This window comes from Benincasa hispida, chromosome 10 (genome assembly GCF_027475165.1).
Source record: "Benincasa hispida cultivar pf3 chromosome 10, pf3_genome.v1.1, whole genome shotgun sequence".
NCBI classification, from domain to species: Eukaryota; Viridiplantae; Streptophyta; class Magnoliopsida; order Cucurbitales; family Cucurbitaceae; genus Benincasa; species Benincasa hispida.
Window position 1 is genome coordinate 45746719 of NC_143487.1, and position 60948 is coordinate 45807666.

At 36.2% G+C, this 60948-nt stretch overlaps 2 protein-coding genes across 5 annotated transcripts; both read left to right on the forward strand.

Moving 5' to 3' along the window:
• Window positions 1-8201: 8201 nt before the first annotated feature.
• LOC120088387 (E3 ubiquitin-protein ligase ORTHRUS 2-like) lies at window positions 8202-15836 on the forward strand. 4 transcript variants are annotated; one of them, XM_039045646.2, is made up of 9 exons: window positions 8202-8737; window positions 10767-11299; window positions 11654-11779; window positions 13307-13406; window positions 13484-13545; window positions 13680-13782; window positions 14753-14954; window positions 15025-15239; window positions 15326-15836. In XM_039045646.2, exons 1-9 carry the CDS (start codon window positions 8282-8284, stop codon window positions 15512-15514), a joined length of 1986 nt encoding a protein of 661 aa, XP_038901574.1. In that variant the 5' UTR covers window positions 8202-8281; the 3' UTR covers window positions 15515-15836. The 4 variants fall into 4 exon arrangements, with proteins under 4 accessions (XP_038901574.1, XP_038901576.1, XP_090161866.1 ...); XM_039045648.2 differs by having other exon boundaries at window positions 8227-8737; window positions 15313-15836; XM_090305740.1 differs by having other exon boundaries at window positions 8227-8737; window positions 14753-14897; window positions 15313-15836.
• A 38015-nt stretch (window positions 15837-53851) lies between these two features.
• On the forward strand, window positions 53852-54607 carry LOC150033397 (secreted RxLR effector protein 161-like). Its single transcript, XM_090306396.1, has one exon. The coding sequence runs from the start codon at window positions 53852-53854 to the stop codon at window positions 54605-54607; it is 756 nt and encodes a 251-aa protein (XP_090162522.1).
• The last annotated feature ends 6341 nt before the right edge of the window (window positions 54608-60948 follow it).

Below are 60948 nucleotides of genomic sequence, written 5' to 3' on the forward strand. Positions count from 1 at the left end.
GTTTGTAATTTTGTTAACACAAACTATTTATGTAAAATCAGAGGTATTTTATTTGACATTTAGACAACATTAATTCAATCCAATAAACTAAGATCTAAAGTTATGTGATGTCACCTGAACAGTAGGTGGTTGACATACAGGTAGTTCATGTTCAAGTAATAACCTAAAAGGTATGCAGTAGATTGGGTGTCTTATCCTGGTAACACTACAGATACAACCCACTTTGTAATTGTTACATAAGATGTAAGTGTTACAAACAATATGAATCATATTATTCATATAAAGACATGTGAGTGATGGTATCCTGTATAAAGGAGTTTATACATAGACCAGACCACTAAATAATTAGTTTCTTTATAACAGCGTTACTTGAAGAAACTAATATTTCACTAGGATGACCATGGGAGACTTGATTTTAATTCTAAATGAGTTGTGTACTCTTGTCTATAAGGGTGATCCTTTGATCTGTATGGGTGAGAGTGGCCATGATAGCTAACTCAATAAGTTTACCATTTTGGGATTTGTCATATTAGAGACCTGATAATACAGCTACACAAGATGGAATTCACTCTTTCCCATTCCTTGGGAAAGTAGATAAAATGCTCTCTTAATAACTGGTTTTGGGTCTTGAATAATGAGACCTCAACCTCTCACTGGCCCGGGAGGTGTTAATTTATAGTTTGACTATAAACTGTTTGTTCATTAGAGAAATTAGTGGTACTTAAGGAGTTAGATGTAACTAGGGGGTAAGACGATATGTTGATCCAGCTATAGTTATGACATTTGTGAAGGTTCATTTGATTATATCCATGGACACAAAAATATATCTACAGTACGAAGAGTACAGTAATCGGTCTTTAGTGAAATGGTTGGTAGTTAATGAATATTGATTAATTGGATTAAATCGGTCTTTAGTGAAATGGTTGGTAGTTAATGAATATTGATTAATTGGATTAAAGAAGTTTAATCAATTAATTTCATATCATTGGAGCTTCTAATCTATAGGTCCATAAAGTCTCCTTGTTAGCTCACTAAAGGATAGTAATGAGGAATGATTTAAATTGTTCAAATAAAATGAGGGAATTTATATTAATGAGATTAATATATGATGGTTAATTATAGATATGATCTATAATCCAAATTATGTAAAGAAAGATAAATTTGAATAAGATTCAAATATTAAATTTATATGAATTTGATTCATAAAGAGATGTACTCATATAAATATGTGATATTTATATATTAATTAACTCCATATTAAATATGATTTAATACAGTTATTTAATTGATTAATTAATGGTTAATTAATTGATTAAGAAATAATGGAGATTGGAGGTCAGTATAAATATATGATATTTATGATAATTAAATAAATATATATTAAATAGGATTTAATATATGATTACTTAATTATTGTACCAATTAATTAAATAAGGGTTATTTAATTAATTAGCATTAAGAGTATAAATGAGAATTTTTGGAGAAGGGGTTAACCTTTCTCCGTATAAATATATCCCGATAGCCCATTTAGGGTAATAAGTTCTTTATTCACGCCTCCACCTTCTCTCTAACTTCTCTCTAGAAATTATCTATCATTTTCTTCCTCAAAAGTTCATGGAGACCACTACTCCAAGTTCTTTGGAATCCTAGAGAATAGCAAGGTAACTTTGTTGATGGTGTCCTTCTTCATTGAAGAAGTTCGAGATCGTTGATGTGGAAGAGAAAAGCTAGAGGAATCAACAAATGTGAGTTTTGATTTCTTCTATTCTTCCTCTTTTCTAGCATGCTTATGGTTTGGTTTGAATATTTATCCTATAAATTTATATTTTATTTTACTATTTTCGTTTCCATAAAAACGAATGTTTAAATGTAAGGCGATCACATACTTCTGCAGGAATTCGATTCCTTCATGGAGACCATTTTTCTCTCACTCTCTCTCTCTCTCTTTTTTTTTTCTTTTTTTTTTTAAAAAAAAAACACATGCTTGGCGATGACAAAGAATCCATTATGGCCAATGAAACAATCTAGACTTACATAATAAGTCAGTCTACAAAACCTAAAAACTTAGACGCTCTGATACCAACTGTAACGACCCAACTCTCTAGGACATGTACTAGGCCGTTACTATATACATGCGTTCACCTCAAAATGATAGTACTTTTCATGAATTGGAAAAAAATCAATTAAATGTTATAAAATAAATGACTTTTTTTTTATTAAAAGTAAATAACTGAAATTCATTTAACAGGGCACATTTAATAAAAAAAAAAAAATTTAAAACATCGTTAGAAAATTGTTTCTAACACAACCATAGTGTAAAAACTGAAAGTTCTCTAAATTCAAAGAAAATCCAAACTTTAAAACATGAAATCATAGGAAAAGACATGAGTGAAAGCATCTGACAAGTCTTAGGGGCACGATCATGGATTCTACCTATCATTCGTAGGTGTGTCTTTACCCTTACTTGAAAAAAACATGATAAAGAATGAGTATAAAATACCTAGTAACCCCACTACTGGGATCAGGCTATGTATTTATGTCCAATAAATGGAACATCCTTGTGGGACTTGCAAAAATATTTACTTATCATGGATGACCTCTAGTGGATAATTGAACCCTCCCTACCGTAAGTGAGATGTACCCACAAACCTCTTGTGAAATCCCAAAGGAGATCACTAACATCCAGTGAAGTCCGAAAGGAAATCACAACCTCTACTAAAGTCTTGAAGGAAATCACAATCTCTGGTGAATTCCGAAGGAGTCACAAACCTCTAGTGAATCTTGAAGGAGAAAAACCTATAGTGCATCCCAAATGAGACACAAACCTCTGGTGAATTTCGAAGGAGACACAAACCTCTGGTGAATTATGAAAGAGACACAAACCTTTGGTGGGTACATGACTACGTGTAGAAAGCAATTATCACTAACACCATCCTCGTAACATGACAAATAAAATTTAATTCATGTTCAACCATCCTCATAAAACATCTTATAAAATTCAAGATCATGCTCAAACACTTAACATGCTTTAAACATAACTATCTTTATGCACATATGTTCTCTTTAATCAGGCATCACGATTATACAATCTTAGATCCATCATTATCCTAATTGTATTGCTCGACACAAAGGTGGTTCTAGTCAAGTGTTACTTACATCAAATTTGGTCACAAATTTTAATCCAAGTAATTAAGCCTTTCATCCAATACATACAACATTCTGGTGGGACTTGCAAAAACGTCTACTTATCATGGATGACCGTCTAGTGGATAATTGAACCCACCCTACCATAGGTGAGATGTGCCCACAAATCTCTAGTGCAATCCCAAAGAAGATCACTAATCTCTGATGAAGTCTTGAAGGAAATCACAACTTCCGGTGAAGTTCTAAAGGCAATAAAAAACTTTGGTGAATCCTAAATGAGACACAAACCTCTGGCGAATCTCGAAGGAGACACAAATCTCTAGTGAATCCCGGAGAAAAGACAAACCTCCGATGAATCCTGAAGGAGACATAAACCTCTAGTGAATCCCGAATGAGACACAAACCTTTGGTAGGCACATGACTATGGGTAGGAGGTGAAGGATTGTGAAGTCTGAAGCGGAAGCAGGAATCTGTCTTAATTTTTTAGTGAATTAAAAAAAAAAACATGAAATATGCATTCTAACAAAATTTTACAGTATGCTAAAGAATAAATACAGAGAAGGAAATAGGGTTCAAATATACACTTACCCTTGAAGCAAAAGATCTTCACGAATTCCTTTCAACTAATGATTAAGAACAAAAAACCAAAATAGTTACCACCACAAGAGAACCCTCCATATTCTCTATAAGGTATGAGAATTCACAAGAGTTGTGGGTTGTGATGACTTTGGGAGAGGGAAAAAGATTTTGACTGAGAGGAGAAGACAATTTTTTGAAGGGGAGATCTTTCCATTTTTCTTTTTTATACACTAACGTTCTGTGTTGATTTTTGAGGAAGAAGAAGAACTTCTAAAATCACCCCCCACTCACCACGATAGATTGAGAGAGATATGTGGAGGGACTTATATAACTCCCTCCCATTTTATTTTATTTTTAAAAAAAATTAAAACATTTTAATTTAATAAATAATAATATTAAATATATATATATATAATAACCAACTTATTATATATATAACTATATGTTATATCAAATATAAAACATAATCTATAGTTTACATTATATCAAATACAATATAACCTATAGTTTTAAAACTCTCAATAGTTCATGATATTTAATATAAATCAAATTTGTATTAAATTTAATTATATGAATTTAATCCATATAATTAGTATTTGAAACATATTTAAACATTTATTTTCTCTCATAATAAACCTTATATTATAATATATCAAATACATTATATTAATTATATCACATATAATTAATTTAAATTAATTATGTCATATATAATTAATCCCTCAATTAATTTGAACAAATCAAATTAATCCAAAATCAATTCTTAATAATCTTATTTGAGCTATAGAAGAGACCTTATGGACTTGTAGATTGAAATTCTAATGCTATTTGGATAATTACTTAAACTTCTTTAATTAAATTACCCAACTTTCATTAACTATTGGTCACTCCACTAAAGACCGATAGCTGCACTCTTTGCACTACAGATATATTTCGGTGTCTGTTGGATATAACCAACCAACAACGTATGACCCTTCACAAATTGTTTGTAAATACAGCTAGACCAAAATTATCGTTTTGTACCTATAATTACATCTAACTCCTTAAGTACCACTAATCCCTCTAATGAACAATAAGTCATAGTCCAACTATGACTAAATCCCACTCGGACTAAGAGAAGGTGTGGTGTCATATTGTTCAAGCCCTGGAATCGGCCTTAAATGAGTAATTTATCAACTTACCCCGACATTAAGGAAGGAGTGAATTCTGTCTTGTGTAGTTGTGTTCCCAGCTCTCCAATTAGACGAATCCTCGAAATGGTAGGCATATTGAGTCGACGAACTGGCCACTCTCACTCATGCAAATCAAAGGACCACCTTCATAGGCAGAGGTTCACAACTCACTCAGGATTAGGTCATGTCACATATGCAAGGAAGAGAGAGATTATTTACTTCTTTTTTTCTTTCTTTCTTTTTAACTTTTAACTCCAATATATATACACACACATATATATAATATTTTAAACCCTTTCCTTTTTCCTTCTCAAATTCTAAATATCTTCTCAAAATTAAATCCCAAATCCTTTTGCAAACGAAATTTAAATCAATTAATTTATGAAGTTAATTTAAATTAATTATCGTCTCCAAATTATAAACAACTTCTAAATCTCCCAAATTTAATTAAATTTTACAAATTAGACTAAAAATTGAATTAAATCCAAACTCTCCTTAAATTAAATTTCAATTTCCAAATCTTTCATCGAAGCAAATTTTAAAATTGAATTATCCATGCACAATAATTCAATTTAACCTCAAAATTCAAAATAACCTCAAATATTTCGAGATAAATACATTTAAATTATCAAAAAAATTTGGAATGTCACAATAATAAATGACTAAATACTAAATTTAAAAGGGTAAGGGTGAGAGGTAGAGATAAAATTGAAAGAATATAAAACCAAAGACTTATTGATCACTATTGGACGAGATTTTTGGAGAATTTTAACTCATAGAATGAACTTATGTTTGTATTAATTTGTAGTATAACTAAGTACAATCTCTAGTATATGTTCCTCAAACATTAAATGAAGTTTAAACCCTTAAAGTTCTCAGTCTTCAGGAAGGAGTAATCTTGAGATCGATCCGGGCTTCAGTCTCTAGGAAGTCTTAGTCTTCCAAGTTTTCAATCTTTAAGATGTTGTAATTTTGAGACTGATCTTTAATTTTCAAGCCTTTAAAGCTTCAACCCTTGTTATCAATTTTTCCAACTTCCCCAAATGAAGAGGGTAAGGCCTCTATTCATAGAAGTGTCCTATGGCCCTCACATGGATTTGGATGTAGTTGCTTTTGGCTTAGGTCCATTATTTTCTTTTCCCAAATTTACACTATGGGCTTGAATTGGTTTGGACTTTGGATCAAAGCAACTTTAAAATACTCAAGCCAAATTTATCAATTGTGATCTAGATTTATAGACGGTTGAAGTTAATAAATATATCTTTGTGATCGGATGACCCAATAGAAGGCATGTGACATCTTTTAATCCGTCATTTGTTTGTCTCAAAATTTTAATTTTGGGCACAATAATTCTTATCTGGCTCTAAGTTTGATAAAATTGACTTTGATTGTGATAACATGACACCTTGTGATTGGTCAAAATATCTCATTCGACAACCACCATCTTGAAATTTAATAAGGAAAAAATATCAATTTATACCCTTGAACTTTGGATGTTGTATTAATTTAAATTCTCAACTAATAATTGTATCTATTTAAACTCTGAACTTTGGAGGTGGTATCAATTTAAACCTCAAACTAATAATTGTATTAATTTAAACTTTAGACTTTTATAAGTATATGAATTTAAATCCTAAACTTTTATAATTGTATCAACTTAAACCCTTCATTATGTTTTATCTGGATATATTTATGAAAATTTAGGATTTAAATGGACATATTTTTTTAAATTCAGAGTTTAAATTAATATAATTATTATTTTAGGGTTCAAATTGATACAATTCCAAAAGTTCAGAGTTTAAATCGATGCCATTCTTAGTTCAGAGTTTAAATTGATACAAATTCCAAAGTTTAGGAGTCTAAATTGATATTTGTCATTTAATAAATTATTGATCACTATTTTAATAGAGAATATAAAAAATCATGTAAATCAAATTTTGTGGCTTTTTAAGTGGTTTCCATACAAGTCTCTGTCAATAATCGTGTAAATCAAGGTTGGTATATCGTTATCATGCTTGAAGAAGTATCGGTTTGGAGAACTACAATCAAATTCTCTCTTACTATATACCGTTTTGTTATATTTCAAAAAAAAAAAAAAAACATATTACCATTTTTGGTAATATAATCCAAAAATATGCTCACAACATTTTCTCTCATAATATGAGAGAATATGATAATTAACCAAGCTAAAAGTAATTTTTCTCAATAAAAAATAATTAAAGAATCAGTATTTAGTTGTTAAAATAAACATAACTTAAACTTGTGTTATTGACTTCATAATTCGAGATTCAATTTCTTACTCCATACATATATTAAAGAAACAAAGTTCAGTTTGTACCAAAGATCGTGACGCTTTTTACAGATTTTTTTTTTCTTTTCTTTCATATATGTCAAGGTTCATTCTCCTTTCATATTCATGTGGTCACCTATTTTATCTAAACTTTTTGTGTTTAAATAGTGTGAGTTGGCATTTTTTTACATTTTTCTTTTTGTTTGACATTGTAGCTAAATAAATTTGATTGTTATTGTTTTTCTCATGCATTTTTTGTCCTACTATTTTTCTAACGCTCCTTGTATCCAGGAGAAGTTAATATCAGCCAAATGAAATTTAGAGTGTGTTTGGAATATATTTTCGAGTGTTTTAAATTAAAAAATAAATAACTTTAGAAAAAAAAATGGAGTGTTTGGTGACCCCTTGCTTTTGAAGTATATTTTGAATGGATCAAAAGTGTTTAAATAAAATTGATTTTTTTGGAAAATACTTTTTTCTTAAGTCAATCCAAACAAACTCCTAATTTTGAATTTCATTTTGGTTAAGTAATTTGGATTATTTTGAAATAGATGAAATTGTTTATTTGAGTTAATTACAAAACTTAATTAGATTGACTTTCCTTTAATTTTAGATTTTTTATATCAATTTCGTCGTAAGTGACTTTTTTTACAACTGTTTTAGAGGCTAATGATTATGATTAGCTATTGATTGAATACTAACCGTATCACTACTATATATATTTCGCATACATACATATTCTAGAAAATTTTCCCTTGTTCATACATATACACGCTTCAAATCAATGTGGCGCAATGTCAAATCTCCTACAAGTGAAGGACATTGTGTTTGAATGTGCAAAATAATTTGATAATTTTTTTATTATATCTCGATATCATTATATATTATATTTTATTACCAAGTATTAATGTAAACAACATCAATAAAAATCAAACTTGTAATCTCCTATGATTGACACATGATCGTAGTCTATTACGATTGAATAGATCTTGATTACGTGTGCATAAACGTGGCCTCAAATCTCAACGTTAGAGTTGACTTGAAATGATTTATAATTCTTGCAAAATAATTTGCTTTTCTTGCACTCACCTCTCTCATGGCCCAGGTTTCTCAGCTACCTTGCGACGGCGATGGCATTTGCATGCTTTGCCGGGCTAACCCTTCCGATATGGAGACCATCACTTGCAAAACTTGCGTCACTCCTTGGCATGTCGATTGTCTCTCAAATCCCCCTGAAACCCTAGCTTCTACTCTTCAATGGGACTGTCCCGACTGTTCACCGGCTCCTGAAGATACTTCCCTTCCTCCGCCGTACAATTCTCCACTCCCAACTCTGCCTTCTAATGACCTCATTGCTGCGATTCGAGCCATTGAGGCCGATTCTTCCCTTACTGACGGCGAGAAGGCAAAAAAACGCCAGGAGCTGCTTACTGGAAAGTCACGGTCCGACGAGAATGATCTTAAGAGAAAAGAGGGAGATGATATTTTGGATTTGTTTGATGAGAGATTGAACTGTTCTTTCTGTATTCAGTTACCTGATAGGCCAGTCACTGTAAGTTGTTTTTTTTTTTTTTTTTTTTTGGTGTAGCTTAGACTAAATGAAACCTAATGCTTCTGTTTATTGCCTATTGTCATTCATTTATTTCTCCTGACTTGAGGATTTCATAGTTTATTTAATGTAGTTTCCCTTTTTATATGTATTGATGGATGAAAATTCCTAGTTTTGAATGTCAAATATTGGCCCCATTGTATCTATAACTTATTGGATTAAGGTTTATAATGAGGGTTTGGTCTCAGATAGTGAATACTGAATGATTCTATCAATTAATATCCCTAGGCGTTGTAGGTGGTTATTAGAATTATCATTAATATAAAAAATTTCTCATTTTAGTTTATCTTATATATGCTCTAATTGGCAACTTTTATTGTAATCACCTATTGGTGTTGGATTTGTTCTTTTACGTCATTCATTAATGAAATGTTTCTATTACCAAATAAAACATTAATCAAAATTCAAATAGGATTGTTTATTTATTTATATCCCTTTTGATTTGAGTTCATCCTCAAACCTTTATCAATAAGCTTGTCCCTTTAGGTGGCAAGATGGTGTTGATGAATATTTTGATGATATTATGAAAATGTGGATATAAGAGAATGGATTTTGTCCGACAAAGTTGACAAAAAAAATTGTATATGGTATTCTTTTTATAACATCTTTTTTGGTTTCAAAATTTTACTAATATTTTTTCTAATAGACTTATTCACAAACTTTTACTAATATATTTTCTAATACGTTATGAAAGTTTGGTGAAATTTACAAGTTTAAAAGTGAGCATTTTTTTGTTGATAACCGTACTAGACGTGCTCATCATAGATAGTATTGAGAAAATATTTCTAAGTCACGTTCTAACGATTATTGTTCAACAGATGTGGTAAGGTTGAGGGATAGAATCTTCAATTTTAAGGAAAGACAGTTGGTGCTTTATCTTAATGAGCTATGCTTAGATCGACATATAAATGTAAATATAATTATACTTCAAGCCATCAAAGAGAAAAAGATCGATAAAATGCCTTTTCCTCTCTCCTCTCCCCCCTCACCAGATATTAGGCCCTCGCCATTGCCTTACTCCCCATGGCTCAACAATCTTTGCAGATTCTTTGTCCTCATGGTGAAGAATCACAATTTTCGTTCAGTGACTAGAAAGAAAAGATTACGATAAGGTATGATGAAAGTTACGAAAAACAGATCCTTTTCCATCTCCTTGCACTAGACAGCCATCCACTGGCTAGCAAAATGTTTCTCTACAATTCTCACAATCTCCCTCAACCAAAAGTTTATTTTAAGAAACGAGTATTGATGATCAAACTCTTTGGATTGAAAAGACAACCAATTTGAATGGAACTTTAGCTGAAATAACCAAGTTTGAGAACAATGGTCGCCTAAACAAGATTAACGATATTGGTCTAAACAAGATTGTGATACCGGTTGGAAAAGAGAGGAAGGGCTGGCAAGCATTTTATACCCTTCTAAATAGCTACCCTTTAACCACACCATTAACTTCTATTGTGGACTCGTAATTGATTTATATCTCCTATAATCTTTTTTAATTCAACCATCATGGGTTGGTCTAGTGGTCAAAAGGGACCATAAATTTTTAATAAAGGACTTAAGGGAATAGATTCAATCCATAGTGGCCACCTAATCTAGGATTTATTATCCTACGAGTTTCTTTGGTGCCCAAATGTTGTAGGGATGGTCGGGTTGTCTCGTTAAGGTCATAAACTGGCCCGGAACACTCACAAATAAAAAGTAATAATAATAATCTCGTTTAATTCATCATTCAAAAGACTTGCAATTATTTGTAAAATCTCTATCTTTTGATCAATATAGTGTCTTGGCAATCAGTTAATGGCAAGCATTTCTCGATTTCTATTGGTTTGTATCTTTGAAATTTTAGTTTACTGCTAATTACTTTAGGGTTCTCGTTGATGTGCACGTAAACTATTAGTGTATTAACCTTGTCTATTAGTTTGATTAATTGACTTTATACTAATAAGAATATGGCCATGTCATTATCCAGACTCCATGTGGCCACAATTTCTGCTTAAAATGTTTCCAGAAGTGGATTGGACTAGGAAAGAACACTTGTGCAAAGTGCCGCTGCGTGATTCCCACTAAAATGGCTAGCCAGCCCCGCATTAATTCAACCCTTGTAGTGGCCATTCGTATGGCTAAATTGTCGAAATCATTTGTTTCCGGAGGACCTCAGAAGGCTTATCATTATGTCCACAATCAAAATAGACCAGATAAAGCCTATACCACTGACCGGGCACAAAAAAAAGGGAAAGCTAATGCAGCAAGTGGAAAAATATTTGTTACAATTCCATCTGATCATTTTGGTCCTATTCCTGCTGAAAATGATCCTGAGAGAAACCAGGGTGTTCTGGTTGGTGAATGCTGGGAGGATAGGCTAGAATGTCGCCAATGGGGTGCTCACTTCCCACATATTGCAGGTATAGCGGGACAGTCAAATATTGGTGCCCAATCAGTGGTTCTTTCTGGTGGCTACCAGGATGATGAAGATCATGGGGAGTGGTTCCTCTACACTGGAAGGTTTTTTTGTACTCTATGCAGTTTGTTCTTTCCCTGTTCTTGATGTTGGTTAGCAGTCTGTCCTCGTCTGTTTACTGTTCTGCAAACTTTTAACACCCCAGTTATTTAGAAGACTTGCTCTTGTGTTAAATAATCATAAGATAAGTTCATTTTCATTGTTTTGTTCCATTTCCCATGTTGGCTCGATCTATTTCCTGTTTGTTTTCAGCTTCTGAAGAGCTTTTTGGTATAGGGTAAAATTGGTGGTATTTTTATTAACTTACCTCTCTCTATATTTTTTCTTTTTTACATTATTCGGTCACTATGCATAATAAACCATTGTGTTTGATGATTCTGCTTGGAATTAAATTGCAGTGGGGGTCGAGACCTTAGTGGGAACAAACGTACAAGCAAGGATCAGTCTTTTGACCAGAAATTTGAAAAATATAACAAAGCGCTGCAAGTTAGTTGCTTGAAAGGTTATCCTGTTCGGGTTGTTAGGTAGGTGGCAGCAAATTAATGCCTGATATTCCGTGTTTTTGGAGTTTCTATTTCATTTGCTGTGTTGATGTACGCCCATTTATTTGTCCTGAACCTGTATTTCTAGTTATATAGAATATAATCATATAACTTTTTGAAGACAGTAACAAAACCTGGTATACACTGCTTTGGGTCTCTCGACTATTCATTTTCTACATAAAATTTATACTGTCATATAGTTCACCATTTCAACTTGTAGGAGAGTTTATGACTCAGAATACCAGATAGCGCAGAGAATTATTTGATTTTCTACTTACATGGAACTGGACAAGCTCATGGTTTTCATTAGCCTCATTTATTGTCCTGTGTGTAAAGTGAGTTAACTTCTGATTTTGAAAACTAAAGAAATGCAGTAAAACTACTATTGCTTTGGTTGAGCATGTTCAAAGTATTTTTCCATGTTCTCAGCTTATGGAAGTCTAACTCTCCAAAACGGATCAGCATTCTTTCTTGGATTATGCTTAATAGCTGTGTAAATACCACCGAGGTCCTTCAGAGGAAGACTCCTACTTCTTGCCTTTTGCCTTCGATAGCCGTTGTTATGCTGAGGAAGAATCAATTGATCATCTTGATTTATGAAATATGGTTAGAGAGAAATCAAAGGGTTTTTGAAGACAAATGTTGCTTGTGGATAGATAACTTTGATTCAGCACATCTTAAAGCTTCTTCAGGGTGTTCTCTTATTGATAGTCTTAATGGCTTCTCTATATATTAATATGTTAGGTACTTAAGCACCTTAGAGAACCACATCCCAAAAGCTAGCTATTGGGGTGGGAGAGCCAAGTTACTTAAGTACCACATTAGTCATTCCATTCTAACCAATATGGGATAAAGGCATCCCATACTACCTTGGTTCCTAATAATACCCATCCTCGGAAAGCCGACGTCCCGAACGGCTACTCCGGTGGTACTTCATTCGGCCACACCCAGTTAGAACCCTCCGCCGATTCCACTCCAGAATGTCAACAACCGGCTTTGATACCATTGTTAGGTACTTAAGCACCTTGGAGAACCACATCCCAAAAGCTAGCTATTGGGGTGGGAGAGTCAAGCCACTTAAGCACCACATTGGTCATCCCATTCTAACCAATGTGGGACAAAGGCATCCCATACTACCTTGGTTCCTAACATAATATTATTTTGAATTGGTCTGCTTTCCTTTTTTTTCTTTTTCCTTCCCTCTTTGTGGGGTTTGTATCTTTTAACCATTAATCTCTTTTCATTTCTTTAATGAGAAAGATTGCTTTTGTGTTAGGTAGAGGTATGGGAAAGGCAGAATTCTTCCACTATTTTATCTCTTGCTTGTCTGTTTTTCATGCCAGATTGGAAGCTTCTTGTACCTTTTTAGATGTGATTGCATGACAGTTGGTGAATACACCTTGGGGAAACTAGTGTTACTCTTGGCTTCTTGATATTGTGTATGTTAGAGCAGATCTTTGTTCCAAGTAGGGATCTGAAATTTACATGGGTAATGCTGTATGTTAACAGATCTCACAAAGAAAAGCGTTCCTCATATGCTCCAGAGAAGGGACTGCGTTATGATGGAATTTATAGGATTGAGAAGTGTTGGCGTAAAGTGGGAATTCAGGTATTGTAGCTATTCTCATTTCCTAAACTACCATGTGATAAACAGCTTATTGATTAATATGTGTATCCTGAAATTAGGGCTTTAAGGTATGTCGGTATTTATTTGTTAGATGCGACAATGATCCTGCTCCATGGACAAGGTTTGTGTTTTCTAACTATGTAATTGCTTTCATGTTACCAAATGCTGAAATGCTAGTTGCAGTCTCTGGCTTTGCCTCTAAGGCATTTTCCTTCATTAAACAAACACTTACAATAAGTTTTTTTTTTAATGCAGCGATGAACATGGAGATCACCCTAGACCCTTACCATCAATTTCAGAGCTGAAAAAAGCAACAAATATTACGGAGAGGAAGGAAGGTCCATCATGGGACTTTGATGTGAGTATTCTCCGTTATATTTCACTTGTGATGAGATCTCTTTTTCCCAATTGAACAAACTCATCTTTTTCTCGTTATTATCTAACTTGTATTGAATTTTGATTACAGAGAATCCTTTTGTTTGTCTAAATGACAGTTTTCCTTACAATACATATTCCTTAAAGAAAAAATAATGAGATTTCTATGAATTTGGGATGTTAGTAACTAAGTTATCTCTTTAATGTGATATAACTAATGTTAAGTACTCTTCAAAATCTTTATAATGTTTGATTGTATAATCAAAGTTATTCTTAAAATATTTTCAAATTCACGATAAATAAATTAGTTGTTCATTTTATGCATATCCTTGTTTTAAAGACTAAATTATACGCTCTTGTTTTTCAGTCCTACTAATTTCTTTTAAGTTCTTCTCTGTTTTTTGAAAACTAAGTTTTGAAATATTAGTAAAATAAGCTAAGATATGTAATTTCTGAAAGTTGTTTAAGTTCTAGAATTATGTACATTTGCCTGGTTTAGGTTTGGTTCTAACGTAGTTAGTTTCTTAATCTAGTAAGGAAATAGTTTAAGCCCCATTGGTAACCATTTATTTTTTTTATTTTTTATTTTTTTTTTTTAAAATTAAACCCAAATACCTCTACCATCTCTACATTTCTTACTTTGTGACCTACTTTTTACCCTTGTTTTCAAAAACCAAGCGAAATTTTGAAAACTAAAAAAGTAGTTTTCTAAACTTTGTTTTTGTTTTTAGAATTTGGCTAAGAATTCAACTCTTGTATTTAGGAATATGCAAACCGTTGTAAGAACATGTGAGAAAATAAGCTTAAATTTTAAAAACCAAAAACCAAAAACTAAAAATAAAACGGTTACCAAACTGGGCCTTAACTACTAGTGTTTTTGGTTTACTGATAATTTTACTAATTTATGAACCGCGGTGTGGTAAATTTATGTACCATCTGTAAATTTCTTTCAGGAGAAAGATAACCGATGGAAGTGGAGCAGACCTCCCCCAACGAGCACAAAACCAGTTGAAACCGAAGATTCTGCTTCTGGGAAGAGGTCAAGGAGAAAAATTAGGCAATCACACAACATGAATGTTCGAGAAAGGTTACTGAAAGGTTGGCTAATTATATCGAGTAAAGTCGCTAAAAAAGGATGGTTTGGTGGTGAACACGGTGGGACATTACTAACTAACAATTCATTTTGAACATTTTCCACTTGCTGCTTGTAACTGTGTGTATGCAGAGTTTAGCTGCCTTATTTGTGGAGAGGTGATGAGTCTGCCAATTACTACGCCTTGTGCCCATAACTTCTGCAAGTCATGCTTGGAAGGTGCTTTTGTGGGCAAGACATTCTTGAGAGAGAGAAGCAGTGGTGGACGGAGTCTTAGATCTCGAAAGAATGTCATGACTTGTCCTTGTTGTCCGACAGATATATCCGATTTTCTACAGAATCTTCAGGTAAGATTTTTTTTTTTTTTTTTTTTTTGGTTTTACGGTAAAGAAAACAGTTCCTTTGTTTTCACTCGGGTAGTTGGCATGAATAGGTGAATAGAGATTTGTTGGATGTGATTGAGTCGTTGAAAGGTAAGCTTGAAGAAGAAGGGGATGAATCTGAGAAGCTTTGTGAAGAAGAGATAGATAGGGAAGAGGAGAATGAGGGAAAAGATGAAGTGGAAAAAAGAAAGCAAGCAAAGGTGGTGGTTGATGATGGGGAGGAAAAACCTGTCATTTGATTCGAAGACGATATCAAATGCCATGTGGTTTACTTCTTTGAGAACTGACCTCGCTAGACGAATAGATACGTCTTTGTCATATTTTCTTTAAGAGAAGTTGTGTAAATAGGCAAGTTGTAGTTGTAATAGACAATGATGACATCATAGGTGGGTTAGAATGTAGTTGTTTGTAGTACAAAGCCATGGCAATTGAATGATGGGTAGGTTGGAATGTAAATTCCATTCCCATTCCAACTGATTGATTTCTTCTCTAAATTCTCTTAGGTTCTAATTGTTGAACTTTAGAAAAGTGTCTATTTAGTCTCTGGTTAATTTGTCGTTATTCCATTGTGTTACGGTTGTTTTATATGCCTTTTTTTCCCTTTTCAATATCCATGAGATTATAATTGGATAGAAACCATACAAAGTTTTAGATACAGAGAATTCATTTAAGATGATCCCAAGTGGAAATTTTGGTCATTTACTTCTCAAGCTTTTTCATTAGAATTGATCTTTCTGGGCTCTTCCAACTCAAGCGCTATATGGTTGGACATCTTCAGTTCTGCCTCTCTTCGAAAACCACAACACAAATATATCTTCACGCCCTTCACAATCCGATTCTGATTCAACCCCCGCCCTCTTTTCTTTATCAATGAACAAAGAGGTGTGTAACGTCTTGAATCTTTCTGGTTAGGTTTTTATTTTTTAAGGACATAATATGTTTTTCGTCTTTGAGGTTTGATCTAATTATCTATTTGGTTCCTAAAATTTAAAAATGGATATTTTTAGTCTCGAGGTTTGAAAAATATGTTTAATTGGTACTTAGATCGATTTGACCATCCGTTAATTAACCGAAGGATGTGGTATGAATGAACTGACATTTTCTGAATAATGTGGCAAATTTTATTAATTTTTTATTGACTTTGGTTGGTGTAGCATATTTTTGTTTTATTTTAATCTTCTGTTCTCTGTTTCACCTCATTTTCTTTTCCAACGACAACCACAAGCACCGCTTTGGTGATGGAGCAACCATAATCTGCAAAATTGCTGCCCTACTTCAACCGCCGTGACCCGGCTTGCCGTACAAATTTGGAAGAGCCCAGAAAGATCAATTCTAGTGAAAATGTTCAACCATTAATTAAATCAACACGATCATGCTAACTAATACAAAATCTAAACTTATATGTAGACATAAGCTAAGTAGAAAGGAATGTGAAGAAAAATAATTGTTGTTTGTCAATCCTTACTCCCGCTATGATCTCCAATTAATTTTGGAGATCATAAGATAAGGAATGCTAGTTAATGCATACTTCATAAATTTTCATATTCAAGAAAAGTTTGAACTATGTGTATATTCATTGACCTTCATACTAGTGCATGCGTTGAAGTAGTGCTTAAGAGAATTCATGTGTTACTTAGAAAACTCGGTGCAAAGCTAAAAGCTCATGTGTAGTTCATCATTAAGAAAATATCTTGAAAACTAGTTCAATAGTAAATCATGCGATGAAACATATAAAAGAGGACATTCATCACTCATTGTCTTAGGCTACTTTCCCAAAGGATGATAAGCTTCTCTTATTTGCGTTTACCCTGTAACATCAGTAAATACCCTTAGTTAAAACTATTAGCTCCCTCTTGAACTTAACTTATATTCTTAAGTTGAACATCTCTCTTGGACAACCATCACAACCTTCATCGCGTAGCATACTTATCACAACACGATATAAAGACAATTTACCTTGCGCTCAGCTTGTAAGTGGCATTGTGCTCACAACGCTCACTTAGGTTCTAGGACACGCGCATGGTGCCTATGCGTCAAGCGCTTGCTAACACTCTCCTTAGCACGCCCGACCGATGTCCTTCTTATGCGTACATTCTCCAGCCAATGCTTGCACTCAGTCGCGTACAACTTCACTTGTCAGTTACGTGGTTATCCGTAAGATGCAACTGCCTGCTTAATCAAACATTAAATTCCCAGATTCAACCTTTGGCCTTAATAACTTAAATTCCAGGTGTTATTTCATATAATTTCCTTCTAAGAACTTGCTCATCAACAATTAACTTCCTTACCTTAAAATTTGAGCTTCTGATTCCTCTTGTCAAGCTCAAAATTTATCAATCTTTTTCACCTACCCAAGAAATTCGAAAGCTTAGAACTCTTTGGAAAATCTTCAAGCTTCAACTCGAATTCATGGGAAAATCCGATTGGCAACCCAAGCTCACCCTCTACGCTGATCAACCATCAGAATGACAACAACTTCATTCCCTTAGCACAAGTGAGAATGCCAAGCTGATTTCCTTTTCTTACTTCCCTTATATACTTGTGAATTATGAGCAAATGGTTTAATATGGTGACAACTAGGCCACTAAGTTATGCTTAAGGCTCTAAGCACGACATCTGACCCATTAAGCTCGGTGATTAAGCTGAACTCCTCTATCTCACATTAACGCATATGTTGAATACCAACGCGCAGGTTGGTTCTCATCACATAGACCCCTCTCTCAGCTAATACTCTTCAGCCTTTGTCTCCTACCATCACGACTTAAACCCTTGCGTTGACACTCGTCACTTACCAACAACTCCCAAGACCTCTATGACACTCTCTTTAACACACTTCAACTCACACATATCTTGCACCTTGCAATCCGCTTAGCCCTTTGCCTTGGTACGTTCTTCCAACCTCTTCATGGCCCTCAACCCAACCCTCACTTTTGATCATCTTTTCCTCTTTGATCCTTAGACAAATGGAAAGGCAAAACTCACTTCAGACTCTCTCATTTCTTCTAAGTGTCACCTCTATCGAAGAACCTAAACTTCCCATGCTTAGAATATTTTTCCAACAAAAATCCCTAAGCCCTTTCATACAAACAACATACATATAATGGAATTTAACCATACATCAATTCATTAACTTAAACATACTTACATAGTAAAATAGGATCCATGATTTACATGTAAACCCTAGAACTTGAGTTCTAAGCATCTATTCTTTGAAGTTAACTCTAGTGTTGTATGCTTTAAGATACTTAGTAAATTTTAATCCGTATGATATAGGTGTGAAACTTGGTAAAGGAAGGAAATAAGAATGAGATTTTTCATAAGTTTTAAGCTTGAGAAATTCTAAGTTAAATCATGAAGTGAAGTTCTCAAGTAGTTAAGTGTTTTAAATACTTAGTGAATTTGTTAGGATGATCTAAAGAAAAGGAGACTAGGTGTTGGCCCAGGAGGACTTGTAGTGTAAGTCCTAAATCCTTACTACTTATTTTCAATTTTAAAGTTAAGCTTTAATATCTCATTTGGAGATTGAACAACCTAAGTATCTTCAATGAATTTTAGGATTGAATTCAAGGAATTCTATCTTCAGTGGTGTGATTAATTGTGTTGAATCAAATGGAGGGGAAAATTGGGTGTAACTTGAAAATCCAAAATAGTTAGGAAAATGTGTAAGTGTCAAAGAGAGAATTTCCTAGGTATTACTATTTGGTCAAGTGAATTAAAGATGAAATTTAGCTAAGTACCTGGAGTAGTGAAATGGTTAAATAAGAATGGAATGTGGTTTTATAAGAAAGAAAATTTTATGGATTATTTAATTAATTTTTAAGAAAATTCAAATAAAAGTTATTTAAGTGTTTAAAAAGGGATAAAATTATAGGAAAATAGGTAATTAAAAATAGTGGGGTTGAGTGGTTGAAAAAGGAGGTGGCAAGAAGAGATTGAATGTTAGAGATGCAGTCGGTGGGAGGCCTTAAACTGACTTTAGAAGCTGATGTTTTCATTTCCCTCATGACATTTTCATTTCTCTTCGACCAAAACTCACATAAATGTGTTAAGAAGATGCTCGGGGGCTTCCGAAGCGATTGGAGTGCAAGAAGATGATGTTTTCTTTCTTTCTTTCTTTCTTTTTTTTTTTTTTATGAAAAACTGGTGGTTGTTCAGAAATATGAGTTTGTGAGCACTTGATTTGTTGAGGCTGATTTCGAAGGATACAAGGAATTTTAAAGCTTCAAATCTTCAGGTTAGTAAGTTAATACATGAATTTAAAGTTTTATGAAATAAATTTGAGGTAATTGAGTTAAGAATTAATGAAATAAGATCTGAAATGGTGAAGGTGTGTTGCCCTTAAAGAATAAAGGAACCATGACTGAAGGTTGAAGAAGTTCGTGCACGCTTGCTAGCCATCCTTGCCTTCACATGCACGCACAATGTCACAATCACACTTTCAAATCGCACTTTCAGAAACTTCACTTAGCGATTTTGCGACACTTGTTTCCGCTCACAAACAAGTTAGCCAATTCGAATACGGAATGCCGATGGCACACTGGGTACCTCTCGCAACCTCCACCCCCGTTTTAGAGAAAACGGGTTTGGAGAAAAAGGTTTTCGAAAATGTTTTGAATGTATGAATAGAGAAGAGAAAGATTGTAGTAGGCTAGAAAGCAATAAGCAACAACAATGACTTCATAGCATACCACTCTAGGTATGGGGAAGTGATGGTTAGTCTTATCCTCGTATAGTGCATTTTGAACAAAAGTACATCTGTCACCCTTGCATATGGAAATGGACAAGCAATCACACACTAAGAAAAGTCATATAAAGTAAACTACCTAGCAAAAGAAAATACATAAGATGAGAGCATAGTAAAATGAGGTGGAGGCAGACGGCAACACACCCTGGACAAGCATGATCGCCCCCACTCAATTGGTTGACGTCCCCATCAATCGACTTTGCTTGAACTAAGCAAATTGTTGAACAATTGCCTCAAGGTCTTCTGCGCACTCCCAACGAACTTCTCTGTCTTAGAGGTTTTTCCACCTCTCCAGGAACTCTTCCCAACTTGGTATTGGTCTTCCAACTCTGTCATTTTCCTTAGCAAGTCTCTCATTGACTTCTTCCTTTGTCATTTTCTTCGTCGTGTCAGTCTGACGGGTCACCACCCTACATCGCTCCTCGACATAGTCGGGATGATAGAGTTTCAGTCTACTTACGTGGATGACGGGATGAATCTCCATCCTCGATGGTAACTGCACCCAATAAGAGGCTTTCCCAACCCTTTTGAAGATTTCCACCAGTCCTCTAAAGTTGCTCACGAGGCGACGTTCTCTTTGTCCTCGACTTTGAAACTGACCTAAAAACAAGTTTACCCGAACCCTGTCCCCTGATAGGAACTCTCGGTGTCTGGGCTTCCTTCTTCTTCTTCTTCTTCTCCTCTTTGGAGGCAGGGACTTGTGTAAATTGATTTGCTTGGCAACACGACACTTCTCCAAGACACACAAAATATCTTGAGGGGCCTTTTGGTGACAGGAAAAAATGCAATCTCTTTTGATATGCATTGGTTTCTATGCGTTAATGGTCATGCGTTAACCTGAAGAATATACAATATGCATTAATCGTGTATGCGATGACCATGTGTTCCTGTCACAAGTTTTCTTGCTCTCTTGCCAAGTATAACGAGAACGCAAGTTTCTTAAGATGATCCGAGGTCGAACACAGGGACTTGTAACTAAATGATGTTTGTAAAGTAATGTGTTTGAAGCAGTGAGTAAAAATAAAAGGAAAGAAGTTAATTGACTGTGCATTACTCCTACTCCTAGCTAAACAAATTGAGCAATGGAAGTTTGACTATGAGAATTGGTAGAGATACGACAACCGTTAACGCGTAATAAGATGCATGGAGGAGTAGAATTGTGGAGGGGGTAAATTCACCTCATCATTAAGCTTGATCGCAAGAGTAATCCCAGCTCGCCACACTAACGCATTGCACACCTCTCGGTGGTCAGCCACATACTTATATTTCTATAACGCATGGTTGCGTTGAGCGTAAGATTGTTCCTATCTCTAGGAACACTGCTTACTTTGCTTAGTGAGTTCCACTACTTACCCTCTCGGGCAGTTGGTTATAGCTACTCAACTCATAGACAAGCATTGTGATAGTCTCGCACTAAGTAAAAAGGATTGACTCACTATACTCGTGCAACGCACACCTCTCATTGGTTTGCTACATGCGTCATATCTCTATGCTGCATGATTAAGTATGTGATAACTCTTGCAATCTACACTTAACTCATTGCAATGAAAGTAAAAGATGATAAAGAAGAAGATAATGAAGATGATGTTGAAGGAAATAAAGAGATGCATTGATTACAAGATATATTAATGTCTTAAGCCAAAATGTAATACAATATAGAAATAAGAAGAGAGGTGGAGGGCTAGATGTAGGCAATCTCTTGCTTCCATTATATGTGTGTCAAGGTTGTCGGTGGTGCCATGGATGGGTGGTGAAGTAGTCTCTCTCGAGCTCTATCTCCAGCGGAGCTCCGATCGTCACTCAGAAAGGGTTGTGGAAGTGAAGAACTCTCAAAGAATGTCTTGCTCACGCTTTCATTTGTGATCACAAGAATCTGCCCAAGACAGAGACTCAGATGGCTTGAATTTGGGCTCCAAGGCTCTATTTATAGAGCTCAAACGTTGACAACATTGGTAGTCCCGCTTTAAATCACTGCCACTTCTGACGCGGTTGGTTAAATGTCAGCATCATCTTATCTTTTTTATACTTCCAAGGTATACGTTCATGATTGTTTCTTCTAAAGTATCAACACATTCCACCCACCTTGTGATCAACCTTCTATCACGGTTATCACTCTGTAGCTGCAACGTTCCATGCGACGAACTAGTCTTCATGAAGATTAACACATGCAATCAACTTTGCGATGGTTTGGGATCAACGCATGCGATCGATTCCTGCAATAACTGCAAAAGTAGACATGACACAAAATAACGCATGATATAGGGTTAGCGAGGATTTTTCAGTGTTGGTTGACACAAGCTCACTTTTCCACATGAATTCTTAGTGTTATCAATGCATATTCTGCTCATCACCCCTCATAATAAGTTAAAGGCCACAATAGCTTGTATTTCTACAAGTTATCACCTTCTCTTCCATGGTTTCAACTGACTCGTGGGTAGGGTCTTTCTCCAACTAGAGGGCCGTGATCATCCTTATCGCATTCAGCTGTTTGATTCTGGCATGTACAACGGTGGGTGTAGACCCTATAATCACTAAACACTTGGCAAGAGGTATTGGTATTACTTGGTGTTCAAGCAAGACTTCCATCCTCAACACCACGTCAAAGTCATCCATTTTGACGATCACAAAATTGGCAGGGCCACTCCAATCCCCCAACTTTACGACTGTTCTCTTTACCATTCCTGTAATAGACAAGGTTGCAGAGTTCATTGCTTTCATCTTACCTGCACCTCTTTCCCAATAGAGATTCAACAGTCTGGCTTTTGTTTTGGACATAAAGTTATAGGTGGCTTCTGAGTCGACCATTTTACTTTTGGTCGATCTATGGTTGACCCAAGCATCGACATACATCAATCTGCTTTTTAGGGGTTCCTTTGTTTCTCCCACATTCTTTTGGAGGGCAGCTAAAAATATTAGGGCCCCAGCTCGTGGGGTTCCATCTTCCTCGACTTGCACAGTCTCATCCTCTACCTGAACAACCTTGCCTTTCCAGTCTGAGGCTAAAGAGGCTTGGAAAGCATTAAAGGCTGCTCGTTTCGGACATTCACTCACCTTTTGTTGCCTCTTGCATTTATAATAGGATAGGGGCCGATAGAAATTCTACTGAGTTTGCCCTCGCCACGTATTTCCAGTCATCTGCTGAAGTGGTTTCCCATCCCCATTAGTGTCTCCATCTCCCTCACTATTCTTCAATGGACTCGACCAATTGCTTTATTAGGGGATCTCGAATGTTGCCTTCTCTCTTGAGAATCATAAATTAAGTCGAACAAACCGTTCGACCATTGAATATGCGGCTAGGAGATCTTGTATTCTCTGTTCATACAGTTTCGTCATTGCCCATGGTTTCAGACCCTCAACAAAACAGAACACTTTATCTTTTTTGGACATATCTCTTATGTCCAACATCAACCCGGCAAATTATTTCACATAGTGCCTCATGGTGCTAGTATGTCTCAATTCCCACAACTTACGTCTTGCCAAAACCTCAACATTCTCGAGGAAGAACTAAGAGCGCAACTCTTGTTTCAGTCTCTCCCACGTGTCGATGGTGCACTGACCCTCTTGGACATCCATGAAGTGAGACCTCCACCTTAACTTGACATTCTTTGTCAGATGCATCGTTGCTAGGGTGATCTTCAACTCTTCAGTCGCTGTGTTCGTAGCTCTGAAATACTGCTCCATGTCAAAGATAAAATTTTCTAGTACCTTCGCATTGCGAGCCCTACAGAAGGGCCTGGCTCGGGTACTTTTACCCTATTAAATTGGATTGCGCCCCCAACTGGGGCTTGATTTTCCACCACTCTCATGGTGAGGTTAACTCTTGCACTAATGTCTGTAATCTCTACCCGGATGACATCAATGGTGGCTCGAAAGTCCTCGGACAATTCAGTCATCATTTGAATTATCACTTTCTGCGAGTTGTCTAGTTCTCTGATACGCTCTTCCATAGGGGCAACAGAGCCTGACGAACCATCCCCACACTCGAGAGGCCCACATCTCGTAGTTTTTGCCTCTAGGGTCTCAACCCTTGTCATCAATTCCCTGACGGGCATTCTGTCTAAGCGGTGAGTCACCGCGTCAATTTCATCGGTCTTGTCAACAACTTCTTGTAACCGAGTTTTTAAGAACCGAACCTGATCAAGGACTTCTATTAGATAGAGCATATGCTCTTCTATCTCGATCAGTCAGTCAACATGGGAATTGCCCAACTTCTTTGTAGCAGACATGATCACAACTTTTCAACTCCGCAAGCCGACTAAAGGAACTCTTATCAAAGAGACCAGTGAGCGGAAGTGAGATCGTTTCAAACCCCATTGTGATAGAACATACACATTTACAATCAAATAGTAATAGTTATGCATATAGTCTAAATTATAGCATGCTTCAAAAGAAAAAAAAAAAACTAAGAATCAAGAGAACTTACCCTTGAAGAACTATTCTTCTTGTTCCCTCGATCTTACTATACGATCGTTCACCAACACGAATGTCACGCCTCAGCAATCTCCTCGAACAAGAACAAATCTCACTCGACCCTCGAACAGGAAGCAGACACCACTAGCAAGCTACCTTGGTATTCTCGGTGTGAGAATCCAGGAGTTGTGGACTCTGTAGGATTTAGTAGAGGGTATGAGGAATTAGACCAATCGTATAGTCGATCGAGTAAGTGGGAGATGACTATAGTCTATTGTATAGACTAAGTACTCAATCGTTTAGAAAACAGGTGACTATCGTATAGAAAACTCGTTACACGATCGTTTATGCTCTTAAACTGTCGTATAGCTATTTCTTTTGTTCGTATGATTCTCAATTGCTTAATAATCGCTTTTTGTAAAAATGAAAATGATTTTCATTTTATCCATCAGTTACCATAACTGATCATAACTTCCCACTACGTTGGTTATTGGGAGAAAAAACCAAAACCAATTATCCCATAATTGATTTAATTACAAATATAAATAATATATTCGTAACCTATAGTTTTAATATCACATATCATGCAATATATAAACCATAGTTCTTTTTCTCCCTTATAGCATTTAATAATAATTTCTCCAATTAATGTATCTAATACATTAAGTCGATTATATCTCATATAATTGATATAATTTAATTATATCATATATAATCAAATTTCCTCTTGTTAATTTGAACACTTCAAACTAACCCAAAACTTGATTCTCAACATGAATCCATTGAGCTACCAAGGGGACCTTGGAATTGTATCTTGAAGCTCCAATGGTACGTGAATAACTGACTGAACTCTTTAATCACGATATCCATCATCCGTTAACTGCCGGTCATTCCACTAAAGGCCGACAACTGCACTCTTCGCGTTACAGATATATTTTTGTGTCCATTGGATACAACCAATCAATAGTATGGTGGCCCTTCACAAATCGCTCATAAGTACAGCCGAGCCAATTTACCGTTTTCCCCTATAATTACATCTAACTCCTTAAGTACTACTGATTCCTCTAATGAACAATACATCATAGTCCTACTATGAGTAAATCCTTCTTGGGTCAAAAGAAGATGTGGAGTCACATTGTTCAAGTCTCGGAATCAGCCCTTAGGGAAGCAATTTATCTACTTACTCCTAAATCGGGGAAGGAGTGAATTTCGTCTTGTATAGCTGAGTTCCTAGCTTCCCAAGCAGACAAATTTCCAAAGTGATAGGTTTGAGTCGGAAATCTGGCCACTTGCACCCATACAAATCAAAGAACTGCCCTCATAGGCAGGAGTTCCCAACTCATTCAGGATTAAGGTCATGTTACCTATGGTCATCACTGTGAAATGAAAGTCTTTGTCATGAACGGCGTTAACGAGACTAAACATTTCGTGGTCCGGTCTTATACAAACTCTTTTGTATAGAGCATCCCCACTCGCATGTCTAATACAGACCATTTGTAGCACTTTACAACACTTGTAACATCTACAAAGCGGGCAACACTTGTAGCGTCAATATGATAAGGTTTTCCTCCTTAATTCATATACTACAGATTATTTAGGTTATCACTTAAAGCATGATCCATTTTTATGTCATTACATACATGCTTAAGTTACAATGATAACCAGGGATCTTAGTTTATTGGTTTGTGGTTAATGCAACTAAAAAATCTTATATTTCAAAGACTGTAGTGAATAAAATATCTCATATTATTACATCACAAATATTTGTTCATACACATGTTTATAAACTACTGCACCCTACAAGATTTAGGGCATCAACCCAACAATCTCCCACTTGTCCTAAAGCTAGTGGGATGTACAAGAAAAATACAAGTACGAATCAATAAACTAGGGCACAAAGACCCAGTACAACAATACTCCCACTTGGCCTAGTCCAGCCGTAGACGGTCCCGTAGACCCATGCTCTGAATGTGACCCTCAAACATTGTAGCCGTGAGAGCCTTCGTAAACGGATTAGCAACATTATGCTCTGAAGCTATCTTCATGACAATCACGTCCCCTCGATGCACAATCTCTCTGGCGAGATGGTATTTCCACTTGATATGCTTGCCACGCTTGTGACTCCTAGGCTCTCTGAAATTCGCCACAACACCACTATTATCACAATAAAGGGTGATGGACCTAGACATGTCTGAAACAACTTCCAGATCAGTTAAGAACTTTCTGAGCCAAACAGTCTCCTTAGTAGCTTCACAAGCTGCTACATACTCGGCCTTCATAGTGGAGTCAACGATACACCCCTACTTAGTGCTTCGCCACACTATAGCTCCTCCGTTAAGAGTGAACACTGATCCTGAAGTGGATTTCCGAGAATCCTTATCAATCTAAAAATCAGAGTCCATGTATCCAGTAAGGACCAAATCCTTAGATCCATACATAAACATGTAGTCCCTCATTCTCCGAAGATACTTGAGGATGTTGTTGACGGAAATCTAATGACTCTGTGCTAGATTAGACTGATATCTACTGACTATCCCCACAGCGTAGTAAATGTCAGGTCTAGTACATAACACCGCATACATCAAACTGCCAACGACAGATGCATAGGGGACCCGTCTCATTTTCTTAACCTTTTGAGGTGTCTTAGGACATTTCTCCTTAGACAATGTAACTCCATGATGAAAAGGTAAAAGGCCCCTCTTGGAGTTCTGCATCGAGTACTTGATCAACATCTTGTCAATGTACGATGCCTGAGTCAATGCTAGCACTTTATTCTTTTGATCTTGAAAGATCTGAATCCCAAGAACAAACTAAGCCTCTCCCAAATCTTCATTTGGAATTGAGTCGCTAGCCAGTTCTTAACTGAAGTTAGTAAACCTACAACATTTCCAATGAGTAGGATATCATCAACATATAACACTAGGAAAACTACTGAACTGTAGATGATTTTCTTGTAGACACAAGGCTCATAAATGTTTTGGTCAAAGCTATAAGATTTTATAGCAGTATCAAACCTTATTCCAAGATTGAGACGCCTCTTTCAATGCATAAATGAACCGATTCAGTTTGCAAACTTTTTGCTTCTGACTTTGGGCTATGAATCTTTTGGGTAGTACCATATAAATGGTCTCCTCAAGATTATCATTCAGAAAGGCAATCATGATATCCATTTACCATATTCCATAGTCATAATATGAGGCAATGGGCAGGAGGATGTAGATAGACTTAAGCATGACAACATATGAGAAAGTCTCCTCGTAGTCAACTCCCTCCACCTGGGTATAATCCTTTGTCACAAGTCTGGCCTTGAAGGTTTGCACCTTCCCATCAGCACCCCGTTTCCTCTTGTAGATCCATTTGTAACCTATAGTGTAACCCCATTAGGTTGATCTACAATATCTCATACTGAGTTGAAGTACATAGACTCCATCTCGAGATCCATGGCTTTGACCCTTTCATCTCTATCAACATCCTCCATTTCCTTCTTATAAGACAATGGATCCCCAACCTCGCCATCGACTACCATAGCCAGGATTTTCGTTAAACCCATATAGTGAACAGATGGGTTCGCAATCCTCCCACTATATCGAGGTTCTCTCAACTCTTGAGGTAGATTTGACCTACTAGATAAACTTCCATCAACATCTCTTGTTGATGTAGCAGGCCCTTCAACAACTCTTGTTGAAGTTTCAGTAGTGTCTTTGGAAAGTTTACTCAATACTATTTTTCTTCTCGGACTGTGTTCCCTTATATGATCCTCCTCAAGGAAGGTAGCGTTTTTCGACAACACAAACACCTTGTTTTCCTTAGAATCATAAAAGTAACCCCTTCGTGTCCCTTTGGGGTAGCCTACAAATAGGCACAGCCTCAAACGTGGTTTCAATTTCTTAGGATTAGCCTCAAACACATGTGTTGGGCAACCCCAGATGTGAAAATGACGCAAACTAGCTTTACGCCCATTCCACAACTCCAAAGGTGTTCTGACAATACTCTTGGAAGGAACACAGTTGAGGATATAGGTTGCAGTCTCTACTGCAAAATCCCAAAACGAGTTCGGTAAGGAAGCATAACTCATCATCGACCGAACCATGTCTAACAGGGTTCTATTTCTCCTTCCCGATACACCATTCTGCTGAGAGTTGGGAACGATTCCATGTTCTATCAAATAGTTCTGGAACTCAGAATCCAAAAACTCTCCACCCCAATCAGATCAAAGTATCTTAATCTGTTTATCTAATGCGTTTTCAACCTTAGATTTGAACTCTTTGAACTTTTCAAAGGATTCTGACTTATGTTGCATCAAATAAACATACTCATACCTTGAGTAATCATCAGTAAAAGTGATGAAATACTCGTAACCTTCCTTGGCTCGCACATTCATCGGACCACAAAGGTCTGAATATACTAACTCTAGAGACACTTTGGCTCGATAACCTTTTCCAGTAAAAGGTCTTTTAGTCATCTTGCCTTCAAGGCATGACTCGCACACAAGCAAAGAATTTTCCTCTAACTCGTTTAGAAGTCCATTCTTCACCAATCTCTCAATCCTATTGAGATTAATGTGTCCTAATTGTAGGTGTCAAAGTTGAACATTTTCTTTAGGAGAAAGTTTAAGTCGTTTATTTTGAGTTACGACAGATTTAAATATCTCTATGTTATGGAGGGAATTTTTTGCTAACGGTCTTAGCACATATAAATTATTTTTAGAAATGCTGAACATATCTTAATATCATCTTTTAGAATAAACACTTTATTCATTGAAAAATTGAGGGTATATTTACATTCAAGCAAACACTTTATAGAAATTAAGTTCCTCTTTAACTGGGGAACAACATATACATCATGTAAAATGATAAATCTATTATGTAAAGTTAACTGGAGACCTCCCACTGCCACAACTGAGACGACGTGCCCGGTGCCTACTTGCATCGTCATCTCACCAGCCTCAAGCTGCCGCCAGGATCTAATCCCCTAAAAAGAAGAACAAATATGATTAGTGGCCCCAGAGTCTATAATCCAGGCAGAATCATCATTCTCCACTAAACAAGTTTCCAGAACTAGTAAATCACATTTACCTTGTCTGCCCTTGGCCTTAGCCTTCTTCCTCTCCTTTAGCCAACTGGGCAGTTCCGCTTCCAGTGCCTATCCTGGTTGCAATGAAAACATTTTCCTTTTTCAACCGGCGCTGGTTTCCTACCCCGCTGTATAGCAGATTGTGGGTTAGCTGGTGTCTTCCCCTTCCTCTTACTACCCTTCTTCTTCTTCTTCCATTTGTTAATGTTGGAAGAAGAAGGTGCAGACTTAGTTCTTGAGGTCGAACCTTTGTGGAACTTTTTAGATGATGAAGTAACATTTGCCTCACTAACTGTCTTCTCCTTGCTTTTCAGCAAGGATTGGAACATCTGCAACTCGTTGAGGAGAGTTGTAAGAGTGTAATCAACCTTGTTCAAAACAGCGTTGCTTATGAAGTGCATGAAGCTTTCTGACAACGTTTGCAGAATAATGCTAACTTGGCAGCCCTCATCGACGTGGGCTCCGTTCATCTCCGCCACATTAAAGTGGACCATCATGTTCAGAACATGTTCTCAAATAGGATGTACCTTCCTTCATTTTGGAGTTGAAGATGCTTTTGAGAGCGTCATGCTTGAGTTTCCCGGATAGTTGTCCAAACATTCCCTTCAGGGATTCCATGATATCACATGTAGTGACCATAGGATCATGCTTTTTGGCCAAGACATTGTTTATGCTGGCCAAGATGTACGCTCAGGCCTTCTCGTTCACCCGTGTCCATCGTTCTTTCGAACGCTTCAAGCAACAGTAGGAGCTGGAATAGGAGGATACTCCTCCGTAAAGACGAACCAAAGATCATCGATGATTAATATAGTAAGTATTGAGTTTTTTCAACTACATAATTGTCGCCAATTAGTTTATTGGTAGCTAATAAAGCTAATGTCGCGGTTGCCATAATTTAAAGTTGCTGAAAAACATGAACAAACTTAATTAGTCTAATTGCACTACCACTTTTAACACCAATTTTAGTTTTTTAGCAAAATAGTTTTATTGTACCCTGAGTGAAAAACATCTATTCTACAATGATGCCCCAACAAGGCAGGACAAAAGTCACCGATGAGGTGATCAAATGCCCCTTCACTGGGATGAGACATTCTCAACCATTAGATAGAAACAACTCTTGTAACTGACTCTAATAGTCAACATTTTTCGGTCCAGGATATGTTAATCTTTAACAATTTCGGTAAGTGTAACCCCTCATTTTAGGCTCTAAAGTCCCGTCCTAATGCACCCACCCCTTTCGCTACTCATGAAAATCCTCATGTCCGATCTCCTTTACTACTATGAGTAAATCCTTTTGGGGCAAGACAAGGTGTGGCGCCACATTGTTCAAGTCCGGGAATTAGCTTTTAAGGGAGCAATTTATTTACTTACCCCTAAATTGGGGAAGGAGTGAATTTCGTCTTATGTAGTTGAGTTCCCAGCTCCCCAATTAGACGAATCCTCAAAGTGGTAGGTTTGAGTCAGCGATCTGGCCACTCACACCCATACAAATTAAATGACCGCCCTCATAGGAAGGAGTTCCCAACTCACTCAGGATTAAGGTCATGTTACCTATGGTCATCCTCGTGAAATAAAAGTCTCTGTCATGAACAACGTTATATAACGAGACTAAACATTTCGTGGTCTGGTCTTATACAAACTCTTTTGTATAGAGCATCCCCGATCGCATGTCAATACATGATGGTCAGGATCAGACCATTTGTAGCACTTTACAACACTTGTAACATCTACAAAACGGGCCACATTCGTAGCACCAACAGGATAAGGTTTCCCTCCTTAATCCATATACTACAGACCATTTAGGTTATCACTTAAATCACGATCCATTTGTATGTCATCACATACATGCTTAAGTTACAATGATAACTAGAGATCTTACTTTATTGGTTTGTGGTTAATGCAACTAAAAAATCTCATATTTTAAAGACTGTAGTGAATAAAATATGTCATATTATTACATCAAAAATGTTTGTTCATACGCGTATTTACAAATTACTAAACCTTACGAGATTTAGGGCATCAACCCCAACACCGACTTGGCTCTGATACCAACTGTATCGGAGCCAACTTTCGCTCTGATACCAACTGTCACAATCACACTTTCAAAAGCTTCACTTAGAAATTGTGCAGCACTTGTTTTCGCTCACAAACAAGTCAGACAATCGAACACGAAACACCGATGGCATATCGGGTGCATCTCGCAATCTCCACCCTCGTTTTAGAGAAAACAGTTTTAGAAAATGGGTTTGGAGAAAAAGGTTTTCGCAAACGTTTTGAATGAATGAATAGAGAAGAGAAAGATTGTAGTAGGCTAGAAAGCAATAAGTAACAAAAATGTCTTTATAACATACCACTCCGGGTATGGGGAAGTGATGGTTAGTCTTATCCCCATATAGTGCATTCTGAACTAAAGTACATCTGTCACCCTTGCATATAGAAATGGGCGAGTGTTCATACACTAAGAAAAATACATATAAAGTAAATTACCTAGAAAAAGAAAATACATAAGATGAAAGCATAGTAAAATGAGGTGGAGGTGGACATGCAGCCATAAGCAACACGCCCTGGACAAGCATGACCATGACATATAACGCCCATTCATCGCCCACTTTGTGCACGTCAGCGCTCGTTAGCATCACCTACGCGCCTCCATATGCCTAAGACACGCCTGTGGGCGTGATTTGCTGTCCATCCCTATGCCAGACACACTCATGTGTGTGGTTTGCCGCCTATCCTATGCCCAATCATGCACCAACCATTATTTTTTAAGCCCATTGACCCTAATTTGAGTCATTTGATGTTTGTAAGTGATTTTTAAAGATATTTGTATGTTTTTGGAATATTTTGGCCTTAAAATGCATAAATTTGGGTCTTAAGCTAATTTTAGGATATTTTAAATAATTTAGGGTTAAAGGAGCTAAAACCCTAAAATAAGGATAATTTGGAGTTAAATGGGTTCAAGAATATTTTAGTTGAAATTATTAAACTCAAAGGTGAGCTAGATAATTAATCAAGGGTTGTTAATGTATTTACAGGCTAAACAAAGGTTGGAAGAGCTTATAATCCTTTGGGAGCTAATCGCTAACAGCAACTGACAAATAATTTAATATGTTTTACTCAAATATTTTTATTGAATGATTCTATCGAAATTAGTTAACTCTTTTACAAAGATGATTTATAAGTTACATGATCTATGTTTTCAAGTAAGCTAAAGCATGAGTTCTCTCTGATAAGTTAGATGTTTACATGATTTTTAAGGGTCCGTTTGGATTGAATTAAGAATTTTTTTTTTTAAAAAAAATCATTTTTATTTAAACACTTAAGATAAAATTTGATTAAAATTTACTTAAAAAGTTATTTTAAATGGTTGCCAAATACTCCAATTTCCTCCAAAATGACGTATTTTTTAAATTAAACATCTAAAAATGTATTTCAAACACACCTTAAGTATGTTTGAAACATGGATTTCTCCGATATGAGCTATATGCCTAAATGTTTCAAATTATGTAAAGTATGCTTTTCTTTTATAAATCCCAATGTGATATCTTTTATATGATATATTTCAAAGCATGTTTTTGGTAGGCATTCCTAATGTATTATTCAAAGTATCATGTTATGTTTACCATTTCCAATGCTAAGTATTTATGGAATGCCCAATGATTTTATGTTCAAAGTATAATTTATAAATGAATGCTTTAAGTTAATTCCCGATACTCACGAAGATGAAGGTATCCAGGACCCTTATACTAAAGAGATGAAGGTATCCAGAGAATTCATTATCTATATGTATATGATGGTCTTTGGGGCCCACTTGAGCACACATATAGGCTTTTGGGGGCATTTCTACATGCACATATGAAAGTTATCGACGCTGATTATCTTGAGATCACTTTACATCAGCTAAGTTTATCGACATTGAGTGTATCGAGCTTGCTCTACCTCAATTAAGGTGAAAAGGGTACAAGTTATGCAATAATATTCGATGAGATTTACAGAAACCATGCTATGATTTCATGGTTTTCTATGTTATATTTTAATGTTGCAAGCACTTACAAAGCATCTTTAAAACCCTGAAGCAATGAAAATATTCTGATTTATCACAGTTCTCTTTAATTATAACCAGTTTATGTTAATTCATGAATAAACAGTCATTCACTAGGCTTCCCAGGTCACTTTTTCAAAATGTTTTCCCTCCCTAGGTAGCAATCGAGATCCTGGTGCCTAGCTTACAACTGCTAGTCTGACACACAACTACGAGAAGATTTAGATAGACCAAGAAGTCCTTAGGTCTATACTAAGTTTGAAATATTTTGTAATCATGTACATTAAGCAGGAAAAAGGGTAGAGACCTAAGTCTGTAAATATGTTTGTGAGTTTGCTGAGTATGAGCTCTGGTCTGCAAATAATTATCTGAAGTTTATCATGGGACAACCTAGCTATATTATTATTTGAAGTTCATGTTACCTCTAAAGTCTATGCTTGAGATCTCTAGATACACACACACACACACTTTTTTATCAGGTTATGCAAAGGCGAGGAGACATGTTACAAGTATTAGATGAGCAGTAGATGTCATAAGAGAGTTGGCATCTGCTGTTTTCACATCTCTTTCTAGGTTAAGATAGTAGTCTGGGAGGGGGTGTGACAAGAGAGCATGAGAGGATACGAACTATAAATTCACAGCCGACCTGTCCCAATCTTCCAAAACTGCATGTCCCCAAGATATCGGACTGTATGAGTAACTGTTTTTTTTTATTCTTTCACATCTACAACACGTATTATATTCTCGTGGCAAATATCACCAAGTTGGACACTAGCTAGAGATGCACTTCTTAGAGCAGCTAGGCAGTCTCTGTAACAACAGTTCGCCTCTTTAGAAGAGAATGGGCCATCTTGAGCAACTATCCATGAAAGCTACTTTCCAATTGATGATGTCAAAAGCATCAGCGTCCCACACTAGGGATGATCACATTGTCCCCTGGGGTCTCCCTCTCACAGGAACCATTATGTATGATTCGACCAGAGGCAATTATTTTAGATAAATATCTACTTAATATGCCTGAACTATACTAAAATTAATTTAAAATCCAAATTTATTCCATTTAAGGCTAAAATATAATTAAAATACCTCCTTAGCTCTAAATTTCACTCACCAACTCAAATGGATGCCAAACTAGGCGTTGGACACTTTTGATGGGCAACAAAATGGTTGTGGGTGTGCGGTAGAGGGTGTTGGGCATGCAGGACACGGTTGTTGGGCATGAGCATATGCACAACCGTTGGTTGGTGGGCTGCTAGCGCGAGCAGACATAGGGCAAGGGCGCTGAGGGTTAGACACGTGTGCGGACGCAGGGCGTGCATCAGATGAGAGCGCACGGTGACTGGCTGTTGTGCGCACAAGCGTGAAGATGTTTGGAGTATGAAACGAGCTATGTTCCCAAAGTCCTCCAAAGAAAGGCATTTTTTTCAGGGTTATGACGTACTGGGTCCATTTCGGGCCATTTCCCCGACAGAAAGTTCGTACACAAAAATTGGTGTCAAAGGCAGGTCGAGCGAGCCCAGAAGTCATTTGGAGCACGAAATGAACTTTGTTCCCAAAATCCTCTAGGGCAAGGCGTTTTGTCAAGGTTCTGACACACTGGGTCTGTTTCGGGTCATTTGCCCGATAGAAAGTTCGCGCACAAAAAATGATGTCACAGGCAGCCCAGGAAAATTAGCTCCATTCCCAAAATCATCTAAGGCAAGGCATTTTGTTAAGGTTCTGATGCACTGGATCTGTTTTGGGCCATTTCCTCGATAGAAAGTTCGCGCATGAAAATTGGCATCAAGAGCAGGTTGACTGGGCCCAAAATCTGTTTAGGGCACGAGATGAGCTTCGTCTCCAAAATCCTTCAAGACAAGGTATTTTGTCAAGGTTCTAACGCACTAGGTTCATTTCGGGCCATTTTCCTAAAGGAAAGTTCGCTCATGAAAATTGATGTCAGGGGTAGCTCGAGCATGGCCAGAAGCCGTTTAAGGCACGAAATGAGCTCCGTTCCCAAATTCATCTGGGGCAAGGTGTTTTGTCAAGGTTCTGATGCGCTGTGTCTATTTCTGGTCATTTACTCGACGGAAAGTTCACACACGAAAATTGGCATCAGGGACAGCTTGGGCGGGCCTAAAATCCGCTTGGGGTACGAAATGAGCTCCGTTCCTAAAATCCTCATGGGCAAGGAGTTTTGTCAAGGTTCTAACGCTTTGAGTTTGTTTCAAGCCATTTGTTCGATGGAAAGTTTGGGCACAAAAATTGGCGGCAAGGGTAGCCTTAGTGGGCCCAAAAGTCGTTTGGAGTACGAAATGAGCTTTGTTCCTAGAATTCTCCGAGGCAAGGTTTTTCTCAAGTTCTGATACACTAGGTTCGTTTCGGGCCATTTTCTCGACGGAAAGTTTGTGCACGAAAATTGGCATCAGAGGCAACCCGGGCAGGCCATAAGTTGTTTGAGGCGCAAAATGGGCTCTGTTCCCAAAATCCTCAAGGGCAAGACGCTTTGTCAAAGTTTTAATACACTGGGTCCATTTCGAGTCATTTGTCCGACAAAAAGTTCACGCAGAAAATTGGCATTGGGGTAGCTCGAGCTGGCCCAGAAGTCGTTATGAGCACGAAATGAACTTTGTTCCCAAAATCCTCCGAGGCAAGGAATTTTTTCAAGGTTCTGATGTACCTGGTTCGTTTCAGTCTATTTTTTCGACGAAAAGTTTTGTGCACAAAAATTGGCGTCAAAGGTAGCTTGCGGAGGCCCAGAAACCGTTTGGGTCATGAAATGAGCTCCGTTCCCAAAATCCTTCGGGGCAAGATGTTTTATCAAGGTTCTGATGCACTATGTCCATTTCGGGCCTATTAATTTTGTCCTATAATTTTTAATATGAACCCAATCCATATTTTTTAATATTTTAATCTTATTTAAACATATAATTCTCTTATATTATATAGTTTATATTTGATTTTCATTCAAAAGTTAACCTTATAATATAATGTATCTATATACATTATGTTGATTGTATCATATACAATTAAATTAATTCTCAAATAATTTAAACTATTTAAATTCTTCAAAAAATATGGCTTCGTTTGGTAACCATTTGGTTTTTTTTTTTTTTTTTTTTAAAAAAAAAGTTAAACATATTTCATCCACATTTCTTACAATGATTTTCATCTTTCTTAAACACAATGGTTGAATTCTTAGCCAAATTTCAAATTCCAAAAACAACTTTTTTAGGTTCTAAAAAATTGGCTTGGTTTTTAAACTATTGGTGAAAAGTAGATAACAAATAAAGAAATTTGGATGTGAAAGTAGTGTCAATAGGCTTAATTTTCAAAAACAAAATGGTTACCAAACGGGGCCTACTTAATCCATGTTTTATCCTTAGTGAGCTAGCGAGTGAACCTAATGGACCTACATATTAGAAGCTCAGATGTAATTAAATTAATCAACATTCGTTAACTGTGGGTCAATCCACTAAAAACCCATAGCTACACTCTTCGATTGTTGATATATTTTTGTGCATACAGATATAATCGTTACTAGTAAGTCGATCTTTCACAAGTCGTTCATAATAACAGTTGCGTCAAATTACTATTTTATCCCTGTAATTACCTCTTGTTCTTTAAGTCCCACTAATCCTCTAATGAACAACCTGTTTATGGTTCAACCATAAAAAAAATTCCTCTCAGGCCAATGAGAGGGAGGGCTTCAATCCCCATTGTTCAAGACCCAAAGTCTGCACTTAAGAGAACAACTCATCTACTTTCCTTAAAGGCGGAAATGAGTGAATTTCATCTTGTGTAACTATGTTGTCAGCTCCTCACTTGGACCTGTCCTCAAAATGACAGGCTTATTGAGTTGATAACTCAGGTCACACTCACCCATACAAATCAAAGGACAATCACTCGTTAACAGAAGTCCATAACTCACTCAGGATTGAGATTAAGTTATATACTGTCATCTTATGAAATGTTAATTTTTTTTAACTAAATGTATTATAAAAAAAAAAAGATTAACTATTTCAAGATCCGATCTTATACAAACTCTTTATATAGAATATCCCCACTTGAAGTCTCTACATAAAAGAATTGGATCAATTCGTTTGTAACACTGACAACAAGTGTAACACTTACAAAATGGGTCATATCTAGAAGTTACCAGGATAAGATACCCAACTTTATCTATATATTAAACATGATCCACCTTGTATGTCTACACACACTATTCAAGTTTACATTAATAATCATGGATCTTAGTTTATTGGATTGAATTATACATAACTAAATGTCAAATAAAATAACATCTTATTTTATTAAATAAATAACTTTTCTTTTTATAATTTACGATCTACAAGATTTAGGATACAAATTCCAATAGTTTGACATAGTGGCAGATTTGAGATACAACATGAGACATGAAGTTTAGTTTGATGAGGATAGAGCTCGTAGGCTTAGGAGGTTATACTTGGCCGATAGGGTTGACATGAACAAAACGATGTTGGACACGAAATTTTCAGATTATGAGTTTGAGAGCAACGAGTATGCAGTGAAGATGTTCATATTCTACTTCATTGAGTTGGTCATGATGAGTAGGGAACAGAGGCAACACATGGATTAGGCAATGTTGAGTGTGATTGATGACTGGGAGGAGTTGCAACTATGATTAGGGCAACATGATTTTTAAGAAGAGTCTAAGTAGCTTAAAGGGTGCAATTAAAGGGAAAGTATCAATGTACAAGAAGAAGCTTGCTAATAGTAAGCCGCATGAGTCGTACAATTTAAACGATTTTTCTTTCGCATTCTAGGTTAGTTGATTGCACCTTATGATATGATATTTGTTACTGATAAATAACAGTAGTTGTGTAATAACTGTTGTTTATTTGTTGTTCAATTTGGTAGGTTTGGGCGTATGAGACCGTATCATCACTTAGTGGTTGGGTGGCCAATAGGTTGTCCAATAATGCCATACCACACATCCTGCGATGGAGTTGCACATACTCTCCTAGTGGGTTTTAAAACAAATAAAATAATCATAGTATAATATAATATCTGAGGGAGGGCATAATCATAGTTTCATTCTTTCAAATGACTTATCCATTTAAAGGTCTAACATTTTGATCAAATCTCGAGGTCTCTCTCGGCCGAGATGGCCTGAGAAAAACTCTTTGAACGAGTTTTCTAAAAGTGTGCTACTTTTGAAATGTGAAGATTTATGAGGTTATTTTGGACAATTTCTCTAACATGTTTCTTATTTTTTGAGATTTTGAGTGGAGGACCCCACATGGTGAAAATACTATTTTATCCCTCATTTAAGTGTTTTCCATTTTACGCCTTTTTATTACTACTTTTAAAGCCCAATTTCAATTTTAGACCTTAAGGAAAAAATTCGTTGAAATTTCTGGTAAGGGTTGAAAATTTTCTACTGAAAAAAAAATTCTTACGTAAAATTTTTCTTACAAATTGAAAAATTGGAGAATTTCCATAAATTTCAATTCTTACAAAAAAATTTGTGAGAGTTTTTTTTTTTCTCAATTTAAAACTAAGAAGGGTAAAGAAAAAAAATTTAAAACTAAAAGAAACTGTCCCTCTATGACTTACCGGGAAGACTAGTTTTTCTTAATATATATTTATATAAAAAAATAATAAACCTCTGTCCAATTTCTTAGTAAGTGACTTACCAGAAAACATGCACATAGCTTTCTATTATTATTATAAATATAAAATAATTTTTTTTTACAAAAATAAAAAATAAAAAATAAAAAAACTAAAACTAAAACTACTCTTCCCGGTAAGTGCCTTACTAGGAAATCAAAAGGTTTTTTTTTTTTTTTTTCCCCTTTAGATTCCAATAAAAAATTTACATTTCTTCCCACTAAACAAGGAATATTCTGTTTTTTAGATAATAATTAATAGTTAAAAAAAAATTACATTTCCTTTCTAGTAAGTTTCTTATCGAAAAATATTGAATTTCGGGATAAATGTTTGTGTGTTTTTTTAATTTTATTTAAATCATGTTTTTTTAAAATGAAGCAATTAAACTTGTAAGTTAGACTAATTCCGCATTTAGAAAAACGAATTGCAATTCTCGCGCGTCTTAATTTAATTTTTTTTCTAACAATTACAATTCCATTTTTTCTAATTTTAAGTTAGTTATTTTAAACTTAACTTACGAAAATTTTTGTATGATGGTTTTTTTTTGTTTTGTTTTTTAATTTACCATTCTTAGTTTAAAAAGAAATTTCACGTAAGAACTTTTTTTACCATAAATTTTTAATCCTTACAATAAATCCCAACAAAATTCTTTTTCATAAGGTCTAAAATTGAAATTAAGTTTGAAAAGTTGTAATAGAAAAGGGTAAATAGAAAACACTTGAATGAGAGACAAAATGGTATTTTCACCATGGGATCCCTCCATTTAAAATCTCAAAAAGTGAGAAAGATATTAGAATAGTTATTTTTAAAAAAGATGTTAGTTTGATAAGATGAAAACCTTTTTAGGTTAAAAATTACAATTTTCCGCTAAAGTGAGTCATTGAGGGTGGTGACATGGTTTTCATATGGTGATTGGATTGATGGATGTTTTATAATATTCATTTTTGTTTATGTTACTTGATATTTGATGTTTATGCACTCGTAATGAAAATCAATCGTAATTTATTATAATAAGACATGAATTTCACTACAGTTAAGAACTGTCACAATGACCTTTCGTGGTTTACTCTTCAGGATCCTCTAAATTTTGGAAAGAGGTTTTTCTCCGTTGTCGTTCCTCTCACTCTCGATAATGATTAAGACTTCAGTTATTGATTTTTGGGTTTTATATTATTATTGAAATTTGTGGTTATTCTTTTTTTCAGTCATTGAATCGATCATTGAAGAAACATCGATAAGATGCCACAAAAACGAAAGAATGAGATTTGTTTAATGGTATTTACAAATAAACAGGTTGCGACTATAATCAGGAATTCACTAACAATACATGATACTCATAACACTTTAAATCCACACCACCATCCAATCATATTTTCTATTAATTTCTTTTTCATTCTATCACTTAATTTTATTCTATTTCTTTTTTTTTTTTTTTTTTTGTAACATTCCTTTTTGTTTCCGTTAGATCATGTTTACTCACCCATAATAATGAAAATTTAACTCAATCATAATGAAAATCAATTGAGTCCACTATAACAAGAAATGGATTTACGAATATCTCTAATAGTTATGGCTATCATTGATAGCTTCAATCCGTGACTATCATCGATAACTTTTAGCAATCGCTATTAATGATAGACTTTCATAAAATGGAATTGACTTTTATATCATTGATATTATCGATATATGGATATCACCTAAATTCTATCACCAATATCACCAATATTACTTATATCGTAGTTATTGGTGACAACTTCTATCATTGATAACATGCTATTAGAGATAACTTCTGACATTTCTTTTTACCATCAAATAACATGTCATCATTGATAGCTTCTGTTGAAATGGTGTTTTAGCCCTAAGGGCATTTTAGTCTTTTACTTAGCGTCTACTGATGACGGAAAATTAGATATCAATTTAATCGACAACTAAAATCCCTTGGACGCAATATGCGATGCATATTCTTAAGGTATGCGTTGATAGTCATGCGTCGATGGTCATGCGTTGGAATGAATATGCGCAAACAAATGTATGTGACCATGCATCCTGTCACAAGTTTTCTTGTGCTCGTGCCAAGTATAACGCGAACGCAAATTTCTCGGGTGATCCGAGGTCGAACATAGGGACTTGTAGCAAAATGAATGTGGTGATTGTGCATGCGGCGGTTGAATAAAAGAATGTTGGAGGGGTTGTTAAGCTAATACTACTCCTACTCCTAGCTAACAGACAACGCAATGAGAATATGCATGAGAGGTAGAGACACGACAACTCTTGACATGAAACAAATGAATGGGAAAAATAGATAAAACGCGGAGATGCTTTCATTATAATACTTAAGAGTGATCCCAAGGGCAACCTTATTCAATGCAAGCCATGCGATCATGCAATCCACATACAATAGTAAACCACCTCTCGGTGCGAATGCTACGGCTTCTAATGCTAGAATACATGTGATATATGCGATAAGTCTACAGGGCCTACACATAAGCCTCTACTCCTATTTATGCGATGACAAGATGACATCCACACAAATAATGCAACCACATAATACCCTAGGGTGCATGCGATGCAGGTTAACAAACGGAGCTTATCTCTAAGTTTTCCGTTCTTGCCTATGCGTTCCAATCCGCTCTCTCGAGTCTTAGATTTGTGTCTTTAGACTACTCTCCCAAGTATGCCTAAATGATGAATGATGCGCTCATAGAATAAGGTAACCGCATGAACTTGGTTGACGCAAGATTATTCCTATCTCTAGTGAACAATGCATACATTGCTTAATGCGACCAACCACTTACCCTCCCGAGCAGTTGGTTGTTGCTAAATTTACTCATAGACAAGCATTGCGTTAGCCTATAGACAGTCATTGTCGCAGCTTCACACTAAGCAAATAAGGTTACTCACACACTCACGCAACGCACACCTCTCGGTAGGTTGCTACATGCTTCATATCCTTAATCCACATGACTAAGTATGCAATACCCAAGCAATCTCACTAAGTGTTGTAATGAAAGTAAAGATGCTAAGCAAAGAAGATGAAAATGAAGTCGAAGGAACAGAGAAATACATTGAAAACACAGTGTATTAATTTCTTAATTCAAAATGTCATACAATACAATATAGGAAAAGAAAGGAAAAAGAAATGACCGGTGGAAGCAACACTTTGCTTCCAGCGGATGTGCGTCAAGGCTGTCGGTGGTGCCATGGATGGGCGATGGAGCTAACTCTCCCGAGATCTAGCTCCGATCGAAGGTTCCGATCGTCAATCGGAATGGATGAAGGAGGTGAAGAACTCTCAAGCTTTTTCTCATGCATTTTTCTGAATCACAAGGATCCGCCCTAGGCGAACCTCAGGTGAAAACCCTGGACCGTTTGGAATTCTGCTCATCAGCTTCTTTATATAGATCTTGAATCCCTAACAGCATTAATGGACTGCTCTGATTCTGACATTCGGCGCGTTTAGTCCTTTCTGAATCCCTGCTGCTAACGGCGTGGTAGGTGAGATATCAACATCATCTTTTGATTTGCGTTGATGCGTTCATTCCACCCACCTTGCATTGATCCCATTATTATGCGTTATCGTGTAGCCGCAATCGTGTAGTGACCGCATTCGCTTAATACCGCAACTTCTACACGATGACCACAATCACTTGACGATCGCAACTCCTATGCAATGGACACATACGGCTGATTATCGCAACATCCATGTATTGATCGAGCACGTTCGCCTTTGCGATGGAGAGTTTCTCCGCATGTGGTCGTCTATGCGGTGGTCTCGTTTCCGCATTTGCATCCACTTCCTGCGGTAGCTACAAAAATAGACAATTGAACCCATAATAACGCAAAATAACGGGTTAGCTGAGATTCTCAATGTTGAACACCGCAAACTCAATTTCTCGTGAATTCCTAACATAATTGCCGCATATTCCGCTTAACAACCCTCAGAATTCTAAGTAAAAGGCCAAAGATGACATGCATTTCTTTATGTTATCATGTCTAGGGTTTCTCTTAGTTTGGTTATTTATACATGTCCTGTGTTGAGTACCGTGTATCAAAAAATTAAAAAGAATAAAAATCTCTCATCGTGGTTTTTCTCCCTAATCTAGGATTTGCATGTAAATTTGTGTTTCTCTCTTCTACTTTTTCAATATGGTATCAGAGCATGGCGATGAAACCCTGGCCGTCATCGATGAGAACAAACCAGAGACTCTGATAGCAACCTCCGTTGGAATGGGGGGAGCCATGAACGTCGAAGTTGCCACAACCATACGAGAAGCCGTTGAACATTATTTTCACGCCGCGCTACCTTAAATCATCTGATCAGTGTCAGATTCGAACTCCAGCTGGTGGACTTCCTCAGTAGACCCGACCGATCAAGCCCACAGAGCCGATCGATGCGCAGATCCGAACTCCAGCGCCGCAATTCAGTCGCTAGCATCCCTCTCTTACACAGCCGTCGATCAAGATCTCATCGTCTGCGACTCAGTCGAGCCCTCACGCACTGTTTTTCCTCAGATTCAGCCGAGTAGGGAAAGCCACCAGCCACAGGTGTTTTCGCACAGCTCGAGCTTGCGACCTATATGCCGACCTTCGATCTTCAGCCTTGGTTCGCGAGTTAATCGCCAGCCATAGCCCTCATGCCAGACCGGTCCTCCGCTGCATGGATGACCTGTAAAACTCGAACCCTAATTACTTTAAGTAAAAGTAGGTAATGTGATATCTTCTAATGAGCTATGATGAAATCATGTCTTAGGAATTATGGAAGAAATAAGGAAACCATGATGTAGTAGATGACCTAGGTGGCAAAGTGAATGAAGGGTGAATTGATCGGCTGAATTTCACTAAATGTTTCCTAAGGATGGGCGGTGGTAAGTAGGAAGGCCGACTTCATTTAATTGGTTTGAACAAACTACTTGGACTATTTGTGTAATTCTAGTGGAATTCGAAATCTCTGTGTGTCTATTTTTTGTGGCTATGCTGCTGGAGGGAAAACTCACTGGAATAAGGTCGGAGAAACAAAATAAAGATGAAGGGTTCGTTTCTCGGTGAATCTAGGCCATCAATGAAGAATTGAAGCTCTAGGATGAATCACAAAGATTTTTTAGCTAAATATTTGAGGTAATATTGTTAACTCAGTTATAAACAACTTTCTAGAATGAAACTTTTTAAGATGAGACCTGGAATGCGAGTTATATATTTTTTAAGTTTGAACTGGAAGTTGTTGAACAAGTAGGCAGCTGCTTGAATTGGGGCCAAAAGCAAAGTTTCTGAGTCGGTAGAAGAATATCTGAAATATCACCAGATTAGGGATGAAGGTTTGAATCTCCAGATCAAACGATGTGGAATTTTGAGCTAAAATTTTAAGGTAATGTTTCTAACTTGATTCTAAGAAAGTTTGTAGAAGGAATTTCCTTGAGATCAGTTCTGGAAATTTAGTTATGAATTGTTGGAATTGAATCTGCAATTTGATGCTCCAAAATTTTTCTAAGTGTGGGGAGTGTGGGCGATCAAATGGTGCATTCTTTTGACACCCAATCCCTCCAAATTGGCTTAGTGTCCGACCCTCAAAGTGAATGGTAGGAGGCACAATGTGATGGTTTGACATGTGAGCTTGATTAATTGATTAGGCCTAAAAGGAAGGCGTAAACACTAAGTAGTATGCTTATATATGTAGGTCCAACTCCTATTGGAGAAGCCTATCAAGCCTTAAGAAACAAATTTGAAGGACCTATGAGTGACTATAAATGATTTATAAATATTTTAATAATCCATGCTTTATTGACAGTTACTTTTATGTTGGTTATTTTACAAGAAGTTCCAAGCAACACATTTCTCTAAAGTTTATAAACGCATGCTAGTTACAAAGCCTATGAACTGTGCTTTGGTACAATGGTTGAACCATGGTAGTTCTCAAAAGAAGATTCTATGACATGTTTAAGTTACAAGTATTTGTATTATGTTTTAAAGCTTATCTGCTCTTAATGTTGTTGAGCATGTATTAGCAAATGATATTCTTATGAAAACTATGTTTTATGAGATCAATCTTTCAGTAAGCTTGTTTTATGAAAATGTTTTCCTATCAGGTATTTTCAGCTCAATACTGAAGTACAAGGAGAAGATATCTGAGTTGTACTACCTGGTTTCAGTTATGTTATGATTCTGATACTGAAGTACTTAGAGAAGGTATCAGAATACTGAAGTTCTTGACATCAGGATCCAGTTTTCTCTACGTGCACGTATGACAGTTAATCAGTTCAGTAGGATTGAACCACGAGGGTTCTTTCCTAGCATTGGCTGAAAGGTGTCGAACAAAAGGGTTCTCACCCTAGCCCAGGCTTATGTTTGAGAGATTGAGTAAAAGGGTTCTCTCTTAAACATGATATCCAACGTTGAGAGATCGAGCAAAAGGATTCTCTCTCAATCGGGAATCAGTTTAGCTATGTTTTCAGATACAATGGTTTTAAAAGTTTTATGTACACGTTTGCTTGGCATGTTTTAGTTCCAGTATTCTATTTTCTACCTTTCAGTTTAAGCATGAGATTTATGTTTTTATTAAGTCACGCACTGGGTGAATAGCTCATTCTTTCAAATGGTTTTCTTTTCCCAGGTAGTGGTTATCTCCCCAGAGGTTAGCTGTCATGCTGCTCCACCACTCAAGGACTCCAGTTAAAAGTTCAAAGTCTAGAGAACAGTTTTAGGTGTTTATTTTGTAAATGTATGTATATATGTGTTGCTCATATTAGGGACTAGTAAAGTATGTTGGGACCCACTGAACTTTGTACCTGTTAATATAATGTAGTTATGTTGTTGATCCTTGGTGTTCTGAGGTTATTTTTAAAGTTTCATTAGTTTGGTGAATGTTATATACATATTCCAGGGATCTAAGCAGGTCAAGGATGTTAGTTAGATAGTAAGTTCCATAAAAAGGTTGGTAACTACTGTCGTCACATTCACTTCTAGATTAAGAAGGATAATCTAGGAGGGGGTGTGACATAACCCAACCCTTTCTGCTGTCTCAGTCGGTCCAACCAAACCAACCGGTCCAATTGAACCCGGTCCAGCTGAACCATTATGTTCAGACCATGCTCAGCTCTTCCTTTGTCCTTCCTCTAACCAAAATGAGGCCACTTTTTCAGGGATTTATGGGTAAAATCAACCTACGGAAAATTTTGGTGGAACCGTCGATTTTCAACAACAATTGGCAAACTTATAGTAGCAGATATCGACACTTAGGACAACTGTTAGATCCACGACAAGTCCTTCGACTGGTTTTCATCCACATACACATTTAGACTTTTCTTTATGCTCAGAAACACTGGTAAATGCTTACTCTACTTTACCTGTAACAAATATTATGTCTGGTTCTGTGGGAAACTCTGCAGGAATTTCTATTGGCGAGAAACTTAACGACCAAAATTACTTCTCTTGGTCCCAATCGGTGAAAATGATCCTTGAGGGATGACACAAGTTCGGGTATCTAACTGGAAAAATACCAAGACCGAACCCTGGTGATCCCTAGGAACGTATATGGAAAGGGGAGGATTTCCTTCTTCGCTCGATTATGATAAACAACATGGAACTCCAAATTGGGAAGCCGCTTCTGTACTTAGCTTTCGCTCAAAATATTTGGGAAGCTGTCCAAAAACTATATTCAAAAAGGCAAAATGCCTCACATCTTTATACCTTGAGAAAACATGTACACGAGTGCAAACAAGGGACTATTGACGTAACATCTTATTTCAATAAATCGTCCTTGTTGTGGCAAGAAATGGATTTGTGCCGCAAAGTCGTGTGGAACTGTCCAGTCAACGGGGTTTAGTACTCAAAGATTGAGAAGGCGGACCGGGTATATGATTTCCTGGCTGGCTTAAACCCTAAATTTGATTGTGTCTAAAGTCGGATTTTAGGACAGAGACCAATACTGTCTCTAATGGAAGTGTGCTCAGAAGTCAGGTTAGAAAAGGATAGAACCAGTGCTATGAGTGGCACTAGCATCACCCACTTAGACTCTGCTGCGTTTGGGGCCAAGTCCTCTGGATCAAAGAGTGATAAACAGAATGGAAAGTCACCACCAATCTGTGAGCACTATAAGAAACCATGGCACACTAAAGATTAGTGCTGGAACTTACACGGTCGTCCACCGAATGACAAGCGACGACCTCCGAATGATAAGTCCAAAACCAGCCGAGCCCTTGTTAGTGAAACAGAGGATGGTACATGATCAGTCACCAGTCAGGTAGAGTCAAGTACAGTTGGAACCGACAATATCGTGCAATCAGGTACTTATCAGTTTTTTAGCTTCTTGGTTGAAGGAGGTGAATCTTGGATTCTTGACTCAGGAGCAACGGACCATCTAACTAGATCATCTGATCAATTCCTCTCTTATTATCCAAGTACGGGAAATGAGAGAATACGAATTGCAGATGGGTTCTTTGCCTCTGTTGTTGGGAAAGATCACTTATCTCCAATTCAAGGGTTAATTTTACATAATGTCTTGCATGTGCCAAAGATATCTTATAACCTGCTATCTATCAGTAAAATAACTAGAGATCTGAATTGCAACGTCGTTTTCTCACCGGACAATGTTTTGTTTCAGGACCTGAGCTCGAAGAAGACGATTGGAACTGCCCGACATAATAAGGGGCTCTACTTCCTCTTGGAAGATGCTTCCTCTAGAAGTTTATCTAGCATTTGTTTACTGTCTTCTCTTACTATTTCTGAAACTGATTTCTTGTTATGGCATGTTCGTCTTGGACATCCAAATTTTCATTATATGAAGTATCTGTTTTCTCATTTGTTTTGTAATGTTAATGTTTCATCTTTATCTTGTGATGTGTGTATTCGTGCAAAATAACCTCGGGTGTCCTTTACTTCCCAGCCTTACAAACCTTCCCAACCTTTCCACCTGATACATAGTGACGTGTGGTGCCTATCTAATATCACAACCATGTCAGGCGGTGGTTTGTCACCTTCATAGATGATCACTGATGACATGCAGAAATGCATGCCATCTTAGTCCTTTTAGTTAGAATTATGAAGGTTGTTAGGCAGAAATTGCATCGATCATGCTAGGAATTCATGAGAAAAAAAGTTTGCATCGATCACATGTCGAATCTCATCTAACCCATTACTTTGCGTTAATTATGCGTTCAATGTTCTATTTTTGTAGCCAATGTAAGAAATTAAGGCAAATGCGAAAATCGGATCATCGCAAGGCAAATGCTCGATCAACCATGGATGTTGCGATAATCAGCCGTATGCATCCATCGCATGGGAGTGACGCTCGTCAAGCGATTGCGGTCATCATGTAGAGTTGCGGTGTTAAGCGAATGCGGCCATTGAATAATTGCGGCTACGCGACAACGCATTCTAATGGGATCAACGCAAGGTTGGTGGAATAAACGCATCAACACATCTACCTCGAGAAAATCCAAAGTTGATGCTGACATTTCACCTACCGCGTCGTTAGTGGCAGAGGTTCAGAAAGGATTAACGCACCGAAGGTCAGACTCAGAGCAATCCAATTAATGTTGTCGACGACTAAGCTCTATAAATAGAAGCCGACGAGCTAAAATTCATTTTATCCAAGGTTTTTACCTAAGGTTTGCCTGGGGCGGATCCTCGTGATCCAGACAAACTGCGTGAGAAGACGCTGAGAGTTCTTTACCTCCTTCATCCATTCTGAGTGACGACCGGAGCCTTCGACTGGAGTTAGATCTCGAGAGAGTCAGCTCCCCGTCCATCCATGGCACCACCGACGGCCTTGACGCACATCTGCTGGAAGCAAAGTGTTGCTTCCAGCCGGTCATTTCTTTTTCCTTTCTTTTCCTATATTGTATTGTATGACATTTTGAATTAAGAAATCAATACAATGTGTTTTCAATGCACTTCTTTATTCCTTCGACTCCATTTCCATCTTCTTTACTTAGCATCTTTACTTTCATTGGAACACTTAGTGAGATTGCTTGGGTATTGCATACTTAGTTATGTGGATTAAGGATATGAAGCATGTAGAAACCTACCGAGAGGTGTGCATTGCGTGAGTGTGTGAGTAACCTTATTTGCTTAGTGTGAAGCTGTGGCAATGCCTGTCTATAGGCTAACACAATGTTTGTCTATGAGTAAAGTTAGCAACAACCAACTGCCAGAGAGGGTAAGTGGTTGGTCGCATTAAACGATGTTTGCATTGTTCACTAGGGATAGTAACAACCTTGCGTCAACCAAGTTCATGCAGTTACCTTGTCCTATGAGCACATCATTCATCATTTAGGCATACTTGAGAGAGTAGTCTAAAACCCAAATCTAAGACTCGAGAGAGCAGATTGGAACGCATGGGCAAGAATGGGGATCTTAGAGATAAGTTATGTTTGTCAACACTGCATCGCATGTACCATAGGAATAGGAATGATATTATATGGTCGCATATTTGTGTGGATGTCATTTTGTCATCGCATAAATAGGAATAGAGGCTTATGTGTAGGCCTTGTAGACTTAGCACATATATTGCATGCGTTCAAACATTAGAAGTCGTAGCATTCACACCGAGAGGTAGTTTATTATTGTATGTGGGTTGCATGATTGCATGGATTGCGTTGACTAGGTTCGCCCTTGCGATCACTCTTAAGTTTTGCAATGAAAATATCTTCACATTTTATCTGCTTTCCCATACATTTATTTCATGTCAAGGTTTGTCACATCTCTACCTTTCATGCATATTCTCATTGCGTTATCTTATAGATAGAAGTAGGAGTAGGATTAACATAGCAATATCCCCTCCATTCTTTTATTCAACCGCCGCATGCACAATCACCGCAAACATATAGTTACAAGTCCCTGTGTTCGACCTCGAATTACCCAAGAAACTTGCGTTCATATTATACTTGGCGTAAACGCAAGAAAACTTGTGGTAGGATGCATGTTCATCGTATACATTCGTTAACGCAATTTTCATTCCAACGCATGACTATCAACGCATATCTTAGAAACATGCATCACATAATGCGTCCACGGATTTGGTTGTCGAGTAAAGATTGACTTCCAATTTTCACGCACCAATCACACCCGTCTTACATGGGTGTTCCTTCTTATGGATAAGCCCGAAGTGACTACAATCTTTCAACAATTTTATACCACTGTCGAAACCCAGTTCAATACCAAAATTGATATCCTTCGGAGTGACAATTGTCGTGAGTTCATTAACCAGTCCCTCAATGATTTTTTAGACTCTAAAGGTATCATCCATCAAAACTCCTGTGCCTATACACCACAACAAAATGGGGTGGTCGAGCGGAAAAACCGTCACATTATTGAGGTTGCTAGGGCACTCATGATCCCTGCGTCCCTATCTTCATACCTATGGGGAGATGTTGTACTCACTGTCACCCATCTCATAAATCGAATTTCTTCCCGTGTGCTCAAGTTTCAGACTCCCTTAGCTCATTTCAAAGAATCCTTCTTTTCTACCCCTCTTTTCCCAGATGTTCCTCTTCAGGTGTTTGGGTGCACGATTTTTTTCCTTAATCATGGTACCCAGAGTAAGTTCGCTCCTAGAGCCCAAAAATGTGTCTTTTTTGGGTATCCACTCCATCAACGGGGCTACAAGTGTTATCATCCTTCTTCTCGAAAGTACTTTGTCACCATGGATGCCACCTTTCAAGAAGATAAACCTTTCTTTCCCGTTAGTCCTCTTTAAGGGGGTGAAGAGGCTAACACGTCGTCCACTTATTCCATTCTTGTAGACTTGTTTCTTGAACCCATTCCAGACGCTAATGATCTTGTCCCACCCATTCCTGACACTAATGATCTTATCCTTCCTACGAAACAAATTCCTTGGATAACCTACTATCAGAAGAATCTACAAAAGGAAATAGTTCCTGAAATAGTTCTCCCTGTTGCTCCACCAGAAGGTGTTCAAGAGTCGGAACCAAAGCTAGCTCAAGGTAACCATACTCTTGATAATAATAAATCTGTTGAAAGTAATGCAGTGAACACTAGCAATGCAGTGAACTCTGGGAAAATTAGGGAGGATGAGATTAATGAATTTCCACCTGATGATGTTCAAGAGACTAAAAATGTACAGTAGATGAATACAGAGGAAAAGAGTGACAGGACCAGTGAGATTGATACTACCCTGGACTTACCGATTTCTTTACGAAAGGGCACGAGGTCATGCACCAAGCACTCTATGAAAAGCTTCTTATCTTACAATAGCTTGTCAACAAGATTCAAGGCCTTCACCACTAGTCTGTACACCGTGACAATTCCAGGAAATGTATACAAGGCTCTGAAAATTCTTGAATGGCGAACCACAATTATGGAAGAGATGCAAGCCCTCAAGACTAACAAAACATGGGATCTAGTTGCTCTTCCCAGAGGTCACAAAATAGTTGATGCTTTAATTTTATGAAGTGGAAATTATGAATGATATGTGTTGGTGGATTGCGTTGTGCACTCAAGTTTCCCCAGAGGAATCCAAGTGTAAATTCCTCTGAGTTTCCTGTTAAGTCTAGGGTCGAACACAGGGACTTGTGAAAATAGTTGCGTTGGAGATTTTTATGAAAACTTGTGGTAACCAGTTGAATAAATAAGTGTTGGGTTGTTGTTGCATTGATGAAAATAATAATTAATGCGGCAGAGTTCGAAAAGAGTTGGTAAACGGGAAATACGATGAGTATGCGGTGAACGGGTTGAGAAGGGTTTCGGCTAACACTCCCTAGGATGCGTTCATGCCTTGCGATCATGCAACATACATACAATAGTAAACCACCTCTTACTGTGAATGCCACGATTTCTAAGGCTAGAATGCATGCGATAAATACGCAATGAGTCTACAGGGTTTACACATAAACCTCTATTTCTATTTATACGATGACAATATGACATTCACACAAATACGCGACCACATAATATCATTCCTATTCCTAGGATGTATGCGATGCAAGTTGACAAACAGAGCTTATCTCTAAGTCTCTATCTCTTATTTATGCATGCCTAATCTTGCTCTTTCGAGTCCAGATTCTAACCTAGCTCTCTCGAGACATTAGGTTCTTTCTTTAGATTCTCTCTCGAGTAACTCTAAAGGGGTATTTTGCACGACATTAAACAAAACAATCGCAAGTAATGAACTTCCTAGATCACATTAGCTTAGTTCCTCTCAACTCATTCAACTAGTTTAGCTACTCATACGTATTAAAAGAGTGAGCAGATGTAGAAATAGAACTCTCATTGAATAGATATAAGATGAAGTACAGAATAACAATGCAAGTATAGTAAAGAGCTTGGAGCAATTTCTTGCTACCAGGCATTACACTGTTTCTACTCGTGCTCTAAAGATATTCTCGCTTTCGCGAGAGTCAGCCCGCTCTCTGCTCTTACACCCCAAGGTTCTCTCTCGAGCTACCTTGGAAAATCTTCGGCGTCACCACTCTTCTCTTACTCTACCGTAAAAACGGAAAAGAAAACTATGAACAAAGGTATGAGCTTGTAATGGTGGAGAGGTAATCGACTGCTTGACCCCTTCTCTGAAGAATGCACTTGGTATTTATAAGGCATCAAAGGTGAAAGGCGGCTTCTCTCTCCTGGTTGTATAGATGGGACATCTTTAATTCCTGACTAATGCGCCGGTTAATTGTCACTGATAAAGCTGGATGTACTTTGTGACCGTTATCGGCTATCAACTTAATTTGGATCCCACTGTCGTAAGCTTTCTGTTCCATCGATCTTAATTGTCCTTTCGTCTGGATGCGTCCACCATGTTGCGGTGATTCTTCTTGGGTGAATGTTTGCGAGTACGATCAACGCAAAGTCTTACGGTGAAGTTGTGCTCGACCAATGTATTCCTATGATTTCATTCTTTGCATTGTGTTAACGCATTATTCTGCATAAAAATATAAAGATCAATTGTTTTAATGCATTGGATGCATGCGATCGCAATACTATAGAATTTATGCTTAATGGACGTAATTCAACATATTTCGTCAATGCAATCCAAAATTTTTTAAGGATTTAGCACTATGATAACATACATTTCTGCCCGTTATCAACAGTCGGGTACAAATGGGTGTTCACAATCAAATACAAGTCTGATGGGACTCTTGACATATATAAGGCCAGATTGGTTGCGAAAGGATTCACTCAAACCTATGGGGTGGATTACTCGAAACCTTCTCGTGAACCTAGACTGGCCTCTACAACAGTTGTCGTGAACCTAGACTGGCCTCTACATCAATTGGACGTAAAAAAATGTGTTTCTAAATGGTGAGCTGGAAGAAGAAGTATATATGACTCCTCCTCCAGGTTTTGAAGCGCAGTTTGGGAGTCAAGTTTGCAAGTTAAAGAAGTCTCTATATGGTGTGAAACAGTCCCCTAGAGTCTGTTTCGATCGTTTCACTACCTTTGTCAAAACCCAAGGATACATTCAGGGACACTCTGATCACACCCTATTCACTAAGAAATCAACACCAGGGAAAGTAGTTGTGTTAATTGTATATATTGATGATATTATTCTGTCAGGGAATGATTCTGTAGAAATTGACAAGTTGAAACAGAAGATGACAGAAGAGTTTGAAATTAAGATCTCGATACTTTGAGATATTTCCTAGGCATGGAGGTAGCAAGATCAAAAGAAGGGATCTCGATGTTCAGAGGAAATATACATTAGAACTATTACGAAAGACTGGGATGACTGGATATAAACCTGCAGATACTTCTGTTGAGGTTAACAATAATCTGGTAGAATCAGTAGACGATGTCCCGGTGAACAAGGAAAGATATCAACGACTTGTAGGGAAGCTGATATATCTCTCACACACCAGACCTGATATTTCATATGCAGTGAGTTTGGTAAGCCAGTTTATGCAAGCCCCGTATGTGAGACACATAGAAGCTGTTACTCGGATTCTGAGATATCTAAAGTCAACACCTGGAAAGGGCTTGATGTTCAGGAAAAATGATAGAAGATGCATCGAAGCCTACACAAACTTGGATTGGGCCAGTTCTGTTACTGATAGGAAGTCAACCTCGAGGTATTGTACCTTCGTATGGGGAAATCTTATTACATTGAGGAGTAAGAAACAGGGTGTCGTGGTTAGAAGCAATGACGAAGCTGAATACAGAGCTATGAGCTTAGGTATCTGTGAGGAAATTTGGTTGAAGAAGATATTAGTAGATCTTCATCAAGAGAGTCATGACTCGATGAGACTCTACTATGACAACAAGGTTGCCATTAATATTGCTAATAACCCTGTTCATCATGAAAGAACCAAACATGTTGAGATTGTCCGACATTTTATCAAAGAGAAACTAGACAATGGTAGCATTTGTATCCCCTATGTCCCGTCCAGTCAACAGATTATGGATGTCCTGACCAAAGGGTTACCTAGACAGACGTTTGACACTTGTATTAGCAAGTTGGCCATATTGATATTTACGCCCTAACTTGAGGGGAGTAAATATGCGTGCATCTTATGATATGTGTTGATCTCCATGCGTCGATGGTCATGCATTGGACTAAGAAATATGCAATATGAGTTTAAGAATATATGCGATGACCATACGTTCCTGCCATAAGTTTTCTTGCTTTCTCGCCAAGTATAATAAGAACGCAAGTTTCTTGGGATGATCCGAGGTCGAACTCAGGGACCTATAACTGAATGTTGCGAAGCAATGCATTTGAGGTGATGAATAAAAGAATAAAGAAGTTAAAAGTCTATGCGCTACTCCTACTCCTAACTAAACAAATTGAGCAATAGAAGTATGACTATGAGAATTGGTAGAGACGCGGCAACTGTTAACGCGTAATAAGATGCATGAAAAAATAAATAGAATTATGGAGGGAATAAATTCACCGCAAACTTAAGCTTGATCGCAAGGGTAATCCCAGCTCGCCACACTAACGCGTCGCATACCTCTCGATGGTCAGCCGCATGCTTATATCTCTATAACGCATGGTTGTGTTGAACATAAGATTATTCCTATCTCTAGGAACACTGCTTACTTTTCTTAGTGAGTTCCAGTACTTACCCTCTCGGGCAGTTAGTCAGGCCTAATCAGCTCATAGACAAACATTGCGACAGCTCATAGACAAGCGTTGCTACAGCCTCACACTAAGCAAAGAGGATTAACTCACTATACTCGCGCAACGCACACCTCTCGGTGGTTTGCTACATGCTTCATATCTCTATGCCGCATGAGTGAGTATGCAATAACGCTTGTGATCTTTACTTAGTTTGTTGCAATGAAAGTAAGAGATGATAAAGAAGAAGATAATGAAGATGGTGTCTAAGGAAATAAAGAGATGCATTGATTACAAAATGTATTAATGTCTTAAGCCAAAATGTAATACAATACAGAGATAAGAGGAGAGGTGGAGGGCTAAATGTAGGCAATATTTTGTTTCCATCAAATGTATGTCAAGGCTACCGGTGGTGCCATGGATGGACGGTGGAGTAGTCTCTCTCGAGATCTATCTCCGGTAAAGCTCCGGTCATCACTCGGAATGGGTTGAAGGAATGAAGAAATCTCAAAGAATGTCTTGTTTACGCTCTCATCTATGATCATAAGGATCTGCCTTAAGGCAGAAGCTCAGATACCTTGAATTTGGGCTCTAAGGCTCTATTTATAGAGCTCAATCGTCGATAGTATTGATGGTCCTGCTCTGGATCACTGCCACTTTTAGCACGGTAGGTGAAATGTCAATATCATCTTTTTGGTACTCCCAAGGTATACGTTCATGCTTGTTTTCTAAAGTACCATCGGATTCCACCAACCTTGCGGCCACCCTTCTATCATGGTTATTACTCTGTAGTTGCAACATCCATGCGATGAACACATGCGATTAATAGCCGAACATCCATGCGATGAACGCATGTGATCAATAATTGCAACATCCATACGATGAACGCATGCGATCAATAGCCGCAACATCCATGCGATGAACGCATGCGATCAATTCCTGTGATAGCTACCAAAATAGATATTTTGAAGTAGAATAACGCAGAATATTGGGTTAACAGAGATTTTCAGTGCTATCGACGCAAGCTCACTTTTCACACGAATTCTTAGTATTATCACCGCATATTCTACTTGTTAGCCCTCATAAAAGGCTACAATAGCTTGTATTTCTACCAGCTATCACTTAGCATCTACTGCCTAGGGTTTCTCTCAGTTTGGTTATTTATACCTGTCCTGTGTTGAGTATTGTGTATCAGAAAATTAAAAAGAATAAAAATCTCTCATCGTGGTTTTTCTCCCTGATCTAGGGTTTCCACGTAAATCTGTGTTTTTTCTCTCTTCTACTTTTTCAATAGCTTCTATCACTGATAACATGCTATTATTAATAACTTCTTGGCATTCCACTTATACTTTAGTTCGAGATTCAACTTTATTAATTAAATTCACTAAGTTGACTATCAATGATAGACTTCTAAAAGTGGCTATTAACTAGAAAAAAATCATCAAAGATTAAGCAATCAATGATAGAAAATATTAGTGGCTATCATTAATATACTTTCATTAGTGTCTATCAATTTTGAAAGATTAGTACTCAAAGCTGTCAGTGGCTATTATTGAGAAACTTTTGTCATGATTATCAATAATAGACTTTTATTACTAATAGACTTCTCCCACTGATACCTACCAAAATCCGATATCACTAATACGTGAATATAACTAGTATCTATCTAACTCTATCACTAATGTCACTAATAATTGATATTATTAATACACAAATATTATGATATACAAATACACAAATATTTCAATTTATGTTATTCATTTTGGGTCATCTATGCCATTTTTTCAAGTCTGATAGACATCATATTCTTAAAGTCCTATAAAAAGAAAAAAAAAAACTATTGGCATATATGATATTGTTCGCATTCTCATTTTTTGAGAAATAAACTTGTTTAATTATTATTCTCGTTTCTTATTTCAAACTTTTAAGAAATGTTTCTAAAAATGGTGCAAATTTGTGGACTACAAAAGTAGTTTCTTTCAAATCCATTTTTATTTGTTATTTATATTTAATGTTTTGTTATAATAATCAAACTTGATGATTGGCTTGTTGGTGTTAAGTCGCTTATGAATCGGATACTTTCAAGTTTTGAGAATGAAACTCAGCCTCATAATTCTTATTTTAAAAAAAAAAAAAAAAGAAGCAAAAACTGGAGAAATGAAAGAAAATTTTAAAAAAATAAAGGAATAAAAAATCGGAGGAATGAAAGAAAATTAAAAAAAAAAAAAAAAGAATAAGCAATAGCCAGAGAAAGAAAAGAAAATTAAAAAAAAAAAAAAAAAAGAATAAGCAAAAACTGTAGAAAAAAAAGAAAAGAAAAAAAGAAAGAGAAGAAGCAAATACTGGAAGCGAAAACTCGAGAAAGGAAAGAAAATAAAAATGAATAAATAAACGGAAAGTGGCAAAATCTGGAAAAAAAAAAAAAAGAAAGTAAAAATATTTTTTTTTTTAAAAAAAGAAGAAGATATTCAACCAGACAAATAGTGGATGAAGAAATTAGAAATTAGAAAAAAAAAATACAAAGATTGACTAGTCAACGCTTCCATCTTACCACTTTTAGAATCACCCCTACCACTAATATGTATTAAAAATAAAACATTTTCTAACTTGAATGACTATGAATAGTAGGCTCTTTTCAATTGTTCTTCCTTTTATTCATCAAATTCTTTTGTGCTTACCTTTTGAAGTTGGTGATCCTTTCTTAAATTCAATGGTATTGGATGTGTAAAAATTCACTTAGTGACCCTAAAGTTAACTTAAATCTTTGATTTGACTTCTTCATTTCAACTCTGAATCAAATCTCAATTTTACCTGAAAAATTTAATAAAAGTAATGAAAAATAAAGCTACTGCAAAATTATGTCATAAAAAATGACATTTGAAACAAAAGATGGTTAAAGAAAGAATTCCAGGGGGTTAAAAGAGTTAAAAGGTAATTAACCAATCAAAAAACTGAAAATTTTATAATGAGTTGAGAAAATACGTCACTTTATTTGAAATTCAAAATCAGTCCATATAAAAAAAATTCATAAATAGAAAAAATATCAAATTATTTACAGAAATAAGAAAAAATACGGATAGATTTCTATCAGCCTCTATCAAAGAAAATTTAAATTTTATTATTTTGTTTAAATAGTTTTTCTTATTTTTCTATTTTTTAAAATTCTCCATAGTCTTATTGTATATTGAAAAACAATTATTTGTTTTAAATTTCAGGATGCACTGTGCATCATCAAGTTATACCATTTTAAATGGTAAAAGATTTATTTATTTCTTATTATTATTTGAAATATGATGGTAAAATCTAAAAAAAAAATGTTGATGTCGATGTCGTTTTGCTGTTTTAAAAGATTTTAATGAAGAGAAGAGTCCTTTCGAGAAAGTAGCACAAGTAAAGATTTGAAGTTACAAAGTTTTAAGTTAACTTTCAGACGAAATATGATAGTTACACATTTAATACCATAGAATCCAAGCATGGATAATGTACCTCAAAAGGTGAGCACAAAAAATAGATAGAACCATATGGATTTTGAGACAACTAGACTTTCGATTTATTTTGATAGTATGTTTAATTCTTATTTATAACCTAGATGTGAAATTTTTTTGTTGTTATATTAATTAAACATGTAATTTTACATTATAAAAATTGTTCTTTTGGTAGGACAAGAATGGAACTACGAAGAAAGGAAAGAAGAAACAACAAAGAACCAATAGAAAATCTTGAAAGAGGTCAAAATTCAAATTACATAAATATAAAATATGATATATCTTTAATTAGCAAATTGTTTGCATTACACTCTTAGATTATCCATTTGTTACTTGATGTGGCATTGATTATAAGTATGGAGAATCGAACTTTAGAGAGAAAAGATTATGACAACTATCATTGAACTAGGTTATTAAATGATTTAAATTTAGTAATCAAATTTATTTGACACAAAATTAATGAAATATGAAATTTGATATATGTGGCATTTAAAATTGGGATAACTAAATAGATAGCCTTAATTAGGCTCATTAATGTCTATACTTGCTTAAAGTCCAACATGACTTTTGCTAAAACTTAAAGCAAAACTAACCTAAAATGCAACAAACAAGCAATGCAATAACATACCCCAATGGGTTCACTATCTAATTAGCACAAATACTTGACGCTAATCAGTAACAATTATTTAGATCTTGTTTGATAATTATTTGGTTTTTGGTTTTTTTTTTTTTTTTGAAAATTAAGCTTATAGACACAACTTCCACTTCCAAATTTCTTTCTTTGTTATCTACATTTTACCAATGGTTTTAAAAAACCCAGCTATATTTTGAAAACTAAAAAAAGTAGCTTTTAAAATTTTGTTTTTGATTTTGGAATTTAGCTAAAAATTGAACCATTGTACTAAGGAAGGTTGCAAATCATCGTAAGAAATATGGAGGAAATAGACTTAATTTTCAAAAATAAAATGGTAATCAAATGAGGTCTTAACTTTTTGTTTTTCGATTTTCAAAAAATATGCTTATTTTCTCACGATTTCCTACTCATTATTTTCATATTTCTTAATTTAATATTTGAATTCTTAGCCAATTTTAAAAAATGAAAACATTTTTTTTTTAATTTTTGAATTTTGGTTTTAATTTTGAAAACACTCCTAAAATGTAGACAACAAAACATAAAAACCAATAGATAGAAGTTGTGTTTATAAACTAAATTTTTAAAAACAAAAAATAAAAAACTAAATGATTACAAAACACAGTCTTAATGTCTATTAAAACTACAATATGATATATGCAAACCTAACAAAACTAAATTAAAATGCAACAATTTTTACGTTGGCAATGTACTTTTATAGTCCTCAAATAAATTCTAGATAGCTTTATGTTGTTTGATTTAAAAAGAAAAAAAGTTATGAAATATTTTTCGCCGTTGCAAATATAGTTATCAAATCCAAATATTAATATATATAACACAATGTAAAAAAATTTGCAGATATAAGAAAATTTAGATCGAGTTCTTAGAATTTATGAATGATAAACTATATTACTGATAAAAATCTATCAGTGATAAAATCTATTACTAATAAAGTTTTTTTATACTTGTAATTCTTTAAAAAATATATTATTATACATATAATTATTATTACAATCATCCAATATTTTTGGACAATGGTATGGATAATGATCACAATTGGGCCTAGATCCACCTAAATGGACCTTAAGCCTAAGAGATCTAGAATCCACACATAGCTCAAAGAAGAAAGTTAGACCTTGATGGCTAGGAAGGCTAAGTCCAGCACCATCCTTTTCATGCAAAAGGTTCAAGTGTGTGTCAAGTGATGGACCTTATAAATAAGCCATTGATTACTATAAGAATGAAGTTTGCAACAAGTGGTTTTTGAAGATACTAGATCTTTTTTTTTAAAAAAAAAGGTCAAGATAGTTCGAGATAAATTACAACACCTTAATAATAATAATAAAAAAAGTAAAATGCATTTTTTGTTCTTAAAGTTTAGAATTGATATCTATTTGGTCCTTGAAATTTTAGAAAAGACATTTTAATCCCTTACGCTTATAAAATAATTCTAAATAATCATTGATTTAACTTTAACTTAACAAAATGATAACTTGACTGTTACTTGCTTATGTGTATTAAGTGACATATCACTTTTAATTGATTAGTTGGCAAATAAATAAGCTGAAAAATTAATTTTAAAAATTAAGCCTAAATGAAAAGTTAAGGGCTAATTCAGCAACCTTTTTCGTTTTTTATTTTTTGTCTT

Excerpts from the sequence above, each read along its gene's own strand:
- LOC120088387 (XM_039045646.2), top strand. The coding sequence starts at position 8,282 with ATGGCCCAGGTTTCTCAGCTACCTTGCGACGGCGATGGCATTTGCATG. Across the intron at positions 14,955-15,024 it reads ATGGTTTGGTGGTGAACACG|AGTTTAGCTGCCTTATTTGT; the intron begins GTGGGACATTAC and ends GTGTGTATGCAG. Across the intron at positions 15,240-15,325 it reads ATTTTCTACAGAATCTTCAG|GTGAATAGAGATTTGTTGGA; the intron begins GTAAGATTTTTT and ends TGGCATGAATAG.
- LOC150033397 (XM_090306396.1), top strand. The coding sequence starts at position 53,852 with ATGACTGGATATAAACCTGCAGATACTTCTGTTGAGGTTAACAATAAT.